This window comes from Homo sapiens, chromosome Y, assembly GCF_000001405.40.
Source record: "Homo sapiens chromosome Y, GRCh38.p14 Primary Assembly".
NCBI classification, from domain to species: domain Eukaryota; kingdom Metazoa; phylum Chordata; class Mammalia; order Primates; family Hominidae; genus Homo; species Homo sapiens.
Genome location: NC_000024.10, coordinates 16,996,165 through 17,068,253, shown reverse-complemented (window position 1 = coordinate 17,068,253; position 72,089 = coordinate 16,996,165). Strand labels below are relative to the sequence as shown.

At 39.3% G+C, this 72,089-nt stretch overlaps 3 annotated features.

Annotated features, from left to right (window-relative positions):
• Positions 976-1,583: an enhancer, noted in NCBI's record as "NANOG-H3K27ac-H3K4me1 hESC enhancer chrY:19178551-19179158 (GRCh37/hg19 assembly coordinates)". NCBI's record gives its function as "activates a minimal SCP1, AML or CMV promoter by ChIP-STARR-seq in primed H9 embryonic stem cells {active_cell/tissue: H9 hESC(primed)}" and the evidence as "EXISTENCE:reporter gene assay evidence [ECO:0000049][PMID:30033119]".
• Positions 1,584-2,191: an enhancer, noted in NCBI's record as "NANOG-H3K27ac-H3K4me1 hESC enhancer chrY:19177943-19178550 (GRCh37/hg19 assembly coordinates)". NCBI's record gives its function as "activates a minimal SCP1, AML or CMV promoter by ChIP-STARR-seq in primed H9 embryonic stem cells {active_cell/tissue: H9 hESC(primed)}" and the evidence as "EXISTENCE:reporter gene assay evidence [ECO:0000049][PMID:30033119]".
• Positions 23,140-24,339: an enhancer, noted in NCBI's record as "MED14-independent group 3 enhancer chrY:19155795-19156994 (GRCh37/hg19 assembly coordinates)". NCBI's record gives its function as "activates an origin of replication core promoter dependent on BRD2, BRD4, P300/CBP and CDK7 cofactors, and independent of MED14, by STARR-seq in HCT116 cells {active_cell/tissue: HCT116}" and the evidence as "EXISTENCE:reporter gene assay evidence [ECO:0000049][PMID:35650434]".

Sequence of the window (72,089 nt, the reverse complement as noted above, 5' to 3'; positions counted from 1 at the left end):
TTTATATTAAATCATGCACCATAATTTTTTTGAGTACAGAATCTATCTTAATTTAGCCTTTAATTGCCTGCTAACCAAAATGTTCCTTTTTCCCAGCTCTTTTCCCTGCATACAGTACCATAAAAGACATGTCTCTGTTTGTAATTCAGCTCCAGTTATGTAATTCATAATCACTCTATGATGACAGATAAATTGAATAGTCTTAAAAAGATACATTGTTTTTATTTAAAGAATGGGTACAGAAATATGCCCCACCTCACAGGGTTGTTTCAAGAATTAAGAGCCCAAACGGTTATGAACTTGGAGTCCAGAACATAGAGAAAAGTTGAAAGGACTGTCTGTCTCACTTTCTCAGCAAACTTTCCCAAGAGCTGAGAAGGGAGGAACCTTAACCTTATTCAATAAACAACAGGTAAGTGGTTTCTCTAAGAACACTTATGTGTGGTCATTCACTAGTAAATTAAGGACTATTCTTTTGTCTTCCTTTTACCAAATTTGTTTTCAAGGAGTTAAATGGCTATTTCTATGTCAATATCTGAAATCCATTTGTAAGGTATATTACTGAATCCACTAGAGAAAGCTACATAGGATGATTGAGTTAAATAAACAAGGGTTTGAAAACTAATCATGTTTCTGCTGAAGGACAGCAGAAGGGTAATAACCTTTCAAGCAGAAGGTCTGTAACAGATTGTTGTGCAACCAATTAGTCATCATTTCGCTGGCCTCAGAGGTGAAAGCAATGTTTTCCCCACTTATTTAAGCATTGGTTGGTCACGGATAGAAACCAGAATCCAATTAAAATGACTCAGAGATGAAGTACATCAAAGCTATTCTGCCTTCTTGACTAATTCTTCATTCTTATCTTGTCCTTGGGTGAGTTCCATAAGGTATAAATTTTCCTTGGCTTCATAAGCAAACTCCAGAATCAAACAGATTAGAGCAATAGCACTACATGATGTATGAAACAAACTAAATCACTTTGGTTAAAGTATAATGTCTCCATAACAACATTAACTAGTTCACTCAGAAACTCACCACAAAATACTGAACAATAAAGTGCAAAAGTAATCATTGCTTCTGTATTTTACTATAGACAAGCCAGTGATTCCATAAGATAAATTGATTGCAGGATAGGTAAAAATAAATTTAAAGATAGAAATATTCTTATCTTTCTTAGTGCATGGAAAATATTATGTAAAATGCATCTAAACAGGATGACGCTTAAAATCTGGTAAGTACAATGTTTATTTTGTTCTTCTTAGGGAAAAAAAAACACATCAAAAAAATCTGGGAGGAGGAGCCAAGATGGCCGAATAGGAACAGCTCCGGTCTACAGCTCCCAGCGTGAGCGACGCAGAAGACGGGTGATTTCTGCATTTCCATCTGAGGTACCGGGTTCATCTCACTAGGGAGTGCCAGACAGTGGGCGCAGGCCAGTGTGTGCGCGCACCGTGCGTGAGCCGAAGCAGGGCGAGGCATTGCCTCACCTGGGAAGCGCAAGGGTCAGGGAGTTCCCTTTCCGAGTCAAAGAAAGGGGTGACGGATGCACCTGGAAAATCGGGTCACTCCCACCCGAATATTGCGCTTTTCAGACCGGCTTAAAAAACGGCGCACCAGAAGACTATATCCCACACCTGGCTCAGAGGGTCCTACGCCCAAGGAATCTCGCTGATTGCTAGCACAGCAGTCTGAGATCAAACTGCAAGGCGGCAACGAGGCTGGGGGAGGGGCGCCCGCCATTGCCCAGGCTTGCTTAGGTAAACAAAGCAGCCGGGAAGCTCGAACTGGGTGGAGCCCACCACAGCTCAAGGAGGCCTGCCTGCCTCTGTAGGCTCCACCTCTGGGGGCAGGGCACAGACAAACAAAAAGACAGCAGTAACCTCTGCAGACTTAAGTGTCCCTGTCTGACAGCTTTGAAGAGAGCAGTGGTTCTCCCAGCACGCAGCTGGAGATCTGAGAACGGGCAGACTGCCTCCTCAATTGGGTCCCTGACGCCTGACCCCCGAGCAGCCTAACTGGGAGGCACCCCCCAGCAGGGGCACACTGACACCTCACACGGCAGGGTATTCCAACAGACCTGCAGCTGAGGGTCCTGTCTGTTAGAAGGAAAACTAACAACCAGAAAGGACATCTACACCAAAAACCCATCTGTACATCACCATTATCAAAGACCAAAAGTAGATAAAACCACAAAGATGGGGAAAAAACAGAACAGAAAAACTGGAAACTCTAAAACGCAGAGCGCCTCTCCTCCTCCAAAGGAACGCAGTTCCTCACCAGCAACGGAACAAAGCTGGATGGAGAATGATTTTGACGAGCTGAGAGAAGAAGGCTTCAGACGATCAAATTACTCTGAGCTACGGGAGGACATTCAAACCGAAGGCAAGGAAGTTGAAAACTTTGAAAAAAATTTAGAAGAATGTATAACTAGAATAACCAATACAGAGAAGTGCTTAAAGGAGCTGATGGAGCTGAAAACCAAGGCTCGAGAACTATGTGAAGAATGCAGAAGCCTCAGGAGCCGATGCGATCAACTGGAAGAAAGGGTATCAGCAATGGAAGATGAAATGAATGAAATGAAGCGAGAAGGGAAGTTTAGAGAAAAAAGAATAAAAAGAAATGAGCAAAGCCTCCAAGAAATATGGGACTATGTGAAAAGACCAAATCTACGTCTGATTGGTGTACCTGAAAGTGATGTGGAGAGTGGAACCAAGTTGGAAAACACTCTGCAGGATATTATCCAGGAGAACTTCCCCAATCTAGCAAGGCAGGCCAACGTTCAGATTCAGGAAATACAGAGAACGCCACAGCGATACTCCTCGAGAAGAGCAACTCCAAGACACATAATTGTCAGATTCACCAAAGTTGAAATGAAGGAAAAAATGTTAAGGGCAGCCAGAGAGAAAGGTCGGGTTACCCTCAAAGGAAAGCCCATCAGACTAACAGCGGATCTCTCGGCAGAAACCCTACAAGCCAGAAGAGAGTGGGGGCCAATATTCAACATTCTTAAAGAAAAGAATTTTCAACCCAGAATTTCATATCCAGCCAAACTAAGCTTCATAAGTGAAGGAGAAATAAAATACTTTATAGACAAGCAAATGCTGAGAGATTTTGTCACCACCAGGCCTGCCCTAAAAGAGCTCCTGAAGGAAGCGCTAAACATGGAAAGGAACTACCGGTACCAGCCGCTGCAAAATCATGCCAAAATGTAAAGACCATCGAGACTAGGAAGAAACTGCATCAACTAACGAGCAAAATCACCAGCTAACATCATAATGACAGGTTCAAATTCACACATAACAATATTAACTTTAAATATAAATGGACTAAATTCTGCAATTAAAAGACACAGACTGGCAAGTTGGATAAAGAGTCAAGACCCATCAGTGTGCTGTATTCAGGAAACCCATCTCATGTGCAGAGACACACATAGGCTCAAAATAAAAGGATGGAGAAAGATCTACCAAGCCAATGGAAAACAAAAAAAGGCAGGGGTTGCAATCCTAGTCTCTGATAAAACAGACTTTAAACCAACAAAGTTCAAAAGAGACAAAGAAGGCCATTACATAATGGTAAAGGAATCAATTCAACAAGAGGAGCTAACTATCCTAAATATTTATGCACCCAATACAGGAGCACCCAGATTCATAAAGCAAGTCCTGAGTGACCTACAAAGAGACTTAGACTCCCACACATTAATAATGGGAGACTTTAACACCCCACTGTCAACATTAGACAGAGCAACGAGACAGAAAGTCAACAAGGATACCCAGGAATTGAACTCAGCTCTGCACCAAGCGGACCTAATAGACCTAATAGACCTAATCTACAGAACTCTCCACCCCAAATCAACAGCAATATACATTTTTTCAGCACCACACCACACCTATTCCAAAATTGACCACATAGTTGGAAGTAAAGCTCTCCTCAGCAAATGTAAAAGAACAGAAATTATAACAAACTATCTCTCAGACCACAGTGCAATCAAACTAGAAATCAGGATTAAGAATCTCACTCAAAGCCGCTCAACTACATGGAAACTGAACAACCTGCTCCTGAACGACTACTGTGTACATAACGAAATGAAGGAAGAAATAAAGATGTTCTTTGAAACCAACGAGAACAAAGACACCACATACCAGAATCTCTGGGACGCATTCAAAGCAGTGTGTAGAGGGAAATTTATAGCACTAAATGCCTACAAGAGAAAGCAGGAAAGATCGAAAATTGACACCCTAACATCACAATTAAAAGAACTAGAAAAGCAAGAGCAAACACATTCAAAAGCTAGCAGAAGGCAAGAAATAACTAAAATCAGAGCAGAACTGAAGGAAATAGAGACACAAAAAACCCTTCAAAAAATCAATGAATCCAGGAGCTGGTTTTTTGAAAGGATCAACAAAATTGATAGACCGCTAGCAAGACTAATAAAGAAAAAAAGAGAGAAGAATCAAATAGACCCAATAAAAAATGATAAAGGGGATATCACCACCGATCCCACAGAAATACAAACTACCATCAGAGAATACTACAAACACCTCTACACAAATAAACTAGAAAATCTACAAGAAATGGATACATTCCTCGACACATACACTCTCCCAAGACTAAACCAGGAAGAAGTTGAATCTCTGAATAGACCAATAACAGGCTCTGAAATTGTGGCAATAATCAATAGTTTACCAACCAAAAAGAGTCCAGAACCAGATCGATTCACAGCCGAATTCTACCAGAGGTAGAAGGAGGAACTGGTACCATTCCTTCTGAAACTATTCCAATCAATAGAAAAAGAGGGAATCCTCCCTAACTCATTTTATGAGGCCAGCATCATTCTGATACCAAAGCCGGGCAGAGACACAACCAAAAAAGAGAATTTTAGACCAATATCCTTGATGAACATTGATGCAAAAATCCTCAATAAAATACTGGCAAACCGAATCCAGCAGCACATCAAAAAGCTTATCCACCATGATCAAGTGGGCTTCATCCCTGGGATGCAAGGCTGGTTCAATATACACAAATCAATAAATGTAATCCAGCATATAAACAGAGCCAAAGACAAAAACCACATGATTATCTCAATAGATGCAGAAAAAGCCTTTGACAAAATTCAACAACCCTTCATGCTAAAAACTCTCAATAAATTAGGTATTGATGGGACGTATTTCAAAATAATAAGAGCTATCTATGACAAACCCACAGCCAATATCATACTGAATGGGCAAAAACTGGAAGCATTCCCTTTGAAAACTGGCACAAGACAGGGATGCCCTCTCTCACCGCTCCTATTCAACATAGTGTTGGAAGTTCTGGCCAGGGCAATCAGGCAGGAGAAGGAAATAAAGGGTATTCAATTAGGAAAAGAGGAAGTCAAATTGTCCCTGTTTGCAGACGACATGATTGTTTATCTAGAAAACCCCATCGTCTCAGCCCAAAATCTCCTTAAGCTGATAAGCAACTTCAGCAAAGTCTCAGGATACAAAATCAATGTACAAAAATCACAAGCATTCTTATACACCAACAACAGACAAACAGAGAGCCAAATCATGAGTGAACTCCCATTCACAATTGCTTCAAAGAGAATAAAATACCTAGGAATCCAACTTACAAGGGATGTGAAGGACCTCTTCAAGGAGAACTACAAACCACTGCTCAAGGAAATAAAAGAGGACACAAACAAATGGAAGAACATTCCATGCTCATGGGTAGGAAGAATCAATATCGTGAAAATGGCCATACTGCCCAAGGTAATTTACAGATTCAATGCCATCCCCATCAAGCTACCAATGACTTTCTTCACAGAATTGGAAAAAACTACTTTAAAGTTCATATGGAACCAAAAAAGAGCCCATATCTCCAAGTCAATCCTAAGCCAAAAGAACAAAGCTGGAGGCATCACACTACCTGACTTCAAACTATACTACAAGACTACAGTAACCAAAACAGCATGGTACTGGTACCAAAACAGAGATATAGATCAATGGAACAGAACAGAACCCTCAGAAATAATGCCGCATATCTACAACTATCTGATCTTTGACAAACCTGAGAAAAACAAGCAATAGGGAAAGGATTCCCTATTTAAAAAATGGTGCTGGGAAAACTGGCTAGCCATATGTAGAAAGCTGAAACTGGATCCCTTCCTTACACCTTATACAAAAATCAATTCAAGATGGATTAAAGATTTAAACGTTAGACCTAAAACCATAAAAACCCTAGAAGAAAACCTAGGCATTACCATTCAGGACATAGGCGTGGGCAAGGACTTCATGTCCAAAACACCAAAAGCAATGGCAACAAAAGCCAAAATTGACAAACGGGATCTAATTAAACTAAAGAGCTTCTGCACAGCAAAAGAAACTACCATCAGAGTGAACAGGCAACCTACAACATGGGAGAAAATTTTCGCAACCTACTCATCTGACAAAGGGCTAATATCCAGAATCTACAATGAACTCAAACAAATTTACAAGAAAAAAACAAACAACCCCATCAAAAAGTGGGCGAAGGACATGAACAGACACTTCTCAAAAGAAGACATTTATGCAGCCAAAAAACACATGAAAAAATGCTCATCATCACTGGCCATCAGAGAAATGCAAATCAAAACCACTATGAGATATCATCTCACACCAGTTAGAATGGCAATCATTAAAAAGTCAGGAAACAACAGGTGCTGGAGAGGTTGTGGAGAAATAGGAACACTTTTACACTGTTGGTGGGACTGTAAACTAGTTCAACCATTGTGGAAGTCAGTGTGGCGATTCCTCAGGGATCTAGAACTAGAAATACCATTTGACCCAGCCATCCCATTACTGGGTATATACCCAAATGACTATAAATCATGCTGCTATAAAGACACATGCACACGTATGTTTATTGCGGCATTATTCACAATAGCAAAGACTTGGAACCAACCCAAATGTCCAACAATGATAGTCTGGATTAAGAAAATGTGGCACATATACACCATGGAATACTATGAAGCCATAAAAAATGATGAGTTCATGTCCTTTGTAGGGACATGGATGAAATTGGATACCATCATTCTCAGTAAACTATCTCAAGAACAAAAAACCAAACACCGCATATTCTCACTCATAGGTGGGAATTGAACAGTGAGATCACATGGACACAGGAAGGGGAATATCACACTCTGGGGACTGTTGTGGGGTCGGGGTAGGGGGGAGGGATAGCATTGGGAGATATACCTAATGATAGATGACACGTTAGTGGGTGCAGCGCACCAGCATGGCACATGTATACATAAGTAACTAACCTGCACAATGTGCACATGTACACTAAAACTTAAAGTATAAAAAAAAAAAAAAAAACTGTATTATTGACCATTTAGAATAAACTGAAAGCAGATATTTAATTGATTTTTAAAAATAAATTTTGCAGTTTCAATTCTTTAAATATTTTAAAATGACTGTAATGCATAATGTAATTGAAGAACAAAATGTGTAAAATCTTAGGCCCTGTGATATAAGCTTACTGAGTCAGGGATTTATCTCGTTCATTTTTGTGTTTCCTACAACATATGCAACCAGCCCACTACCCTATGAAGCATTTACCTAACTAATGAAGTTAAAAAAATTCAAACAGAGAGAGCAAATTAATTTTTAAATGCAAAGAGTAAATTATTTTTACAAATGCACAGCTTAACCATGTAATATTTTAATTGATGCAAAAAACATTTTGATTTATACTAATTTAAAGACAGGGTTTTTCAACATTCAGTCTGCTATACTGGTCTGGAAGTGGACATATATATTTATATGCATATTTGTATTTATATCCAAATTTAAACTTTATATATAATATTTCATGAGCATCCATACACAATCATGTACAAGTATCTTCCTATAACAGTAGTAAATGATGATCCATGAAGATTTATCCAAAAATTATGACAATATATAACAAAGAAAGGAGACTGCTTAGCTCTATTTATACCCAAATTTAAACTTAATATATAATATATACATAAGCATCCATACCCAATCATGTACAAGTTACTTCCTATAACAGTAGTAAATGATGATCCATGAAGTTTTATCCAAAAATTAACAACAACAATATTTAACAAAGAAGGGAGACTTTGCTTAGCTGTTCAGATTGCAGGAAAAGGGTGGAACAAGACATTTAGGAAAGAGAAAATCTTATTTGTTTGTAGAGAGCCGTAGTAAATTTCATGTCACTCCACAGTATGCATCTTACCAATGAAACCAAGCTCTCCTAGACCATTCCTCTCTACTGGAGGGTTCCTTCCTCTCAGTGCCAGGTGATGGTAATAATGTCTATATTCATTTACTTCATATTATACCACATCATTTTTGAAGTGCTTTCATTTGCACTAAAAAATACAATTTCTAAAACAATAAGGGATGTCAAGTGACCTCTTTCCAAACATTAATTGTTGGACAAGAGAATCATATGCAATACATGAATACTTCATATTCCCACTGGATTAGACTTATAATGTTGCTCCACTTTCATTACTAGAAGTCGTGATCTTCTTTTACTGTCACTAAGTCTGAAAACATCTATTTTATTTTTTTAAATACAATTTCAATTTTTATTTTGGGTTCAGCTGATACATATACAGTTTTGTTACATGTGTATATTGCATGATGTTGAAGTTGGGGTATGAACTATCCTTTTACCCAGGTACTGAGCATAGTACCCAACACGTAGATTTTTAACCCTTGCTTCCCTTCACCCTTCTGCCAAGTAGTCCCCAGTGTCTGTTGTTCCCATCTTTGTGTTCACGTGTACTCAATATTTAGTTCCCAATTATAAGTGAGAATGTGTGATATTTGGTTTTCCATTTTGGTATAGTTTGCTTTGAATAATGGATTCCAACTCCATCCTTCTTCCTGTAAAGGGCATGATCTTTTTTATGGCTGCATAGTATTTCATGGTATCTATGTATCACATTTTTAAAAATCCAATTGATTGTTGATGGGCATCTAGGTTGATTTCATGTCTTTGTCATTGTGAATAATGCTGCGATAAACAGACAAGCGCTGCTCTCTTTTGGTGGAATTACTTATTTTCATTTGGGTATATGCCCAGCAATAGAATTGCTCAGTCAAATGGTAAGTGTTTTAAGCTCTTTGAGAAATCTTCAAACTGCTTTCCACAGTGGCTGAGCTAATTTCCTATCAACAAAGTAGGAATATTCCTCTTCCTCCACAAACTCACCAACACCTGTTATTATTTTACTTTTCTAAACAAATATTTTCTTAAATTGATTTCTTTTTTAGAGATACAGCACAGTGAACCATCTAGCAAACTGGGAAGAAAATTTTCATGAAAAACAGAAGAAGCAGCGTGGAGGCGAGGCATGGTCTCCATCCATGTAATCTCAACACTTTAGGAGACTGAGGCAGGAGGATGGCTTAAGCCCAGTTGTTTTAGACCAGCCTGGACAATGTAATGACATCTCATCTCTACAAAGAATACAAAAGAAATAGTTGGGCATAGTTGTTCATACCTACGATTCCAGCTATGTGGGAGGCTTTGGCGGTAGGATAACTTGAGCCCAGGAGTTCAGACCTGAGTGAGCTATGATAACACCACCGCACTCTAGCCTGGGTGACAGAGCTAGGAAAATGGGGGCAGGGGGGAAGAAGCCTGAAAAAAAAAAAGCATGTTTGACTTTCTGTAAAATGGCACCACTGTTTGATTGAACCAGGACAGAAACAAGTACTGGGTAGACTTTGTTCTGTATTAGTCACTGATGTCCGAAGGGGTTAAGAGGAAGGCACTCTAGTTTGTTATCTTCCTTGTAACCAATTGATTTAATCTCTGCTCCTCTTTCTTTGAAGGAAACATCCTTGGTGAGAAAAACTCCTTCAGGAATAATTGATTGCATTGTATCACTGCCTTTGGCAAGTGAGTTGAAAGAAAATTTGGATTTAAATATTTAGAATGAGATATCATGATGTACAAATAAGTAAAATTACAAACCAATGCACAGAAACAACTAGAAGAAGACAGAATAAGAATTTATTAAATATTTGGAAGAAGACAGCACCCCAAATTGTTAAGTTGTAGAAGTCACAAAAACTAAAATCCAAACAAAGAAAGTTTAAAAAACATAACCAACATCAAAAGTCAGTGTACATTACAAAGCAGAACTTTTAGTCAGATTCAAAATTTGTCTATTAAACTGGTAAGCATTACAAAGTGGTGGAATTTTTTTGAAGATAACTGAAAGTAAAAGATTACATACATGCACATTCGAATTTTAAGTGATTACCAGTTTTGTGGAAGGGAATTTACACATATGCATCTAAAATTTTTACACATATTCATATCTTTGCTCCAAATATTTGACTGCATAGAAACACTACAGCAGTATGAAAAAACAAAACAACAAAAACCACTTGCAAAACCTCTGTTACATTTTATTTTTAATGGAATTTTTAAAAAATCTTAAATCTCAGGCTTCCAGCTATTGTCCAATTTATTGTATACCCACAGAGTATTCCACAATTTACATAATTGATATGACATAGGACTTTCCCACTGATTTATAGAATCCCAAATATTTCTTTCTGGATTTAGCAACTGTATGATCCGTGTTTGTGACTGTAACAGCTTCCTAAATTATTAAAGCACACATTCAGAAGTAGATCAGTTTTCTGGTGTGAGTTGAATCAAGAGGATATCTGCAAGTGATCTCTTAAATTGCAGGAACAGACACAGAAAGGGTGGGAATAGAAGTCTTACATCACAAATCAGCTCTGAACACCTCAAAGAGTGGCTGCCTGGAGCCTGGGGTTGCAAAGATATCCCAGGCTACATCAGGACTTTGCTAAGGAAAAAGACACCAACAATAATTGATGTCAAGAACAGGAATAGTAAGAAGCAGGGATAGTTAAGCCATCTCTTGCCCAGGGAGGATCAATCAACTTCTGTAAGACTGTCTTTAAAATCCAGATCAATTGTGCTTCCTTTATCTGCTCTGCTCTCCTCCTTTGCTACTTCTTTTTCCTTTTGGTTTTTAACTTTTATTTTAGGTTCAGGGGTACATATTTAAGTTTGTCATAAAAGTAAATTGTGTGTCATGTGGGTTTGATGTAAAGATTATTTTGTCACCCAGGTAATAGTACCTCCTCCCACCCTCCACTCTCATATATGTCCGCGTATCTGTTGTTCCTTTCTTTGTGTTCACATCTTCTCAATATTTAGCTCCCACTTGGAAATTAGAAGATGTGGTATTTGGTTTTCTGTTTCTGTGTTAATTCTCTTAGGATAATGGCCTTAAGCTCCATCCATGTTGCCGCAAGGGACGTTATCTTGTTGTTTTTTATGACTGTATAGTATTCCATGATATACAAGTACCACATTTCCTTTGTCCAGTCTACCACTTATGGCCATGTAGGTTTATTCCCTGTTTTTACTATTGTGAATAGTGCTGCAATGAGCATACATGTGCATGTGTCGTTATGTTAGAATCAACTATATTCCTTTGGGAATATACCCAATAATGGGATTTCTGGGTCAAATGATACTTCTGTTTTAATTTCTTTGAGGAATCACCACACTGCTTTCCACAGTGGCTGAACTAATTTGCATTCTCACAAGCTGTGTATAAATGTTCCCTTTTCTCCACAGTCTTGCCAGCATCTGTTGCTTTTTGACTTTTTAATAACAGTCATTTTGATTGGTGGAGATGGTATTTCACTGTAATTTTGATTTGCACTTCTCTAATGATTAGTGATATTGACCATTTTTTATAATGCTTGTTGGTCATGTGTATGTCATCTTTAGAAAGGTGTCATAGCAGTTTATTTCTTCCACCTTTAAATGATGAATCTTTTTTGGAACACCATAGTACAGTTTTCTCTTTGCTCAGCAATCCACAGGGAAGTATGATGACAGAGGAGAGACAGGCATTATTCTGCCATATTATCTTAAAGTAAACTAATACATGCAAGTCCTAATATGATGGATTGTGTGCTATATACCAGATGCTGTCGTGTTTGGATCACATTGTGCCATGCAAACTTCATTGTGGAGACTAACAAGCTGAGTGGTTTAGAAAAATTAGACAACACACCCAAGTTCACTCAACAACTACAGGTAAGAAAAATATAAATTTGCTTAACCACATGGTAGGATCTCTTTTTTGGAGATCATTATACCACTGCCAAAGCATAAAGTGTTCAAACAGTGAAAAACCTGACTATCATGGAGATACATGAAGAATTTATGTCAGATATTTACCCAACACATTAACAAGGCATATTAGTCATGGTTTTCCAGAGAAACAGAACCAATAGGATCTACATCTACATGAAAGAGAGTTTATTAGTAAGAATTGGCTCACATGATCACAAGGTGTGGTTCCGCAATAGGCTGTCTGCAAGCTGGGGAAGAGAGAAGCCGGTAATGGCTCAGTCCATGTCCAAAAGCCTCAAAAGTCAGGAAGCTGAACATGGAGTGAGATGTTTGAGGAAAGGAAGCATCTAGGATGGGAGAAAGATGAAAGACAAAAGACCCAGCAAATCAGCTTCCCTACCTTCTTTTGCCTGCTTTCTCAAGCCACACTGGCAGCCAGTTGGAGAGTGTACACCCACATTGACGGTAGGTCTTCCTCTCCCAGTCCACTGACTCAAATGTTAATCTCCTCTGGCAACATCCTCACAGACACACTCAGGAATAATACTTTCCATCCTTCAATCCAATCAAATCAACATTTAATATTGACCATCACACAAGGCACATACCAAAATGACCCAGTTGACTTAAATGAGCCTTTGAGATACAGATATTTACATAAAATGAGGGAAAACATGCAGAAATCATTTGGGTAAATTACATCCAAAGCTAGTTAAAGTTTTAAGGAGCAATACAACTATAATCTTTAAGGTCATTTTATTTTCCTACCTGTCCCTAACCATTTGCAACTTATTAGACTTCTACAAGTTAATGCGAGACTTCTCATAGTGTAATAATTAATTAGTGTAATAATCAAATGGTCAAAGACAATTACCTTCATTTTTAATAATTAAAAACAAAATTGGTTGCCCCATTAAGTTAATGTTCCTACACAGCACTGAAGAGATGCAGTCATTCTTTGGACCTGTTTCCATCTTAGGATTTTTTTTTTTCTGTGTACCTATATCTTTATGATATTGATTCACGAGAGGGTGAAAGTAAATTTTGGTGTACTTTAAAAGTCAGGATCCTTACAGATTTATCTTTACTGTCAGCATATTGAGAATCTCATAGTTTTTTGATACACTTTGTTGGAAGACAACAGACCAGCCACATAGGAATACCTAATTTAGGGGTTTTGGGGTGGATATTTGGAATATTCTTGACTGAGTGGTTGGAATGAAATTATACTCAAATGAACAATGTGAATTTAACACTCCAAAAATCTAAATATACTGTAAAGTACAACTTAAGTATCCACTTACCCTATTTTGGGAAGATGTCTTTTTTTGAAATCTATGATCTACTGGAAGCTAAACCTGTTAGACTGATATCACTTCATTACACACCCTTTTAACATTAAGTTCAAGGTAAGTTTCATACATTCATAAGTTGAATCATGACAGTCATCATTTTGTTTGTGATTCCTGGTAGCATCTGGAGATGACATATGTACTCTAACTACATGTCCCAACATGCAGAAAATGACCATTAGATATAATTATTTTGTTTCATATGGCCTCAAAAAAACCTGTTAAAACAAAACACATCAAGCATTAAAGCTTACCGAAAATAATATTTCTTGAAATAACTATCTTTGGAAGATGGAGCAATAGTGCTGATAATAGAAACAGCTGATTAAAAATGAGGTCAATCACGAAATAGTTTTATCATTATTCATTGAATTCTTATTCACTATTGAAAAGAGAGACATCAGCCTGAGCAACATAGTGAGACCCCTTCTTTATACACAGAAAAATTATCCAGGTGTGAGACCCCTTCTTTACGTAAATAAAAATTAGCCAGGTGTGGTGCCAAGCACCTGTAGCCCTAGCTACTCATGAGGCTGAGCCTGGAGGATCACTTGAGCCCAGGAATTTGAGACTACAGTGAGCTGTGATTGCACTGCTGCACTCCAGCCTGGGCAACAGAGCAAAATGCTGTCTCTTTCAAGAAAAAAAAAAGGGACACCAATTTGTTGTAGTTTGTAATACAAATTATTAATTTAATTATTCATTAAAATTTTAATATAATGTATAAAATTTGTATTAAGTATTAAAATTATCCATGTATCACATAAAACAGAAGGACTTACATTACTTTGGAACTGTGGGGGCCTCATAATTCTATCAAAGTTCTATTGATGTGTAACAGCCCTATGGAACTAAGAGACCATCTTTATGCTTTTGTAGTTTGTCAATTACAGCCATGAAAATTACATACTAATTTCTTCCCTCTACCCCTCAATATCTGGTTGTAGGACTGGGATTACATTGGTTAATATCCATAGTAGGCCAAGGTGTTGAGCAACTTTCCAGAATCATTCTGCTGAATCCTCATCTTATAAATCAATTGGTGTACTCTCCCCATTTTACAGATGGAAGAGTGAGGCATAAAATATTAAGTAATGTCTCAGAACTACATGGACTGTTCATAGTGGGAGAGACACATGCAGGCAGTCTGACTCGAAAAAATGACAAATAACTAAACAAAACGAGACTCAAGGAGCTTGGAAGCTGATAGGGCAGACAGGGATTTGAAATGGAGCAAGAGGTTGAAATTAAAAGGAAATTAGTGGGAGGTATCTGAAATGCAAGTTGCTGTGGATGAGGAAAAGAGAGTGAGCAAACAGAGTGAATTGCTCTAGTTTGGCTAAGCAGGCATCAAAAGGATGAATGGGAGCCACCAGGCATAGCAAAGGCCTAGGAGATGTGCAAGGAATGTCAGAGAACCCAAAAGAAAGCAGGTGAAAAAGGAAAGTAGCTGCAGAGAAACAAAGATCCCTGTAGTCATCACTGGGCTTCTCATGTTCTATTCAAGCTAGGGCTGTCTTTCTTAGAATAAGTTTAAGATGGAAGCAGTTTGTGGCAATTTGCATTTGAATAAGTGCCATCAGGTCCCAGAGTGGAGTTTGCATTACAGATAGCAACAGACATGCAAAGATTGTTTCAGAAAACAATGCCTGGATGCAAGAGACACACCATGAAGTGAACCCTAGGAATGAGTCAATGTACATTGTTTTCAAGGATTAAATACTGTCCATTTTTAACCTCAGGCATTGAGACTGTATTTCTCCTGGACTTAAACTCTAAAAGTAGGTGCAGGGAAACGAAAATGTGGAAAGATATTTTTTAAATGATAGACCTTCCTTGCAGAAACATGTGTTTACCAAGTGGTAGTAAATATCCTGCTTCATCATGTCAAAGGGTGAGTCCTCTGTGGAGTGTCAATTGCTCATAAAGCTGTTTGTGCCTCAGCACTGGCCAGAGGCAGACTCAAGTTTCTGTGATAGGTGTCTATGGGGTGGACATTGATGTTGGCACGATAGCATTAGAGGAGATGAAACTTTGAATGGAACTGAATACCCACGTGTGAGCACATACTTTCATCACCTGCAAAGACATGAAACTCCAGTAAACAAAGAAAGGTTGTAAGCCTATACAAAAAATTCCCAAACACCTTTATATTGACTTTCGAGGTAAGCAAAACAAAACAAAACAAAGCACCATCTTTCATATTCGATACTCTTCTAGATATAAGAACTGAAGCTGCAACTGAAAGGTTTCAGACACAAAACAGACTGAGACTTTCCCTGAGGCTGTTCTTTTTTTTCCTTTTTAAGCATATAATATCTATGCCAAATATTTTTATTCTCATAGTTTTTGTGTCTTATTCTGTGTACGCATCTGATCTTCCGTCTTGGTAGTAACTGGTTGGGGAAACCATTTATTTTTAGTTTATTCTCAACCACTTTCTGAAGTCGATCTACTCTAGATATAACACCTTCTGTAAGTCCTTCCCAATAGAGACATTAGTTTGAGCTTTAGTTCCTTTTACCTTTGGAAATTGTCCCAGATTTCAACTTTCTTTTGGCCTCCCATCTAGACCTGCTTATGATCAAGAAACAGACTCCTCTGCACCTCTAGGGATGTGGAGGCTGACACTGGAGGTAAAGAGACTTTTTCTTCCTCTTCTTCCATCTCAAATTGTCCTGCCCGCTTGTTACCTCAGCCCTCACCTTCTAACAAGAAGAATGCCATTCAATCAGCTCTCTCTGAGGACCCCCTGAAAACTTAGGCTCAGAGAGACATCTCTGCTCTGCAGTATGTTTTGGCAGGTCCTGATTTTGTGCTCTCTAGACAGTACGTATAGAGAAAGAACAAAGCTGACAGATAAGCCTCAATCCAGCATCAACCCAGAAGCCGTTTTATTCAGTAAACCCAATTGTCACTTGCCTTCCCAGGAAATGCCATGCCTTTCCAACATCACCTACTTTATGTCAGTAAATGATACTCCAATTCAACTGTCTTCAATTAAAACACTTCTGTGTTTTATTTTCTTTTCTTCTATTTTTTTTAGGTGTGTGGTCATGGAACATTCATGAATTCATGAACATTTTAAACCTTTACTAATTCAAATTTTCCATAAAGGCTTAACCTATTTCATGTAGATGAAGTGTTGTACAGGCGGAAAAATCTAGTCAGTATTGTATATCTAGGGGAAAATCTTAGGTGAACTCCCTCAAGGAACCTAGAAATATCCATTTCATATGGTAACACATAAGGCTGCTTTTGAAAGGAAGTCAGTATGCCCAAATGGCATAAACCCTTGAGTGTAACTAAAAATCTCTACCACACTTCGGAAGAAAAAGTATCAATTTATTATAAAGTAAAAGTAACTACATGACAGTCTTCCCCATAAATTATCAACAAAAATTATATCAGTGATTTTGTTCTGACTTGTTCTTATTTAATTATTTATGTATTGATATTTTTTTTATTTTAGGTTCAGAGGTACCTGTGCAGGTGTGTTACAATTATGATGATGAGGTTTAGTCTTCTGTTGATCCTGTCACCCAAATAGTGAACATGGTACCCCATAGAAAATGTTTCAGTCCTTGCCCTGCTTCCAGCAGGAAATTTTTCAGTCCCTAGTGTTTGTTGTTCTTATATTTGTGTTCCCACGTACCCACTGTTCATCTCCCTCATAAATGAGAACATGCAGTATTTGGTTTTCTTTTTCTGGGTTAGTTACCTCCATGTTTTCTTGATTTCTTTTCTCTTGAAAATATTTTATCACCTAAAATTCAATGGTACCCATTTACAGACTTTGCATGAAGTTGCTGAAGCAAGAGATTTGAAAATGCAAACAAATGAATTAGTATTTTTCTTTTCTGAGAAAAGGAAGCAGCCAGAGGTTATTAATATAGCAGTTGTCATAAAAAGTAAACTTTACTCTTCTGTCATTTGTTGTTATGGTAAAGTTGAGTTTCTAAGTCTGTTGCTAAAACAAATCAAAGAGCTTCCCATAATATTTAGGGGTTTGTTTAAATCATTATCATTTAAGGCATATTTACCTATAAATTGTTTTAATACATGTTTATATTAGAAAGCTACATTTGCTAAAATGTTCACTCTGAAAAATTTTCACTATTCATCTAAATATTGACACAATATGTTTCTTTAAGTTGGAGATTGCTCACTTGCCTTGTGGTAATTTACTATTGACTATGACGTCACAGATCTGAAAATAATTGGTCAAAGAAGGATAAAATTCTTTGTAAATTTTCTAGGAATTAGGAAAATAAATACAATTTCAAGTAAAACAAATCATTGATTCTGAGAGATTACAGCACGCCACACAGTCTTTTTTTATATGACTGAAAACTAATCTACCACCATTATTTTAAAATTGGAGAAACTCATTCACAATAGTAGAGACATGTAATTTATCTAGCTGCCCGTCAACAGTGGACTGGGTAAAGAAAATGTGGTACATATACACCATGAGATACTATGCAGCCATAAAAAAAGAAAAAAATCATGACTTTGCAGCAACACAAATGGAGCTGGAGGCCATTATCTAAGCAAATTAATGCAGAAACAGAAAGTTAAATACTGCATGTTCTCACTTAAAAGTGGGAGCTAAACATTAAGTAATCGTTAACATAAAGATGGAGACAATAGAAACTGCAGGGTGGGGGCCAAGGGCTGAAAAACTACTGGCCACTATGCTTAGTGCCTGAGTATGGGAATCAATTGTACCCAAAACCTCAGCATCATGTGATACATCCATGTAACAAACCCGGGGGCAATACATATACTCCCTGAATCTAAAACAAAAGTTGAACAAAATTGGAAAAACTAATGCCAAGAGTTTTAATATTAACCTGTTCTATAAATGAGTTACTTATGCAACCACCTATCAAAATCCTATTATGTCTTCTCTTCAATCATATGTCATCACCTCCTGTATATTTGTGTATTAATTACATAACTAAAAACTGATCAAATATGTTGTTTTAAATTATGTACCTTTTGTTCTCTGTATACATCTTCAACATAAAAATATAACAGGGTTTGTTCTCTGAGCACATTTATAACATAATGTTTTGCCAAGATAAAAGCCAATCAGAAGATTTAAATCTCTTTGATCTTTTCCCTGAAAATCAATTTTAGTGGCCCATATGATTCCATTGCCAGTAATATTAGGAAGTAAGCTACACCTCTCCACCTTCCTGAGGTTTCTCCAAAAGTCCCAGATGGTTGGATTCACAGGTTTCAAGTTCTATCAGGAATCCTGGACTCCAGTTACTGCTGGGGATGCTTCAGACACATTTTAGATGAAGTTTTCACTCAATGTGGAAGGATATATGTTGAAGGTCAAAACAACTTAGCATTTTTCTGAATCAGAGGGAAGAAGATTTCTAAACTCTGATGAAAGCTTTCTCCATTCCTGCCTTGAGTCTCTCTTCTCAGATACTTATAGTAAGTTTCCTATCTCCACTCAGCTTTCCACCCCTTCCCTCCCTCCCTTCCTTCTTTTTGAGACAGAGTTTTGCTTTTGTTGCCCAGACTGGAGTGCAGTGGTGTGATCTCGGCTCCTGGCAAACTCTGTTTCCTGGGTTCAAGCCATTCTGCTGCCTCAGCCTCCAAAGTAGCTGTAATTACAGGCATGCAGCACCATGCTCAGCTAATTTTGTATTTTTAGTAGAGACAGGGTTTCTCCCTGTTGGTCAGGCTGGTCTTGAACTCCCGGACTCAGGTGATCCACCGGCTTTGGCCTCCAAAAGTGCTGGGATTATAGATGTGAGTCACTGTGCCTGGCCTCCATTCAGGTTTCTTAGTTAATTAAAACCCAAATTCCATCCTGGCATTCTTCTGAATGTTGGCATGCTCATTTAAGTTCAGGCTCAGAAATAATGACTGGAATAATCTCATCTGGGAGAAGGGAAATGGGAATTCTAGAATATCAGCTAGTGTTGAATTGAATTGATAAACCAGTGGTGTCTCTTTATAGTATCTAATTATACATTTTTATGATGAAATATTTTTACTTGTGATAACACAAATTCCCTAATGAGGAAGTGATAACGCTTCTCCTTTGAAACAGTAACTATGCTTGTTGGGTTGGTTATAAATGCCCTTTTTCCAAGCACCATCAAAGTAGAAATTACACTGAACCCACTATATTTTCAGTTATATAACTGAGGCATAAACAACTGCATGGGTGTTTAAAATCTGTACTTTTGATAACATTTCGACACATCTGTACATTGAACCTTCAGCACTATTAAGAAAATAAGCATATCCGTTAATTCCCCATATTCTTTCATGTTCCCTTAAAATTTTTCCCTCCACTACAGATTTTACTTTCTAGAATTTTACATAAATGCTATGGTGTCTTACACATTCTTTTTTATTTTATAGTGTTACTCAATAAAATTATTTTGAAGTTAATCAGTGTTGTTTTATGTATTGGTAGTTTTTATTCTTTTTAATTTCTGGATTGTATTTCACTGTATGTATACAGTAGAGTTTGTTTATCCATTCAACTCTTGATGGGGTTTCAGGTTGTCCCCAGGTTTTTGCTAATAAAAATAAAACTGTTATTTATACTTGTATACATGACTTTGATTGGGTAAGTGCTTGTATATATTTTGGATAAATAACCATGATCAGAATGTCTGAGTTATAAAACACGTACATTATGAACTTTTAAAGCAGCAATCCCCAACCTTTTTGGCACCAGGAACCGGTTTTGTGGAAGACAATTTTTCCATGGACCAGGATGGGGAGAGGAGGGTGATGGCTTCAGAATGATTCAGTCACATTACATTGATTGTGCACTGTATTTCTATTATTATTACATAGTAATAGACAATGAAATAACTATACAACTCACTATAATGTAAAATCAGTGGGGTTGGGGAACAGCTTGATTTTATACATTTTAGGGAGACATGAGACATCAATCAATGTATGTAAGAAGTACATTGGTCCTGTCTAGAAAGACAGAGAGAACTCAAAGCAGAGAGGGGGCTTCTGGGTCACCGCTAAGTGAGACAAAACTGGTTGCATTGTTTTGACACTTCCTGGGCCTCTCCTGTGCATGACACACTTCCTGCTTGTCTGTGAAGGACACACTTCCTGACTCTCCCCTGTGCAGGACACACTTTCTTTCCCTGGGTGTGCAGTATACACTTCCTGTTTCTCTTCTGTGCATGACACACTTTCTGTTTCTCCCCTATGCAAGACACACTTCCTGTGCTTCCCCTGGGAATGACACCCTTCCTGTCTCTCCTCTGTGTAGCACACACTTTCTGTTCCTTTACTGTACCTGACAAACTTCTTGTTTCCCCAGTGTGCAGGACAAACTTCCTGTGTCTCCCCTGTGGGGAACATACTTCCTCTCTCTTTCCTGTGTAGCATACATTTTTTGTCCCTCCTCTGTGAGTGACACATTTTCTGTTACTTCCATGTGCATGACACACTTCCTGTTTCTCTATTGAGTGCACTTTGACACACTTCCTGTGTCTCCCCTGTGCATGAAACACTTCCTGTTTCTTCCCTGTGGAGGACAGACCCCCTGCTTCACCCCTGTGCAGGACATACATTCCATTCCTTTTCTGTGTAAGACACGCTACCTGTTTCTCCTCTGTGTATGATACACTTCCTGTTTCTTTCCTGTGCAATGCACACTTCCTGTGCCACGGCTGTGAATTACACCCTTCCTGTTTCTCCTCTGTTTAGCACACACTATTTCTCCTCTGTGCATGACATATTTCCTGTTTCTCTTCTGTGCATAACAAACTTCCTGTTACTTTTTTGTTTAAGACACACTTCCTGTGCCTACCCTGTGAATGACACCCTTCCTGTTTCTCCTCCATGTAGCATACACTTTCTATTCCTTCTCTGTGCATGACACACTTCCTGTTTCTTCACTCTGCAGGATACACTTGTGTCTTCCCTGTGAGGAATCCTCTTCCACTTTATTTCCTGTGTAGAACATACTTTTCATTCCTCCTCTGTGCATGACACATTTTCAGTTATTCCCATGTGCATGACACACTTCCTGTTTCTTTCCTAAGGAAGACTCACTTCTTGTTTCTTCCCTGTGCAGGACACATTTTCTTTTGCTCCCCTATGTAGAACACACTTCATGTTTTTCGCCTGTGCAGGACACACTTTCTGTTTCTCCTTTGTGCCTGATGCACTTTTTGTTTCTCTGCTGTGCAATACACACTTTTCGTGTTTCTCCTGTGAATGACACACTTCTAGTTTCTTCCCTGTGTAGCAGACACTTTCCATTCCTCCTGTTTATGATCCATTTTCTGTTACTCCCAGGTGCATGACATACTTCCTATTTTTCCTCTGTGCATGACACACTTCCTGTGCAAGACACATTTTCTGTTCCCCCTGTGCAAGACAGACTTCCTGTGCCTTCCCTGTGAATGACATTGTTCTTGTTTCTCCTCTGTGTAGCACATACTTTCTGTCCTTCTATATGCATGACATACTTTCTGTTTCTCCACTGTGCAGGACACATTTCCTGTGTCTCCCTTGAGGGGGACCCATTTTTCCTTTCTTCCCTGTGTAGCACTCACTTTCCATTCCCTGTCTGTACATGACCCATTTTGTGTTACTCCCATGTGCATGACACATTTCCAGCTTTTTTTTCCCTGTGGAAGACACGCTTCCTGTTTTTCCCCTGTGCAGGGCATGCTTTCTGTTTTAAATCTACGTATAACACACTTCCTATATCTCCCGTGTGGGGGACACATTTTTCTTTCCTGTGTAGCACACACCTTCTGTTCCTTCTCTGTACATGACACATTTTCTGTTACTTACTGACATGCCCATGACACGCTTCCTGTGTCTTACTTATGCAAAATACACCTCATGTTTTTCTTCTGTGCAGGACTTACTTTCTGTTTCTTCCCTGTGAAAGACACACTTCCTTCCTATGCCTCTCCTTTGAATGACAACCTTCCTGTCTCTCCTCTGTGTTGCAAACACTTTCCATCCCTCTCCTGTGCATGACATACTTCCTGTTTCTCCACAGTGCAGGACACAGTTCCTGTTTCTCTCCTGTGCATGACACACTTCCAGTGTCTCCCCTGTTGGGGATTCACTTTTTCTTTCCAGTGCAGCACACATTTTCCATTTCTCCTCTGTACCTGATATATTTTCTGTTACTCACATATGTAAGACACACTTGCTGTTTCTTCCATGTGCAGGACACACTTCCTGTGTCTTCTTAGTGCAGGACACACTTCCTGTGCCTCCCCTGTGAATAACAGCTTTCCTGTGTCTCCTCAATGTAGCACATACTTTCATTCCTCCTCTGTGCAGGATACACTTCCTCTGTTTCTCCTCTGCAGGACACATTTTCTGTTTCTCCCGTATGCAAGACACACTTCCTGTCCCTCCCCTGTGAATAACACCTTTCCTATTTATCCTCAGTGTAGTAAACACTTTGCATTCCTCTGTGATGACACATTTTCTGTTACTCCCATGTGCATGACACACTTCCGGTTTCTTCTCTATGCAGCACCCACTTTCTGTTCATTTTCTGTGCATTACCCCCTTCTTATTTCTCCAATGTACAGGACACAGTTCCTTTTCCTTTGATGTGTAGGACACACTTCTTGTTTCATCCTTGCACAGGACACACTTCCTGTTTTTCCTTTTGCAGGACCCACTTCCTTCGTCTCTCCTGTGCAGCACACTTTTCCTTCCTCCTCTGTGCATGACACACTACCTGTTTCTCCAATGTGCAGAACACACTTCCTGTGTCGTCTTTGTGCAGGACATACTTTTTGTTTCTCTGAGAAACTTCATATTTCTCTGCTGTGAAGGACACACTTCCTGTGTCTCTCTTGTGCAGGACACACTTCCTCTTTCCTGCGTAGCAAAGACTTTCTGTTCCTCTATTCATGACACATTTTCTGTTATTCCTGTGTGCATGACACATTTTCTGTTTTATCCTTGTGGAAGAAACGCTGTTTCTTCCCTGTGTAATATATGCTTTCTATGCTTCTGCTGTGTAGGACACACTTCCTGTTTCTCCCCTGTGCACCACACCCTTCCTGGTTTTTCCCTGTGCAGGACACACTTTCTACTCCTCCTCTGTGCGTGGCACACTTTCTGTTTCTCCACTGTGCAGGACACACTTCCTTTGTCTCTCCCATGCATAGCACCCATCCTGTTTCTCTGTGTGTAGCACATACTTTCCGTTCTTCCTCTGTGCATGACACATTTTCTGTTAGTCCCATCTGCATGACTCACTTCCTCTTTCTCCCTTGTGAATGACACTATTTCTGTTTTTCTCTCAGTGTAGCACATACTTTTTGTTTCTCCTCTGTACATGACACACTTCCTGTTTCTCCCTGTAGAGGGCACACTCCATGCTTCTCCCCTGTGTAGCACACACTTTCCATTCCTCCTCTGTGCATGACACGTTTTCTATTACTCTCATTGTGTCCAGAATTGGTGGGTTCTTGGTCTCACTGACTTCAAGAACGAAGCCGCGGATCCTCGCGGTGAGTGTTACAGCTCTTAAGGTGGCGTGTCTGGAGTCTGTCCCTTCTGATGTTCAGATGTGTTCGGAGTTTCTTCCTTCTGGTGGGTTCGTGGTCTCGCTGACTCAGGAGTGAAGCTGCAGACCTTCGCGGTGAGTGTTACAGCCCTTAAGGCAGAGCGTCTGGAGTTGTTCGTTCCTCCGGGTGGGCTTGTTGTCTCGGTGGGCTCAGAAGTGAAGCTGCAAATCTTCGCAGTGAGTGTTACAGCTCATAATAGCAGCGGGGACCCAAAGAGTGAGCAGTAGCAAGACTTATTGCAAAGAGGGAAACAACAAAGCTTCCACACTGTGGAAGGGGACCCCAGGGGTTGCCACTGCTGGCTCCGGCAGCCTGCTTTTATTCTCTTATCTGGCCCCACCCACATCCTGCTGATTGGTAGAGCCGAGTGGCCTGTTTTGACAGGGCGCTGATTGGCCCGTTTACAATCCCTGAGCTAGATACAAAGGTTCTCCACGTCCCCATCAGATTAGTTAGATACAGTTTTGACACACAGGTTCTCCAAGGCCCCACCAGAGCAGCTAGATACAGAGTGTCAATTGGTGCACTCACAAACCTTGAGCTATGCACAGGGTGCTGATTGGTGTGTTTACAATCCCTGAGCTAGACATAAAGGTCCTCCAAGGCCCCACCAGACTCAGGAGCCCAGCTGGCTTCACCCAGTGGATCCCTCACCGGGGCTGCAGGTGGAGCTGCCTGCCAGTCCCGGTGCCGTGCGCCCGCACTCCTCAGCCCTTGGGTGGTCGATGGGACTGGGTGCCATGGAGCAGGGGGTGGCGCTCGTTGGGGAGGCTCCGGCTCCACAGGAACCCACGGAGTGGGTGGGAGGCTCAGGTATGGCGGGCTGCAGGTCCCGAGCCCTGCCGGGCGGGAAGGCAGCTAAGGCTCTGTGAGAAATCTAGCGCAGCGCCGGTGGGCTGGCACCCACCTGCCACTGGGACCCAGTACACCCTCCGCAGCTGCTGGCCCGGGTGCTAAGTCCCTTATTGCCTGGGGCCAGCAGGGCTGGCCGACTGCTCCGAGTGCGGGCCCGCCAAGCCCACGCCCACCCGGAACTCCAGCTGGCCCGCAAGCGCTGCACGCAGCCCCGGTTCCCTCTCGCGCCTCTCCCTCCACACCTTCCTGCAAGCTGAGGGAGTGGGCTCCAGCCTTGGCCAGCTCAGAAAGGGGCTCCCACAGTGCAGTGGTGGGTTGAAGGGCTCCTCAAGTGCCGCCAAAGTGGGAGCCCAGGCAGAGGAGGTGCCCAGAGCAAGCGAGGGTTCTGAGGACTGCCAGCACGCTGTCACCTCTTATCATGTGCATGACACACTTTCTGTGTCTTTTCTCTGAAAGGCACACTTCTTGTTTCTTCTGTCTGCATGATATACTTTCTATTTCTCCCCTGTGCAGGACACACTTCCTGTGTCTCCCCTGTGCAGGACACACTTTGTTTCTTCTTTGTGCAGGAAACACTTCTTGTTACCCTCCTGAGACAGATACACTTCCTGTTTGTCTTCTGTGCAGCATACACTTCCTGTGTCTCCTTTGTGCAGGACACACTTTCTGTTCTTCTATTGTTCAGGTCATACTGCAGGCCACGCTTTCTGTTCCTCCTCTTTGCAGGACACACTTCCTGTGTGGCCCCTGTGCTTGACACATTTCCTGTGTCTCCCATGTGCAGGACACACATATTTCTATACCTCCCCTTTGCATGACGTACTTCCTGTTTCTCCCCTGTGCAGCGCATAGCTTCTGTTCCTCTCTTGTGTGTGACACACCTCCTGCATGCCCTGTACAGGACACAGTTCCTGTTTCTCCCTTGTGCTGAACCTAATTTGTAGGTTTTTTTAATCCCTCACCCGCTCCCACTATTTCCCCCAAGTCCCCAAAGTCCATTCTATCATTCTAATGTCTTTGCCTCCTCAAAGCTTAGCTCCTGCTTATATGTGAGAATATATGATGTTTGGTCTTCCTTTCCTGAGCTACTTAGAATAGTCTCCCGTTCTATCCAGGTAGCTGCAAATGCCATTAATTTAGTGCTTTTTATGGCTGAGTAGTATTTCACTGTATTTATTTCACTGTATGTATGTGTGTGAATATATATGTGTGTGTGTATATATATATACACACCCACTTATACACCACAGAGTGTGTGTGTATACACACAGACACACACACAGACACACACCAGAGTCCACTCATTGATTGATGGGCATTTGGGTTGGTTCCATATTTTTGCAATAAAAACTGCAATTACTTTTGTACAAAACACAATACTATTCTATAGGCTGAGTACTCTTCTAAGCATTTGAGATACAATATCATACAAAACAAATAAAACTCATCTTTTATGAAACTGATATTCTAGTAGGATAAGAATAGTAATGAACAAATGGATATATTTTTCGTCAGGTAACGGTAATAACCGGAAAGAAGAACAGCAATATTAAGAATAGCAACTCACGGAGATTGTTTTTGTAGAAACTGGTTTAGGAATACCTCTCTGAAAATATTATATTTTGAAGGAAGTGAGAAAGCATATGAAGTTGATAGCTGCTGGGAAAAGCAAACAAGAAAGAAGGAAAACAATGGCAAGAAAAATCTCCTAATATAGCAGTGGGATTGAGATGTTTGAGGATATGGGTGCAGAAGAGTGGTTGGAACACAGAAAATGGAGGTGACAAAAAGAAATTGGAGAGAATGGGAGGAGAGGTGGGTGAGGATTTCATAGGCCTTCTAAGGACTTGCTTTTACTCCGTTGAGATGGGAATCCTTGGAGAGTTTTGAGAAAATTAGAGATGTTCTTTTACTCAGTTTTTAAAAAATCAACTACAGACTGAAGGAGGACACGGGATAACAGAAAGAAGACTGATATGAGGTTATCATAACTGGCAGTGAAAAAGAGGATGAGGTATGAAAAAGGACAACATTGTGGCACGGGAAAGTATTTGTTCTGGATATATTTTGTAAGGCTAGTACATAGAGGAAGTTAGTAGATTTAAGTGTGGGCTGTTCACAAAAGGGCAACAGAAATATTTTAAGATTCTTAGCCCCATCCTGGCCAGCATGGTGAAATGCTGTCTGTACTAAAAATACAAAAATTAGCTAGATGTGGTGATGCATGTTGTAGTCTCTGCTACTCGGGAGGCTGAGGCAGGAGAATCACTGGAAACTGGGGGGTGGAGGCTACAGTGAGCTGAGATTGCGCCATTGCACTGCAGCCTGGGTGACAGATCGTGACTTCATCTAAAAAGAAAATTAGGCTATGCAACTGTTAGAGAACTGTTAGAGTAATGGTATAACTTTTTTGTGTAAGTGGGAAATATTTCAGGGACAAACTCAGGTGGGAGGTAGTGCTCAAGACAGTATTTTTAACAAGTTAATCCAGAGATGTTCAATCAGGGATCAATGCCATGAAGCTATGCCTCCTATTCCAGCAAAACAGCTCAGCTGATTCCCACTATGCACCTGCTGATATTAACACAGTCAGGAACAAATAGCAAAATTAATTTTATAAGGGGATGCTTCCAATGTCTTAAAAACATCAAGGACCTAGGAACTAATAGAATGACAGATGTGAAGTATCTTATCCAGAAAACTATATTGTTTAGAGAAATTTTAAAAGACCTTGATAAAATGAGCACAAAAATACAGTTAAGAGCCAGGTGAGGTGATTTATGTGTCAACCCAGCACTTTAGGAGGCTGAAATGGGACAATTGTTGAGTCCAAGGGTTTGAGATCAGACTAGGCAACACAGGAAGACTCTGTCTCTACAAAAATTTTTTAAAATGTTTGGCCAGGATGGTTGTGGATGTCTATCATCCCAGCTACTTGGAAGGATGAATGAGGGGTAGGATCGCTTGAGCCCAGGAGGCTGAGGCTGCAATGAACTATAATTGTGGCACTGCAATCTAGCCTGGGTGACAGGGTAAATCACCTTCTCAAATAAAATAAAATAAAAATGCAATATGCTAGAAAAAAATAAGTTCTATTGTTCTGTAGCACAGTAGGGGGATGAAAGTTATCAAGAATTTACAATATATTTCAAAATAGCTAGATTTAAAATATACTAAGCAAAACAAAATAATACGTGTTTGAGGTGATGGTTACCTCGATTACCCTGTTTGGATCATTGAACATTGTATATCTGTATCAAAATATTATATGCACTCCCAAAATATACACAACTATTATGTATCAATAATAAATAAATAAATAATTGCCTCAATAAATGGAAAGAAAGATATTTAAAACATCTGGAGATGTCAATAATGCATCTTGTTGTGAGTGCAAATTCGTGGTGGGATATAAAATTTTGGAGTTTTCTTCCAAGATTCTGGGAGAAGAAAAAAAGTCATTGGTCCAGATATAAATGTAGGCATTATCAAGAAATGAAAGCTATTTAACCCTGTAGAACAGGATGATATCAAATACAGAGTTAATGTACAAAATATAAGCTCACTCTAAAACTGAGCTCTGGAACTCTCAAAATTTTAGAGTATAAGGGAAATACAGAAAAATATCAAAAATACAGAGAAAGAAGTTGCCATTGTTCTAAAAGGAAGTCCAAGAAATGGCATCATGTCAGAGAAAAAGTAAGGAAATCATCACCTACTTCAAATGAAGCTGGTAGAACTAGTATGTTGAAATTATACAAATGACTGCTGGAAATGTCACCAAAGAGGCACTAGTGGCCTAGGCTATAGTAGTGTCTGCACAACAATAAGGAAAATCTTATTGGAGTAGCTTCTCAAAGAATATCAGGAAATGAATTAAAGATGGTGAGTATAACTGGAGACACTTGGCATTACTGAAGTAAGTATCTGAGTTTTGCCAAGTCTAGATGGTTTGTGTGTGTGTTTGTTTTAAGGTAGCTTATATTTCAGCGTGTTTTGAATTGATGGAATGATCAACTTAAAGATTTATGAAGGAATGGCCAGGCACAATGGCTCATGCCTATATTCCTAACACTTTGGGAAGCAGAGGTAGGAAGATTGGCTAAGGCCACGATTTCAAAACCAGACCGGACAACTTGGTGAGATTCCATCTCTACAAAAATAAAAATAAACAAATTAGCTGGTCATGGTGGTGCTCACCTATAGTATCAGCTACTTGGAAGGCTTAGGAATGAGGATGGTTGGAGCCTAAGAGTTTGAGGCTGCAGTGAACTGTGATTGCCTCACTGCACTCCAGCCCAGGTGACACAGTGAGGCCCTGTCTCTGAAACAAAACAAGTATTGATGATGGAAAAGGTTATCCATGGAGAAAAGAGAGAGGATATAATAGATGAATCATCCTTGTGTAGATGAGAGGATATAAGCACGAGTGTCCAAGTGGAGTGGATATTTCAGAAAGGAACAACAGGAAAAATACATTCCTAGACAAAGGCTGGGAAAATCACATAATTTTCTGAAACTTCCTTCTCCTTTTCTGTGATGGTCACACTCTCCAGCATAAACCTTAAAGACGCATGCAAGATTTCTACACAGGGAATCTAACTCAAGTCCCAGGGTTCAGAGTTATAAAAGAAGGCTACTCAAATACGTATATATTCTTAGATGACTAGCCATGGTGCTGAGCCCAAAAACCACAAAAGGCTCACATCATGAATCATCATATTTACAGCAAATAAGGTTGACAGACCAGTTCATCTTGACCCACTGCTTGGGTATACAGAACAACATATTTTCCTAGTGGCATAGACAATTTTTTTTTGTCAGTTTGTCTGAGCTAAGGGATGCCCAAATAGTGAGAAACACATTATTTCTGTATATGTTAGTGATGGTGTTTCCAGAGGAGATTAACATTTGAGTCAGTAGACTGAATAAAGAAGATTGCTCTCACCAATGTACGTTGGCATTATCCAATCCCTTGAATTCCTGAACTGAATAAAAGAATTAAAATTAAAGGTTAAGAGCAAATTTACTCTCTCTTCTGTATGTGGGACATCTGTCTTCTGTGCTCAGTCATTTCATTTAGACTGTAACTACACCACAAGCATTCTTGGGCTTGCAAATTGCAGAAGGCAGATTGTGGGATGTCTCAGCCTCTATAGTAATGTAAGTCAATTCCCCATAATAAATATCTTTCTATATATCACTGTATATATCTTATATGTTTTTGTTTCTCTAGAGACCCCTGACTAATACATAAAATACATATCTGAATGTTTCACTAGTGTTGTTCTCACAGTTTGATCAAGGGTCATTGTCAAGGCTGCAGAGATAAGCTAGAATTAAGTAAAATAGACCTACCACATTAACTATTTCCTCAAGAAGAATACCTATAGATGTGATACCACAGATGATATGGTTTGTTTCTGTGTCCCCACCCCAATCTCATGTTCAACTGTAGTTCCCAACTTTGGAGGTGGGGCCTGATGGGAGGAGATTGGATATAAGGGTAATTTTTAATGGTTTAGGACAATCCTCCTAGTGGTGTCTCATAAGTAAGTTCTCACAAGACCTGGTTGTTTGAAAGTGTCACACTTTTCTCTGTCTCTCCTGCCAGCCATGTAAAGACATTCTTACTTCCCCTTTGCCTTCCACCATGACTGTAAGTTTCCTGAGGCCTCCCCCAGAAGAAAAAGCCTGTACAGTCCACAGAACCACAAGCTGATTAAACCTATTTTCTTTATAAATTACCCAGTCTCAGGTATAGTGTGAGAATGGACAAATACAATGAGCAAATTCCCTCTAATATGCTTTTTTTTTCTTAGAGAAACCCAAAACGAGGTCATTAGCCAAGTTTGAAGAGCACAAACAGGCTTTAGAAGTTTAAGCAGAAAGGACAAAATGCAAAGTTGGCTTGCATGGGATTGGGAGACTAAATTAAGAAAGATAATATAGTAGGACTTCTGGGCAGTACCACAGTCTACCTTAGGGGTCATTGTCATAACTTAAGGTTACCACCATTTGCCATGCTGCTTTTCTCCAGCACCTCCAGGGACAAGTTAGGAAAAGCTAGTTCTACCAACTTTAGGACTTTCTTTTGGTAGCCTAAAAAGTTGAGGAGCAAACAGTCCAGGGATAATGGACAAGGAAATCCAAATAAATTAGGAGAAAAGAGAAGACATGCTCCACTCATACATTTTGGAGTCAATTCAAGAGTCTTACATATCATAGCACTTTATAATTTATAAAGCCATCACATACGCAATCAGTCATTTTATATTCATAATAACTGAAAGAGCTATGTAGGACATATTTTTTATTTTCACCTTTCAGATGAGAGATCTTGGACATCTTGGTTTGCCCATGGTGACAAACAGGGTAAGAGCTAACCCTGGGATTCTAATGTGGTCTTGATTACAACATCATGCTCGTGAATTAAATCATATTTTCTGACTGAAAAATGAAGAAAGAGATTAGTAAGAATCAATTTTGGAATCCATGTGGACAATCCATTGGCATAACCTTTAAATCCTGACATTTAACTCCTGTAAGAACATGTAAATATATTCACAGTAAATCCTACAAGCATTAAGCATTATATTTAGAGTTTCTATTCAGGAATCAATATCCAACATGTTGTTTGAGGTTCAACCACACTTAATGGATGGAAGTTTGTATGTGAAAAGAATTTTAACTCTATACAGGGATTCACTATTTCTGTTCAACTGGAAGGTCAATAAATCAGCAGATGGAACACTATTTTCCTGTATTCAGCACATTCCATCAACTGGTAACTTTTGTTTCCATGTTTTTGAAATGGTTAGATGTGCATGATCAGATGGAATTACTTGTGAATCTGGGTAGCTGATTTTGTTCTGTGACTTCTTAGAACAGTACTGCAGGCAGAATGGATTAATCGTAACAGCCAATGTCTTTGGGGGGTATTTCTCTTTACAGGATTTCTGCCACCCTCTCTGCTTGTATTACCTAATTGTAGCCTCATGATGGATGCACTGTGATCCTGTTAACAGGTAAGGAAAGGGAGGCATTGGGGTTGTGAACTTACTGTGATCATGTAGCCAGTAAAAAGAATCCACACATCAGTAAAGTCATGGAAATTTTTATTCTGGTGTAAGCAGGGTAGGAACAGTTCAAAATCTTGTTCAAAATGCTGGGAAAAGAAGTTTGATGACCTGCTGTTTCCTAATCAATATACATTAACCCCCATACTCCTCCCTGCCTCAGTTATTTGCCAAAGTTTCATGAAACAGAATATTTTGGGTACTAGGTATGGATGTCTGAAATATTCATTCAATCCAGAGTTACAGAATATCCCTGACTGTGACCTTAAAGTCTGAATTTGCATTTCCAAACAATTTCCTGAGACAAGAGTACAAGGAGAAGAATTGTATAAATAGTGATATTTAATGCGACTGATGATGTTTTAACTTACTGCAGTTGATTTTTGGAGCACCTCTCCCTCAGATGCAGTGGTAGATGAATATTTATTATTGCTGATCTTTGACTGTAGTCATTAAAAGGTAAACACAATTAAAACCAAAATGCTTCTGAAGCTGGAAGCTAAATCAGACAGAGTCAAGTTCCAGTATTAAGTAGATGATCCCTGATGTCCACTCTACTCCTTGGAGGGAAGAGATCAACACAATAAAGCACTCATAATCCTGAAATATTATTTATTGGAAAGGATAACATCAGTTCACTAAGATCAGGAGACAAAGTGAGGAGGATGCTGGTCATTTAAATGAAATTTTTTTCAACTGGTTTATTCAAGGCTTGTGTGCCATGGCTGGTCTAATATTTGCAGCATCAAGGTCTCAAGAAATAAAACAAGTAATCAGTTTTTATTGTACTTTTTCAGCTGGTTGGCAACAGATTAAACAAATTAATTGTAGAGGTATTTGTTTTAAAGCTAGTTAGCAGATAGGATTGATATTCCACCAAAATAAACTTGCCTTGGGTTATTGCATCTCAGGTTATTGTGCCTTATAGAGGTTAAAAGGTAGAACCACAAGCTCAGATGGCTTTCTTGGTCAGGAAGACAACTCAAATATGTGAACTTGTTTAGGATGAAACAACCAGGAGCTTTGGGAACCAAAATGGAGCTCATTCTGAAGATACTAAAAATTAAGGTGTCTATCACAAATGAATGCACAAAGAAGAAACATGACACTGGTCTTCAAATCACACCTCTAATCCAGGTGTGACATTCTGTTCTGGGCTTAATTGTTCTGCTATAGGAGTAGAACTCATGGTGTAACTTATAGGCAAATCGTTATTGACATCTTATCATTCTTAATGGTAGTGAAGTTTGAATAAATTAGATTACAACTCTGACCTTCAATTGCTGATCAAGAAAATGGGCTTTGGGAGGCCGAGGCAGGTGGATCACGAGGTCAGGAGATTGAGACCATCCTGGCTAACATGGTGAAACCCCGTCTCTACTAAAAATACAAAAAAATTAGCCAGGCAAGGTAGCCGGCGCCTGTAGTCCCAGCTACTTGGGAGGCTGAGGCAGGAGAATGGCGTGAACCTGGGAGGCAGAGCTTGCAGTGAGCTGAGATCGCGCCACTGCACTCCAGCCTGGGCGAGAGCCAGACTCCGCCTCAAAAAAAAAAAAAAAAAAAAAAAAAAAAGAAAAGAAAATGTGCTCAGTCTTACTGAACAAATAACAGATGTTGGCCTGGATGTGGTGAAAAGTGGACACTTTTATACTACTGGCAGGAATGTAAACTAGTACAACCACTGTGGAAAACAGTACAGAGATTCCTTAAAGAACTAGAAGAACTACTGTATTAGTCAGGGTTCCCTAGAGGGATAGGAGTAATAGGATAGATATAAATATTAAAGGGAGTTTATTAAGGAGTATTGAATCACATAATCACAAGGTGAAATCCCACAATAAGCCATCTGCAAGCGGAGGAGCAAAGAAGCCATTCTGAATCCCAAAAATCTCAAAAGTAGGGAAGCCAACAGTGCAGCCTTCGGTCTGTGGCCAAGGGCCTGAGAGCCCCTGGCAAACCACTGGTGTAAGTTCAAAAGTCCAAAAGCTTGTAGCCTGATGTTTGAGGCCATGAAGCATCCAGCATGGGAGAAAGATGGAGGCCAGAAAACTCAGCCAGTCTAGTTCTTCCACCTTCCTCTGCCTGCTTTTATCCTAGCTGCACTGGCAGCTGACTAGATGGTGGCTACCAAGAATAATGGTGATCTGCCTCTGCCAGTCCACCAATTCAAATGTTAATCTCCTTTGTCAATATCCTCACAGACACACTCAGGAACAATACCTTGCATTCTTCAATCCAATCAAGTTGAACTCAATATTAACCATCACAACTACCATTTGATTCACCAATCCCACTAGTGGATATCTACCCAAAGAAAAGTTAAGTCAGTGTCTATATAAAAAAGACACTTGCACAAGCATGTTTACAACAGTAAAATTTTCAATTGCTAAAATAAGTATTTAGACTAAATGCCCATCAACCAACAAGTGAATAAAGAAAATGTAATATATATATACACTAACTTACTATTGAGCCATAAAAAGGAAAAAAATAATGGCATTCACAGCAACCTGGTTGGGGTTGGAGACCATTATTCTAAGCAAAGTAACTCAGAAATAAAAAACCTAATATTACATGTTCTCTCTTATAAGTGGGAGCTAAGCTATGAGGACACAAAGGCATAAGGATGGTATAAGGGACTGTGGGGACTTGGGGGGAAGGGTGGAAGTGGGGGTGAGAGTAAAAGACCACACATTGGGTAAAGTGTACACTACTCGGTGGATGGGTGCAGCAAAAATCTTGGAAATCACCACTGAAGAACTTTTCTGTGCAGCAAATACCACCTTTCCCTTCAAAACTTTTGAAAATTTTTTTTTAAATCAAGGGATTAGCAGAGGAGTCAATTCACTGTGTTACCTAATAATATATTGTTATTGCCTGTTACCCGTAATCTGGAATAAAGTAAGATAGTTGAAAAAATAAATAATATGATCTGTAAACCCCCCAAAATCCCCCACAATTACTAGTATTCATCAGTAAATGATTGTCATCCCTTCCAGCCTTGAAGAGACTGCATCTCAGGCTCCTGGCTATTCAGTGAGATGATACACCTATTTCTCACTAATGAAATACACACAAACAATTCTATGTGGAGTTATCCAGTTTTCCTTCCTTTCCTGTATACACTAAGGAGGCCACCTTTTCCAGATTGTTGAGCTACAAATTAGGAACAGAGCCATCTGCATGGGAAATAACTTTTCTGAACAGTTGTCAAGAGTTAGAAACAAACCCTTGCTATCTTAAGGGACTCTGAATTAGTATATGATTTTCTTACTGCAGTTATCACCTTGTCTATTCTATATAACAAAATACCAATCTGTCATCATATTTTTTTTTCATGTTTTCAAATGAGGTTCCTTTCCAGAGAGTAAATGGAGTTATAGGTGAAGGCAAACAAGGAATATCATGGTGGCACACATCATTGAAGGTAAATAAGAGTAGCCATAAGAACAGGAACGGGGCAACAAATAGCAATGCAATGGTAAAAATCAAACCAAAAACAGTAAGTTTCAGTCCTAGCAGAACTGAAGACTGTCAGCATGAGGAACAGAAAAGAAAAAGTGATAAATGGTAATTAGAGGATGTAAATCTTTAAAACTGATGTCAGAGTTATGAGTAATGAGAATGTGGAGATTATGGGCATGCATTCCAGAGTCAGGAAAAATAAAAAATATGCAAGAGAAGACATAAAGAAATGGAAATATGAATGCACTGGAAAGATTGTCTATGCTTTTTGGTTGTGAGTAATGAGAAGGTTGAGAATATAAGAATGCATGTCAGAATTAGCAACAAGGAAAACCATGCAAGAGATCAAGAAACTGAAATAACCAAGGTATTGAAAAGACCATTTATGTGTGTGGTTTTCAATCCTGGCTATGCATTATGCTCAGTTGGGGAACTTCTGAAAGCAGAGTCCAAGTCACAGAATCTGAAACTCTCTGAGGACAGAGGCTTTATTATTTTGTAGGCTTTATAATTTTCAAATCTCCTCCAAGATGTCAATATGTACCTGAGGTTGAAACTCCATTAATTTTAAAATATTCACTTACTAAAACAAAAGTAGTGTCTGTGAATCCCATGCTAAAATTTTCAGCAAACAATGGATTCCTCCATGGTTGTCCCTTAGGAGGGAGGGGGAAAGTGACATAGCCAACATGACCAATAATATAAGCTCCAAAGCTGGCCTTTTTAAAAAAGGAGATTCTGCAGGAAGCTGTCATCAGGCAAAAGGAGATCATGCCGCCTCTAGCCCTGGGGATGAGAAAACTGAAAAAGAGAACTGTCTCTATTGAAAGGTGCTGCCAATGAATTGCTACTTCCCAAGGAAGGGCCAAGCTTTCAATAAGAAAAATAAAGTAAAGGAAATGTTCCAAAAGTGTTTAGCGTAAAAATAATTTTGCTAAAATGGGTGCAGCACACCAACATGGCACATGTATACATATGTAACAAACCTGCACATTGTGAACATGTACCCTAAAACTTAAAGTATAATAAAAAATTATGAGTACCAGAGGCAAGTGGAGGCTTCCAGAAATTAGAACTTAGGGAGGTAAGGGAATGTGTGTTAGGTAAGGGAATCCCATGAGGTCTGAGATAATTTTAATTTTTTTAATTAATAAAATGTATGACAACATAATTTATCATGGGCTCTAGAGAAGGCACCCTAGATGGAAGTTGAGGAGAAAGCCATCTGCAATTGCAAATAAAACAGCAACCCAGGCTATGTGTGGTGGCTCAAGCCTGTAATCCCAGCACATTGGGAGGCCAAGGCAGGTGGATTACGAGGTCAAGAGATCAAGACTATCCTTGCTAATGTGGTGAAAACCCCTCTCTAGTAAAAATACAAAAAATTAGCCAGGCATAGTGGCGGATGCCCATAGTTCCAACTACTCAGGAGGCTGAGAAGGGAGAATGGTGTGAATCCTGGAGGCAGAGCTTTCAGTGAGCCAAGATCATGCCACTGCCCTCCAGCCTGGGTGACAGAGTGAGTCTCTGTCTCAAAAAAAAAAAAAAAAATTCCCGCAACCCAGATAGTCCTTCCTTCATGCACTGGACAGACCTTCCCTGACAGAAGGGTCTACTCAAACTAAAACAATAAACATAATGTGCAGCAGCTACTAACAAATTACATTGGGAAACACTCCAGAATGTATCTTCAAATTCTTGGGACTCAGGAAGCTGAAGTTTGTGACTCTTACAGAAAAAAATCAATGAAAGAAAATGATTGAATCAATATAGTGCAAGACTTGGATTCTACAGACATTCGCTGACCCATTAATAAGAAGAAAAAAAATCAAGGATCTCTAAGGATTTGTGCTTGTTTTTGGTAATGCTATGTAAGACATTGGAACATGTAAGTGGGACCAAGAGCAAGAGAGGGAATCCCAGGGGCAGGTCATAATTTTGGATCTGAACATAGAGGTACCAGTAGATTGCCAAGGTGGATGTAGAAAAGAGATATAATGAAAAGAGGAGTAGGACTCTATAGCAAAGTCATGTAATTATCCTTTTTTTCTTTTTGCTCTGATATTTTCTTTCATGCTTTTCCTCATTGTAATATGTTTTGAGCAGAATGGAATTAATGTGATTAATTCACTCCTGGTCATCTTTAGAGATGTCTTTATCAACTCTTCAAATTCTACACTTTAACTAACTTAAAGTGTACTTTTATAGACTTGGAAGGCTTAAAGCTAACTAAGTTAAGGGAGAGAGAGAGAATGTTGGGATAGTGCCTGTGTATATTAATATCAATAAAAATCTTTAGGTTTCTTCACTGGGAAGCCAACAATTAAAGTAACAGGCTTTCTACCCATTTATTTCCTTTGGTGTGGGAGTTAGCACAAGAGATTCAGGCTCATTTTATTCTAATTATCCTCCTTGCAGACCTTATAGTGAACCAACCAAATGGTTTTTGCTAGCAAAATAATCCTTATCTATGGTCTGTTTCAGCATGATGTACCTAGTTGTTTAGGAACCTTTTACGGCAAAGAAACATGGCATCTATGGATTTATGTGAAATAGCTCCCTGGACACATTTAACTAAGCTGTGCAACTGAGTAAAGAAAAAAATATATTTTCTGACCCCAAATTTTTATTTTTTGATGGTAAAGGGGTCATTGGTCTTTGTTAGAAACCTCATCCATCAACCTGGCTAGAAACATACAATGTGCAAAGAGGAAACTTGAGTAGTGGTGATGGAAGAAAAGAAACTCCCTTCTTTACTGTGTTGCAAAATGACTCATTCCTGTGACATTCTCATTAAAGCCTGGCCCGGTTGACTCCAGAGGGTATGATTTGACAACTCAATGCTTTGCATCATGTAGTTTACTAAATTGGTGGTATATTTAAATCAGGTACTGAATCTCTTTTTTCAAATCAATGTGTGAAGCATGGTGTAAGTGAGTATGCATTTTACAAAGGACATCGAGGAAACTGTTGAGGTGTTTATTATCAGAGCCCTGTAATGTTGACTGTTGCCCATTGAGGGCAGCCAAGACTAGGCACAAATGGCTGAACAATGGGTGATGCAAGGACCAAGATATTGGGGGATTCAGGCCAATGACAGTGGCTAAGTTTCCCTCCAACCGTCAATTCCCAAGTCAGGTATACACTTGACCAGAAATGTGGGTGACAGTATGCAAGTGTTGCCACAGAGGAGTTAATGAAAAAGAAAGGATAACTACATCTTAACCTGACAATATAATAACAGGGTCTGGGATTTGATTTCCAAAACTGACTTTTTTCTTGGGATCTAGGTTTCCCATAGGTATGTAGATAGGTAGTGGGTTTATATAGGTAGGTGGATAGGTAGGTAAGTAGGTTGAAAGGTATATAGATAGGTTTTTAGGTCATATTTAATAGTTAGCAAACACAGTACTTAGACAGGTAGGCATGTAGGTAGGTGGATTGTTCGGTAAGTAGGTAGATAAATAGGTAGTTTAGTAGGTAGCTTGGTAGGTAGGTAGGTTAGTAGGTAGAAAGATAAATAAATAGGTGCTTAGGTCATATTTAATAGGTAGTAAACAGGTATACTGGTAGGTGGGGTAGATAAGTGGATAGTTAGGTAAGTATATTCATAACTAGTAGATACTTAAGTAGATAAGTAGATAAGTATACATTGATAGGTAGCTAATTAGCTAGGTAGATAGGTAGTTTAGTAGGTATAAAGGTATACAGATAAGTACTTAGGTCATATTTCATAGGCAGATAGGTAGGTAGGGTAGATAGGTAGGTATATTCATAAGTTGATAGGTACATAGATAAGTAGATAAGTATGTAGGTATAAGTTGGTATGTAGCTAGCTAACCAGCTATATAGATAGGTAGCTTAGTAGATAGAAAGGCTATATAGATAGGTACTTAGGTCATATTTAGTATGTAGTAGACAGGCAGGTAGGTAGGTACGTAGTGAGAATATAGGTAGCTTGGTTAGTAAGTAGGTGAGAAGGTAGGTAGCTAAGTAAATATGTAGATATGTAGATAGGTAGACAGCTAGGTATGCTATTAGGTAAGAAGATATATAATATCTGTAATCAAGAGGTATTTAGGTCATATTTAGTAAGTGGTAGACAGGTAAATAGAGAGGTACAGAGGTAGGTAGATGGGTAGGTAGCTAAATAGATGGGCAGATATGTAGGTAGGTAGGTAAATAGAAAGAAATATAGATAGGTACATAGGTACTTAGGCCATATTTAGTAGGTAGTAGACAAATAGATAGGTGGATAGGTAGGTAGTTAAGTAAATAGATAAGTTTGTAAGTATATAGGTAGGTAGCCAGCTAGGAAACTGGCTACATAGGTAGGTAGAGATTGTGCTACATGCATAATTTACAATCTGCCAAATAAGAGATGAGTCTCATCTTACATGAGGCAATATAAAAAGTGATAGAAGAAAAAAGATTTTTGTTGTAACTTTATTCTCCTGTACAAGACAAGGTACAGCATTTGGACCTCACCTCAATTCTGTTTACCTCTGACAAAGGATAGAGTCAGTCAAACCCTGTGGTGGCTATGACAATCATGCCAGTTTGCTTATGACAGAGTGAGTTCCTGGGTGCAGGACTTTCAGAGGTAGAACAAGAAAGTTCCTGACCAAACTTGGATGAGTTGGTCATCATAGAAATATCTGAACAAACATAGGCCCTGCAGAAAGCATCATTCACACAGAGAGAAGAGGAAAACAAAAGAATGAGCTGGGACCCCACAGCCAAACTCCATGGGACCAGCAAGGAAAATGCCTCAAACAAGAAGTGTTCTCATTTCTTTTAATCTGTTCCCTGTGCAAAAAAAGATGGCGGATGTTGAATGTCCAGAAAGGCCCCTTTGCTTTATATAACTGGAGCTGGTTCAATAATGGCATGTAATTGAACATGGGCTCAATGTGTGCATATTAGTGGAAGTACTGAATTTTACGCCACTTTCTAGCTTCGCTGTAATTTAACAAGTAAGCTAATTCTTCAAGAAACAAATTTTCCCAGGAATTCTGTCATTATCCTGTTTTGTCCTTTAGAACAACACTTTTAGTTTTTGGGAAAAAATATTTGAAACTTTTGATTCAGGGTGAGTTAGAAAATAGGCATGCTCTGTTTATTCTGTGGTGCTTATCTGGTGATGTTTGAATCTTATATAGGATCTGACCAAGGCATTCCAACAACCTCATGTTACACAGTTTCATTTAACTTTTACATGGATATATTGAAATGAGAATTGCTGACACCAATGCTTTGATAAATAAGAAAAATGAAGTTTGGATGAGAAAATTCCCCAGTATCAGACAGTGATCAAGACGAGGTTTAGAATCCAGTCTTGGAATCTAAGTTACTCCACCTATTCATAGGACTCTGACCCACACAAGTTATTCCAATGTCAGTCAAGTTACAATACGGTTATCCCTCATTAGGGTTGGTTATAAAGCCAATGATGCTGTCCTTCTAAGAAGAAAGGAAACATGGAGATAGAGGCAAACGATAAAGAAAAAGTCCATGTGAAGATGCAGCCAGCAATAGGAGTTATTCAGCTGCAAATCCAGGAACACCAGGAACTAGTGGCAATCAGTGAAAGCTAGAAAAGAAAAAATAAAAGGAAGGAAGGGGAAAGGAAGGAGGAAAAAAGGAAGGAAGGTAAAAGAAAAAAGAAAAAATGTCATGAACAACATCTAAGACATAATTATTTAATCACGCTCTTACATACAAGTTTTTAAAATTTTTTTCCATAAGTTACTGGGGTACAGGTGGCTTTTGGTTACATGAGTAAGTTCTTTAGTAGTGATCTGTGAGATTTTGATGCTCACATCTCACAAGCGATATACACTACACGATATTTGCAGTCTATTATCCCTTGCCCCCTCCCACTCTTCCCCACAAATCCCCAAAGCCCACTGGATCATTCTTATACCTTTGTGTCCTCATAGTTTAGCTCCCATATACCAGTGAGAACATAAGATGTTTGGTTTTCCATTTCTGAGTCACATCACTTAAAAATAATAGTCTCCAATCTCATCCAGGTCACTGCAAATGGTGTTAATTCATTCCTTTTTATGCTACATAGTATTCCACTATATATATAGTGTATATATATATAGTGTATATATATATAGTGTATATATATAGTGTATATATATATAGTGTATATATATATAGTGTGTGTATATATATATTCCACTATATTTATAGTATATATATGTTCCACTATATACAGTATATATATATATTCCACTATATACAGTATATATATATATATTCCACTATATATAGTATGTATATATATATTCCACTATATATATATATATATATATAGAGAGAGAGAGAGAGAGGAATGAATTAACACCATTTGCAGTGACCTGGATGAGATTGGAGACTATTTTATATATATATGGATAAAGAAACTGGAATATATATATTCCACTATATATATATATATTCCACTATATATATATATTCCACTATATATATATATTCCACTATATATATATAAATATATTCCACTAGTGGAATATATATATTTATATATAGTGGAATATATATATATATATATAGTGGAATATATATATATATATATATAGTGGAATATATATATATATATATATAGTGGAATATATATATTCCAGTTTCTTTATCCACTTGTTGATTGATGGGCATTTGGGTTGGATACACAATTTTGCTATTGTTAATTATGCAACTATAATAGTGTGTGTGCAAGTATCTTTTTTGAATAATGACTTGTTTTCCTCTAGGAAGATACCCAGTAGCGGGACTGCTGTATCAAAGGGTGGCCCACTCTCACCACTTCTCTTCAACATAGTACTGGAAGTCCCCGCCCGAACAATTAGACAAGAGAAAGAAATAAAGGGCATCCAAATCTGTAAAGAGTAAGTCAAACTGTCACTGTTTGCTAAGGATATGATCATTTACCTTGAAAACCCTGAGGACCCCTTTAGAAAGCTTCTGTAACTGATAAAATAATTCAACAAAGTTTCTGGATACAAGTTTAATGTACACAAATCAGTAGCTCTTCTATATACCAACAGTGACCAAGCAAATAATCAAATCAAGAACTCAACCCTGTTTACAGTAGCTGCAAAAAAATAAAATAAAATACTTAGGAATATACCTAACCAAGGAGTCGAAAGACCTCTATAAGGAAAACTACAAAATACTGCTGAAAGAAATCATAGATGACACAAACAAATGGAAACACATCCCAGGCTCATGGATGGGTAAAATCAATGTTGTGAAAATGACCTTACTGCCAAAAGCAATCTACAAATTTAATGCAGTCCCCACATACAATTTAAAGAATATAAATTTCAAACAAGAAGTCATGAAAGTTCCTTATAGGGTTCAGCTTGTGTCCATTTTCAGTCTCCAAAAGAAAAAACAAATTGCCTTAAATCAGGAAAAGAATAAAGGATGAAAATGGTGAAAAATTTAAATCAGAGATAAAACAAGAATTTATTCCTTTTATACAAATTGCCTTCCAACTTTACCAAAGTAGTTGTTTTGGTTTGGAACATTCATGTGGTTTACAACAGAAAGAGACTAAGTCTTAAAGGATTTTATCTCTCTTTGGTGTTTAGTTCCTTATGGGAATTTCCTACTATTTTTATTCTGCATATTGTCCTGTTTAATGATTGTGTTCATTCGCTTCTGGCTTTGAATAAAGCTCTATTCATTTCTATTTCCTTCATTTCCCTGATTCCAGAAATACTAGTCTTCATATAAAGAAGAAGACAATTAAATGACTCCTAGCGTAGGGGACATGACAAAGGATTTGCATAATTGTGTGCACGTGGTTCTCAATTGTTGATCTTGCTCTGACCCACTATGTTATAACTCAAACCGACATACTGTGTGGAAAGCTATAAAATTTCCTATTATGAGAAAATGAAGGCTTAAATCAACATACACTTTTTCCATGATGAATCTATTATTTAAATCAAAATGTATTGAACATTATTCTTAAAGTAGCTCATTCAACTCATTTTAAACAAATTTTATTATCAGTTTATTCCATGCAAAGAAATGAACTTCAAGGATATTACAGTTGAGTGATTTCTACAAAAAGAGATTTTCTCCATGTATTTTTGTTTGTTTTTGGGTTTTCTTGAAATTCTATTAAAACTGGTAAGTTCTAAAGTGATTTTTTTTTTTGCTCACAATTTATTTTCCAAATTAGGTTTGCATAGATGTCATTAAGACATTTTGAGGGAAATTTGAGGTAGAAGTTTATGATTTTTTTAAAGATTTTTCCAGTCCTACTCAAATTTCAAGAGAATGTTAACAACATTATATTTATAGATATTTTTCTCTCACATGATAGAAATAAAACAGCCAGAGAAGTCTGAGTTATATGAGGTATGCAAAACTTATCAGGCCCAGGGAGACAAGAGTGTGTGAGATTTCAGCCACACTCACTGCCTGGCAAACCCATGCCTGGGGGCAATTGTTTGAATGCATTTTATTTCTAATTAGCAGCCTCACCTATTAGCTTCATGTCTCTGGAATTTGTAATATAAAGAACAATTTATAGCCAATCAATATTTTATGTTATTTTCATGTAAATTATTGGTAAACAATTTAGGAACTGCCTCCTTTGTTCCTTTAAAAACTCACTTGTTCCTGCTGTTAATCCGAGCATATGTTCTGGGCACATTGAATCTATGGTTCTGGTTATAATCTTCAAACTTGGACCAAAAAAACTCTCCACTTATAATGCATGTGTCTTATGTTTCCCCTCCCCCTCCTTAGGCCAGCATATCTGCACAGCTAACATCTGTCTAGGGGATGAGGAACACTAATAAAGTCCATTATTGGGACGCACACACACACACAGACACATACACACACACAACAAAAGTCACACATTTAAAAAGGATTAAATAGTATATTCAAAATAATCATAACTGCTCATACTTGTAACAGCCACACAATTCACTGGGTTTCTCTAGGATGCAGGATTAGCCATTAACAGGATTTCCGGTGCTGTTTTCATAGCATTTGAAAGCTTTCCTCATTCCCTTGCCGACCTCATCAAAAGAATCCAGGCTGGACGTTGTGGCTCACACCTATAATCCCAACACTATGGGAGGCAAAGGTGGCTGGACTACTTGAGGCCAGAAGTTCAGGACCAGCCTGGCCAACATGGCAAAACCCTGTCTTTACCAAAAATAAAAAATTATCTGGGCTTTGTGGCACATGCCTGAAGCCACAGCTGCTTGGGAGGCTAAGCCATGAGAATTGCTTGAACCTGGGAAGCAGAGGTTGTGGTGAGCTGAGATCACACTGCTATACTCCAGCCTGGGTTGAGAAAGACCCTGTTTCAAAACAAAAACAAAAATTCCAAAGGTGGGGTACACGTCAGTGCAAAATAACTTTGATGCTGAAGGAAGCCACAGCTCTTGAAAGATTCACACACATTACTTTTACAATTCTGACTCCAATGGTGGACTGTAAATCTTGTTAAATGAGGTGGGCCAGGCACATTGGCTCACATGTGTAATCCCAGGATTTTGGGAGGCCAAGGAGGGCAGATCAAGAGGTCAAGAGTTCGAGACCAGCCTGGCAAAAATGGTAAAACCCCATCTCTACTAAAGATTTAAAAAATTAGCTGGGTGTGGTAGCACACACCTGTAGTAATCCCAGCAACTTGGGAGGCTGAGGCAGGAGAATCCCTTGAACCTGGGAAGTGGAAGTTGGAGTGAGCCGAGAGAGAGATCGCACCATTGCACTCCAGCCTGGGTGACAAGACGAGACTTTGTGTCAACAACAACAACAACAACAACAACAACAACAACAACACAACTAAATGAAGTGGTCATGCTTTCATACTTTGAGTCTCTGCATAACAGAGAGCTAATGTAATATGCAGAAAAAAACCCATTAAGGTTTCACCAGATTACAAACAGTTGAGCTTCAGTTAATCATAGCTATCCAATGAATCAGATTCTTCTTAAATAAGGTGAATGCCATATCACATTACGCCCAAATAAAGGAGATGGCCAGCTTTGGCCAATCAGATGATTTTTCTACTTTGCTTCTGTGTTTGGTCTAAAAAACCTCTCTTGTTACACAGCTTGGCACTGCTTTCTGAACCTCCTCTGCTTCCAAGTGCTGCCCACTCTTGAATCACTCTGCTCAGATAAACTCTGCTAAATTTTTCTAAAGTTTTTATTATTATTATTATTTTAATAGTGTAACCAAAGTTCACATAATCAAAATGTTGATTTTTTTCATCATGGCTAATAAAGGCTTGTTTATGTAGAGGAGACACAATACAGTGTCTGTTTAGATGTGATGCATTTCAGAAGCTACCTTGAGAAAGATTGTACTGCCCATATATGTTCCTGTGAGTTACAACAAAACATTCCATCTAGGAAGAAAAACAACACACTTTGCTTCTTAACTGGAGTGCCTCATGATTTTGTTTTAAAAAAAAGTAATTTCTAAAGGAAAACAAAATTTCCAGGTGGAAAAGTAATGTTTTGGGTCATTAAAAAAAGTATCTTTGCTGTTTTGCATTGTTTCAGGCAATATAAGAGAGAACACATTGTGCTAGCAAAGAGGCAGAGGTGGGTATGTCTTAAAGTTTCTTTTATTTATAAGATGCAGGACCACACTGCAGAATTCCACTTTTATTTTCCTGGTTGACTCAAATCTGGGTTATTAATGTTAAATTATCCACATGTTCATATATTATTAATTTAATTGATAAACTTAATTTTATGTAGAAGAAATATATTGTAGAAGTTACCAATTATTAATTAATGATCTATCATTTTTAATACTTATATTTTTGTGTCCTGTGGCTTTCTAAGGCCACTCCAAGTCCATTGAGAGCAATGCCTTCACCTGCACTAAATAAATGAGCAGAACAATGGTTAATGGAGTTCTTTTGACAGGGTTTTTCTTTAATCACTAATGTCTTCTCATTTTGGAAGGATAAAATAGCCTCTCTTTGTTATTAAGTTTAGGGTCCCTATTTTTGCCCTAAACTGTATTCGTCTTTGAGATTTCAATATGGATCATGATTATATGTATTTGTTGATATTCAATATACTTCACATATTCAATTTTCTTCACATTTCCAATGCAATTTCATAATAAGACCTTCTACGGGGATTCATTTTTCAACCCCTCTATGTAAATATTCAAAAACACACTCTTGGTCCTAATCCCTAGAATCATAAAATCGTGCCCTGTAGATTCATACTTCATTGTAGTGAAGATAGTGAGTGATCTGAAATAAATTACACCTGGGACTACAGGCATGCACCACCACATCTGCATTTAGGCCAAGGTAGGAAGATCAATTGAGGCCAAGAGTTCAAATCCAGACTGGGAAAGATAGTCAGACTCCATTTCTTAAAAATAAAAATAGATTAAAGTAAATAGATTTTAAAAATTGTATTTACTATTTGACAAAAAATATATATTGTGTTCATCAAGGTATTTTGATATTTGTATACATTGTGGGGTGGCTAAATCAAGCTAATTAACTTATTTATGACCTCTTAGCTGTGTGTTTTTGTGTAGCTTGAATAACAGATTTTGAGCAATTAACAGGACAACTGGGCATTTTTTTTTAATCTGTGCTGGCTGCTGGTCACTCATGTTATATTTCCAAAGCACTAATAATGCTGTATCAGGGCCCTCAAGCTCCACAATGCAAGGCTGGGATTTTTAAGATGGTGAGTAAAGTGATCTTCAGTCACTTCTTTCAACCTTGTGTCCAGCTCATACACAGATGACAGCAATCATAAACCAAGGACTCAATCCCTGAATTTACAAAAGAAAAACAGCAATGTCTATGGAAAAAGTGATTCAATTGCTTTTATGCCCCAAATAAGTGTGGGGGATGGGGTTGTTTATGTTGGATGCATGTACAGCAAAGGGAATTGTATTGGTTCATTCTCACAGTACTATAAAGGACTACCTGAGACTGGGTAATTTTTTCTTTCATTTCTTTTTTTTGGGGGGGACAGAGTCTTGCTCTGTTGCCTAGGCTGGAGGGCAGTGGCATGATCTCGGCTCACCGCAACTTCTGCCTCCTGAGTTCAAGCCATTATCCTGTCTCAGCCTCCAGAGACTGGGTAATTTATAAAGAAAAGAGCTTTAGTTGACTCACAGTTCCTTGGGCTTAACAGGAAGCGTGACTAGGAGGCCTCAGGAAACTTATAATCATGGTGGAAGGCTAATGGGAAGCAAGCATGCTCTTCACATGGAGGCAGGAGAGAGAGAGCCAAGGGGGAAGTGCCACACACTTTTAAACCATCAGGTCTCATAAGAAATCACTCATTATCATGAGAACAGCAAGAGGAAAGTCCGCCCCCATGACTATCACCTCCCACCGGGTACCTCCCTTAACACTGAGAATTACAATTTGACATGAGATTGGATGGGGACACAGAGCCAAATCATATCAGCAATGAATTGAGGATCAAGTGAACATACTTTTGGCAAAGACACCTGCAGAGCAGTAAGACAATTCTCCAAGCAAGCCACCAGTCTTTGATTATACCGTCTTTGAACTCAAATGTTTTTGTCACTGACTATCATAGTAGCTGAAAGATTGTGTCAGAAAACAGATTGGTGATTGTCAGAGCTGGAGGGAGAGTGTGTGGGAAGTGACTACTTAATGGGTACTGAGTTTTTCTGTGATTATAAAAATATTCTGAAGTTAGATAGTGGTGATGGCTGCACAACTGAACATAGAAAAAGACATTAAACTCTATGCTTTGAAAAGGTGAATGTTATGGTCTATGAGTTGTATTTTTAAGAAAGCCTCTAAACTTTAAATATTTAAATCTGTTATTTCTAACATATTAAATTGTTAAAATGCTTGATGCTGAAAATTATGTAGTTAAATTCTAGAAACCAAGAATCTCACCATTTTTAAATTAAAATTTAATTAATTAGTGAACTTTTTATTCTTTAAAAATTTTGATATCAAAGGAAGTTTTTTTCAGAGTGGAAGTATCTGATCAAGGAATCACATATGGAAGTTTGGAACAGTCTCCAGAAATGGTAATTTTGACACTAAATCTTCCCCTAAAAGGAAATCCAAATAGAAATTTGAAGTTGGCAAATCATGAGCCTGCATCTAAGATTAAGAATATTTTCCCTTAATAAAACAATTTATTCATGCATTTTAAAAAACAACTTCAGCTCACCTCACATTGCCAGAAGATATTGCAGAAGCAAGTACTATAAATTTTCCTGTAGGATAAGTTCCTTAAGACGAAAAGAAATAAAATCATATGTGTTCTGTTGTTTAGAATGATTGTATTTAGAATCAGGCATAATACTCATGAAAATTCTAAACTTCAGTTAACTTTTTAAATTCCTATTTCATAGTATAGGGTGAATGAAAACTAAGGTGATTCATCCATTAATGTTCCAAAACACCACTATGAGTAAGGTGTTGTGAATTGGCCTTTTCCCCAAATTGATGTTCAGTGCCCGTTATATTTAATTTCACTTAGTTCTTTATGCCACCTTGTCAACTAATATCTTAACATTTTAAAGACAATAGTAGTAGAGAAATAGTTCTCATTCCCTCCCTCCTCTCTTTCTCTCTTTCTCTCTCTCTCTCTGTCTTTCCTTCTGACTCTTCTTCTCTCTCTTCTCATATGGTATCCTACTTAGCAAACAAACTAGGAATTTGCAACCATGCATACTTATTCCCATACTAGGCGGTGAAGAGGGAAAACAGAAGAAGGTTACAGACCTTCAAAATCTCCCATTATTTTAAAAGTGCAGGCCCAGTGAGCTGTCTCATGCCTTTAATTCCAGTACTTTGGGAAGCCAAGGAAGGAGGACCACTTGAGCCCAGGAGCTCAAGACCAGCCTGGGCAACATAGTAGAGTCCTTCTTTGCAAAAAAAAAAAAAAAAAAAAAAAAAAAAAAAAAGAAAAAAGAAATAGCTGGATGTGGTGGTGCCCACCTGTACTTCCAGCAGCTTGGGAGACTCCAAGGGGAGGATCGCTTGAGCTAGGGTTAGAGGCTGCAGTGAGCTTTGAATGCACCACTGCATTCCAGCCTGGGTGACAGAGTGAGATCATATGTCCAATAAATAAATAAATAAATAATAAGCAAAGAGGTTTTTAAACTGATACTATCATCTAGTCCCCATTTTTACAAATAAGAACATTGAAATCTAGGGCAATTAAATGCTGCACTGTTGGTGGTTCTCTTCAAAATTTTATTCCAGCCACAGGCTTTTCTTTTAACAGTGGAAAATAAGTGTAATCAAATTAAATTATTAAAGAGCATATACCACATTTTCCTCTTTCATTGACCTTTTCCCTGTCTATGCGACACATTTTTTTCCCGCACCATGAGGGCTTGGCAAATGTTGACTGATGGAATGTCAGGAGCTGGGAGCTCAAGTACTCAGTGGCAGACAGTGATCAACTATGTTCACAACAGGAACATAGCTCAGATTCTCTGGGCTGTCTATTACAGGGCATTGTTCAGGGGAACTGCATAAGCACAGTGGAAATAAGATGACTTGCCAGTTTTCCAGGACCCATGCCACTGGGAAGAGGCTCTCCACCTCTATATCTGTAATGTGGGCAGTGCCATGGTCAGCCGATACATACTGATGAAGGCCATGTGGATGCTAGGGATCTACTCCTTGCAATGGAACCTGGACTTTGACAATGTTGACATACATAGTGCTTTTGCTAACATAAGGCTCCACATTGCAGACCCCTAATGAATAAGAAATTATCTCTGTGAAACCATCATTAACAAAATGTAAACAGATGCATCCAAAGTCTAGGAGGCTCACTTGCAGAGATCTAAGAGGTCACCTGCCTACAGCTGTTGTTGTTTTCTTGTTTTTTTTTTTTTAATGAAAACTTTTATTTTAGGTTGGTGTACAGATTATTTCATCACCCAGGAGCACAGTACCTGATAGGTAGTTTTTTAATCTTCACCCTCATCCCACCCTCCAACCTCAAGTAGGCCCTGGTGTCTATTGTTCCCCTCTTTCTGTTCATGTGTTCTCAATGTTTAGCTCCTACTTCTCAGTGAGAACATGTGCATTCGGCTTTCTGGTCCTGTGTTAGTTCACAGAGGATAATGGCCTCCACCTCCATCCACATTGCTGCAAAGATACGATCTTATTCATTTTATGGCTGCACAGTATTCCATAGTGTCTACGTACTACATTTTCTTTATTCAGCCTACCACTAATGTGCATGTAGGTTGATTCCATGTCTTGGCTATTGTGAATAATGCTGAGATAAAGATATGCATGTATGTGCCTTTAAGGCAGAATGATTTCTATTCCTGGCCTGGTGCAGGGGCTCATGCCTGTAATCCCAGCAGTTTGGTAGGCAGAGGTGGGTGGATCACTTGAGGTCAGGTGCTCAAGACCAGCCTGACCAACACAGTGAAACCCCGTCTCTATTAAAAATACAAATATTAGCTAGGCATGGTGGCAGGAGCCTGTAATCCCAGGTACTTGGGAAGCTGAGGCAGGAGAATCACTTGAACATGGGAGGTGGAGGTTGCAGTGAGCCAAGATCACACCATTGCACTCCAGCCTGGAGAAGAGAGACTCTGCCTCCGGAAAAAAAAAAAAAAAAGCAAGGATTTCCATTCCTTTGGATATGTACCCAATAATGGGATTGCTGGGTCAAATGGTAGTTCTACTTTAAGTTCTTTGAGAAATCACTTTGCACTACACAAAGTACTGCCCTGTGTGATCAACACTAAGGAACAGAACATATATTTTTAAACAGATTCCATGTCCTCTTTTCATTTGTCCACAGGATGCTCCCAAGTACTGATAATATACCACACCTAAAAGAAAATCTTTTTTTTTTTTTTTTTTCTTGAGACAGAGTCTCACTCTGTCACCCAGGCTGGAGTGCAGTGGAACGATCTCAGCTCACTGCAACCTCAACCTCCTGGGTTCAAGTGAATCTCCTGCCTCAGCCTCCTGAGCAGCTGATACTACAGGCACAAGCTACCACACCCAGCTAATTTTTGTATTTTTGGTAGAGATGAGATTTCACCATATTGGCTAGGCTTGTCTCAAAATCTTGACCTTATGATCCACCCGCCTCAGCCCACTAAAGTGCTGGGATTATAGGCATAAGCCGCCATGCCTTAATAAAATCTTAATAAATTTATAAAGAAAACCTTAATAAATTTATAAAAGCTAATATGATCCAGGCAGCATTTTATCACTAATTTATAGTTGATTCATCAATTCACAATGACATCAAAATAAAAAGAAATGTTTGAGACAATCAACTACCACTAATAAGAAACTCTGGTGGAAATATTGGATGTAAGAGGAAATCAAAATTGCAATAAACATTAATTAGAAAATAGTTCATTACTAAACTACTAGAAAACATGGCATTACTAAAGTTATGGGATGTTTCCAATGCCTTACTCAGAGGGCAAATGTGTAATCTTAAATATTAATGTTTCCACTATTAACAATAGAGAATAAACATAATTGGATCAAGCAAATAACTGTCTTTGCCTTGCTTACTGGTAACATTTCACCCAGTGTTACACCCCTGCACTCACTACTTGAAAACCCTATCAGTCTTTCCAAAAAAAAAAAAAAGTGAAGTACTTACACACACTAATATGTAGATAAACTTTGAAGAAGTTACGCTGAGTGAAAGAAGAATACACGGTGTATGATTCTATTTACAAGAAATGTCCAGAAGAGGCAAATTCATGGAGTCAAAAAGTAGACTCATGGTTTTCAGGGACTTGAGTGGGTGAGAGAAAGAGGAGGGAATTTTTTTTTTTTTTTTTGAGACAGAGACTTGCTCTATCACGCAGGCTGGAGTGCAGTGGTGTGATTAGTCCTCACTGCAGCCTCCACCTCCCTGGGCTCAGATGATCCTCCCACCTCAGTCTCCTGAGTAGCTGGGACTACAGGTGCATACTGCCATGCCCAGCTAATTTTTGTGTGTGTGTGTGTGTGTGTGTGTGTGTGTGTGTGTATATATATATATATATATATATATTTTTTTTTTTTTTTTTGTAGAGACAGGGTCACACTATGTTACCCAGGCTAGTCTCAAACTTCTGGACTCAAGCCATTCACCCACCTTGGCCTCTCAAAGTGCCAGGATTATAGGCATGAGTCATTGCACCCAGCCCAGCAACTTTTAATGGATATGAGCCTTCTTTGTGCAATTATAAAAATATTCTGCAGTTGGATAGTGCTGAGATTGCACAATTATGAATGTACTAAAAGCCACTAAATTGTGCACTTTAAAAGGGTGACTATTATGGTATATAATTTTATTTCACACACAGAGAAATAGTTTCACATCAGGTGTGGTTGCCATTAGAATTTTCTGCCATATGTAGGAACATGGATAGAGCTAGAAGACATTATCTTAAGTGAGACAGCTCAGAAACAAAAAGTCAAATACTGCATATTCTCACTCATAAGTGGGAGGTAAATAATGTGTACACATGGATGTAGAGAATGGAAAAATAGACACCAGAGGCTCAGAAAACTGAAAGGGTGTGTTAGGGTTAAGGGATGAGAAATTATTTCTTGTGTACAATGTACATTATTAACATGATGGGTAAGCTAAAAGACAAGATTTTACCACCAGGCAATATATCAACGTAACACAAGTGCACTTGGACCCCTTAAATTTATACAAATACATAAAAAAAGAGTTTACATATCCAGCTTAAAAATAAGAAATATATGCTGCCATAATTAATATACCCAATAGAAGGGGAAATAAGTTCTATTTAGCAATATATGAGGGATTTTCTCTGAAAATCATCTTTGGTATAGAGACAGCATTGCAGACATCTGTTAAAAACTTCCTATGAACCTGGATATTCCTTCATACTGGGCTATAAATATTTTTTTAAAAAAATCTACTAAAAAAAAGTTGAGCTAAATGGCTGAGATTCTATCCTGAGAAAGTCATACTTACAAGGTTGGCCCAAGACTGCTATTTAAGAATTTGGACTTAGGGAACTTCCCGCTACCCTAATTGGTAAGCATGGTTTATGATGTCTAAACTACACCCCAAAAATGTAATCTGGGGAAAGAAAATGCTTTCCTTGCAGATGGCTGAAACTTTGGTAGATGTCTTTGTGAAGATCCCCCCATTAAAAACCCTGGGTACCGAGTCTCCCAGAAGCTTCTTTGGTAGAGAGCATTTCTTTTCTTTACATTTTTTTTTTTTTTTTTTTTTTTTTGGTGAGACAGAGTCTCACTCTGTTGCCCAGTCTGGAGTGCAGTGTTGCAATTTCGGCTCACTGCAACCTCCACTTCCGTGGTTCAAGCAATTCCCCTGACTCAGCCTCCTGAGTAGGTGGGATTACAGGTGCACACCAACATGCCCAGCTAAATTTTTTTGTATTTGTAGTAGAGACAGAATTTCACCATGTTGGCCAGACTTGCCTTGACTCCTGAGCTCAGGCAATTGGCCCATCTCGGCCTCCCAAAGTGCTGGGATTACAGGCATGAGCCACAGCACCCGGCCGGTAGAGAGCATTGCAAATGTGTTGTCAAAACTCATCACTGGAGGAATGAATCACATCCTCTGTGACTCCAATGAGAGACGATTTCCTTGGAAGCTTGCAACTGGTTTCCTGTGGAGTTCACCTCATGTGCTTCTGCCTTTTGCCAATTTCTCTTGCTATAGTTTCGCTTATATAAATCATAGCTTAAAGTATGATTATCTGCTAAGTCCTTCGAGTTATCCTGGTAGATCGTCAAATCTGGAGGTGGTCTTGGAGATACGTGAGCACACCAACCTTCTCATAAGTTGGGCTCATAAAACCATCTTAAAAGGCATAATGAAGTTTGTGAACACAGGAGGGAGGCACTATCACAAAATGATACTAGTTCTTATCTTATCTGTAGACTTTGCCTTCTCTCTTCTTGGAGGATATGCACTGTCATTGCTAAAAATTTTTTTTTTTTTTTTTTTTTTTTGAGACGGAGTCTCTCTCTGTCGCCCAGGCTGGAGTGCAGTGGCGCGATCTCGGCTCACTGCAAGCTCCGCCTCCCGGGTTCACGCCATTCTCCTGCCTCAGCCCCCCGAGTAGCTGGGACTACAGGCGCCCGCTACCATGCCCGGCTAATTTTTTGTATTTTTAGTAGAGACGGGGTTTCACCGTGTTAGCCAGGATGATCTCGATCTCCTGACCTCGTGATCCGCCCGCCTCGGCCTCCCAAAGTGCTGGGATTACAGGCGTGAGCCACCGCGCCCGACCCATTGCTAAAAATATTTTGCACAAAGAGCATTTTAGTAGAAAAAATAGAAATGTTGGCTGGGTGCTGTGGCTCATTCCTCTAATCTCAGGACTTTGGGAGGCTGAGGTGGGAGGATTGTTTGAGCCCAGGAGTTTGATACCAGCCTAGGCAATATAGTAAGACCCTGTCTCTACAAATAATTTTTTAAAATAGCTGGGCACAGTGGTATGTGCCTGTGATTCCAACAACTCGGGAGGCTGAGGTGGAAGAATCACTTGAGCCCAGGAGTTTTAGACCATCCTGGACAACATAGCAAGACCCTATCTCTACAAATAATAATAATAAAATAGCTGGGTGTGGTGATATGTGCCTGTGGTTCTGACTACTCAGGACGCTGAGATGGGAAGATCACCTGAGCCCAGGAAGTTGAGGTGGGAGAGAGTTATGATCACATTTTACTCTAGCCTGGGTGACAGAGCAAGATCTTGTCTCAAAAAGAAAAAAAAAAAAAAAGGAAACGAACAGAAATATTAAAAGACAGTGTGACATTCATCTCATATAAACAAAACGATGAGGGAAAAGTATTTTTGTTTTTAATTTTATGGACTTTCCTTGTTACTTCTTTAGTAGTAAAAGCCACACTCCATGACCTGTCAACCAGTATATGTGCCTTATTTTATCATAAAATATCTGATATATCTGCTATTTTCAAAATAAATTTTCATATTCTGTGTGTGAAAACATTCCATGAAATCTCATCAGGGCTGCATATATTGGAGGATACAAGAAAGTTGGGGTTAGGCTCAGCTTTTTCTGGCTTCTTTCCAAGAAAGGTAAATGACAAGTCAGCCACAAAATATATGAAGAGTCAGGCTGATTTGTAAGAGGACATGGACTCCCCACACAGTGTCATAGTGGCAGTGATCCCAGCTGTGATAAGCCTGCCTGGTATTTTGTAATACATTTCTGAAAGGATGATTTTTTTCCTCAAATACAAATTAGCCTTTACTAATGAAAGGTGACAACGTGCTAGCAGCCCTCACTCGCTCTTGTGCCTCTTCGGCCTTGGTGTCCACTCTGGCCACTCTAGAGGATCCCTTCAGCCTGCCGATGCACTATGAGGGCCCCTCTCTGGGGCTGGCTGAGGCCGAAGCCGGCTCCCTGTGCTAGCGAGAAAGTGTGAAGAGAGAGGCACCGGCTTGGCCAGGGCTGCAAGCAGTGATCGCAGGCCAGCAGGTTCCAGGTGAGCGCTGGCTCAGCAAGACGGCGCTAGGGGCAGCCAGCCGGCGCTTGCTGGGCTTGATTGGAGGCTGAATCTGGAGCGTTGACTGCCTTTTCCTCTTGGCGAGATCCTTGGCCATGATAGCAGATCTCCCATCTCTTTCTCACTTCCCCTCTTTTGCTTTTAAGGAGCTCCCTCTGCGCTGCCAGAATGCCAGGAGGAGGTGCCGCAAAGCAGCGAGTGCCAGCAGTGAGAGGTGAATCCCCTGGGCTTCTGGGTTGGGTGGGGACTTGGAGAAATTTTCTGTCTAGCTAAAGGATTGTAAATGCACCAATCAGCAATCTGTGTCTAGTTAAAGGTTTGTAAATGCACCAATCAGCACTCTGTGTCTAGCTAATCTGGTGGGGACTTGGAGAACTTTTCTGTCTAGCCTGAGGATTGTAAACACACCAATCAGCACTCTGTGTCTAGCTAAAGGTTTCTAAACACACCAATCAGCACTCTGTCAAAACGGACCAATCAGCTCTCTGTAAAATGGACCAATCAGCTCTCTGTAAAATAGATCAATCAGCTCTCTGTAAAATGGACCAATCAGCATGATGTGGGTGGGGCCAGATAAGGGAATAAAAGCGGGTCATCTGAGCCAGCAGTGCAACTTCTTGGGTCCTGTTCCACGTTGTGGCAGCTTTGTTCTTTTGCCCTGTTCTTTAGGTCTTCACAATAAATCTTGTGGCTGCTCACTCTTTGGGTCTCCATGGTCTTTATGAGCTGTAAGGCTAGCCATGAAGGTCTGCAGCTTCACTCCTGAAGCCAGCGAGACCACAAACTGGCTGGGAGGGAGGAACAACTCTGGAATGGGGAGGAATGAACAACTCTGGACACGACACTGTTAAGAGCTGTAACACTCATCATGAAGGTCTGCAGCTTCACTCCTGAAGTCCGAGAGACCACGAACCCACCAGAAGGAAGAAACTCTGGGCACATCTGAACATCTGAAGGAACAGACTCTGAACACACCATCTTTAAGAACTGTAACACTCACCGCAAAGGGTCCGGGGCTTCATTCTTGAAGTCAGGGAGACCAAGAACTCACCAATTCTGGACACACTAACTTCAAAGTTGCAATTACATAGTACCCAGTCTCTTCTGATTGATTTCAATAGATTAATGATATGCCCTTAGAAATTCTGCATTCAGTAATCAAAGTGGTGAACTTCCGGTATGTATTCAAAGGAAAATAAATCGTCATATCAAAAAGAAAACTACACTTGCATGTTTGTTGCAGAACTAGTCACAATAGCAAAGAAATGAAATCAACCTAAGTGCCCATCAATAGAGGGCTGGATAAAGATAATGTGGTACATGTGCACTGTGGAAAAATAATCAGCCATACAAAAGAAGGAAATCATCTCTTTTGCAACATAGATGAAACTAGAAGCCATTATTCTAGGTAAAATAACTCAGAAACAGAAAGTCAAATACTACATATTTTCACTTATATGTGGAGATAAACAATGAGTACACATGGACGTAAAGAGTGGAATAATAGACAATTGAGGAATACCAAAATGGGAAAAGTGGAAGGGGAGTGATGATTGTTACATTATCTATTGGTTAAAACTGCCGAGACTTCACCGCTCTGCAATATATGCATGTTAAGACATCTGTAATTGTACCTGCTAAATATATAAAATAGTAAGAATAATAATGAAAAATGGATGAGAGAAAACTGCTGAATCATTACCAACCTCTTCATTCTGATTTGTTTGGTATATATTCATGGAGGACCTATCATAAGCCAAGAATTGCATCCTGCACTAGGAAGAAAGAAAACAAAGCTGAGTGAGACCATGGAATATTGTACAGCCATAAAAAAGAATGAGATTATGTTGTTTTCAGTAATATAGATGGAGCTGGAGGCCATTGTCTTTCTCAAACTAATGTAGAAACAGAAAACAAAACAAACCAAATACCACATGTCCTCACTTAAAAGTAGAAACTAGGCTAGGTGTGGTGGCTCATGCCTGTAGTCATAGCACTTTGGAGGCCAAGGGGGACAGATCATGAGGTCAGGAGACCAGCCTGACCTACGTGGTGAAGCCTCATCTCTACTAAAAATACAAAAATTAGCCAGTGTGGTGACACATGCCTGTAATCCATGCTACTCAGAAGGCTGAGGCAGGACAATTGCATTAACCCGGGAGGTGGAGGTTGAGGTGAGCCGATGTCATGCCACTGCACTCCAGCCTGGGTGACAAAGTGAGACTCCATCTCAAAAAAAAAAAAAAAAAGAAAGAAAAAATTAAAAAAAATGTGAAAACTAAATGACGAGAACACATGGACCCAAAGAAGGGAACAACAGACACTGGGACCCACAAGAGGGTGGAGAATGGGAGGAGGGAGAAGAGCAGAAAATACATCAATTGAGTACTACAATTAATGCTTAGGTGATAAAATAATCTGTGCAACAAATCCTCATCACACAATTTTACCTATGTAATAAATGTTCTATATTAGTCTGCCTTCACACTGCTATAAAGATACAACCTGAGACTGCGTAATTTATGAAGAAAAGAAGTTTAATTGACTCACAGTTCTGCATGGCTGGGGAGGCCTCAGAAAAGTTATGATCATGGCACGAGGGGAAGAGGCATGCCTTACCTGGTGGCAGGTGAAAGAGTGTGAAGAGTGAGGGGTGAAAAGCCTCTTATGAAACCATCATATCTCGCGGGAACTCACTCACTATCATGAGAACAGCATGGGGGAAAACACCAGCATGATCAAATCACCTCTACCTCGTCTCTCCCTTGACACGTGGGAATTGTGGGAATTATGGGAATTATAATTCAAGATGAGATATTGGTGGGGACACAGAGCCTAACCATACCACCCCCATTTGTACCCCTGAACTTAATATAAAAGTTAAAAGTTGATTTCACAGAAGTAAAAACTAGACCAGAGGATACTACAGCCTGGGAAGGGTGGTTGGAAGAGGGAGATAGGGAGAGATTAAAGTTTACAAAATTACTGCCAGATAGGAGGAATACATTCTGGTTGTCTATACTACTGTAGGATGTCCACAGTTAACAATAATGTTTCCAAGCACAGGCTTCTTAGGAGTAACAGTAACAAAAACAATCTTGCACAAAGAGTGTTTCTACCCATCAGGGACTCCACAACCAAAGATTTTATTAGGGGCTGGTCACATAGGCACCCTCTGCTTACCACTTTCCGAAATGCTGGACTCCCAGAAGAAAAGCAGATTTGCACCATAAATTGCATTGTTTGCACCATCTAGTCACAGCACAAATAAAAACAAATAAACAAAATATATATCAGTTAGGGAATGTACTGGATTGAATAGTGTTCCTCTGAAACTCATGTTCATCTAAAATCTCAGAATATGACCTTTCTCCAAAATAATGTCTTCAGAGATGTAATTAGCGGACAATTCCATATGACAATGGAGGTAGAGATTGGAGTGATGCTCCCATAGGCTAAAGAATGCCCAGGACAGTCAGCAACCACGAAGAACTGAAAGAAATAAGCATGGACCATCCCCTAAAGACTTCAGTGGCAGCGGAGTCCTACTGCCAATTTGATTTCAGACTTTGGTGTCAAAAATGGTGAGATAATAAATATGTTGTTTCAAGCCAACCCGTTTGAAGCGATGTGCATGACAACCCTAAGAAGCTCATCTAGGAAACTACCCACTAGTGTAGGAACGTTTTACAAGCTGTGTTCCCAGTCACCAGCCAAGGGCTGACCTTGCAAGCACGATCTTCTAAAGATAACTGTTTCAGGCTTGCTGTGTGCACACTTTTCTGCACACCCCTCAGCTAATGGAAGCTGAAGATAGCTCAATGAAAGAGGTGATGTGAGCTAAATCATCAGATAAGGAAATAGGTTTGGAAAGATAATTAAGTCATTCCCAAAAAACAAACCAGTGTCTTAGCTTATTTGTGCTGCTGTAACAGAATACCACAAACTGAGTAATTTACAAGCAGAAATTTACTGGCTCACAGTTCTGGAGGCTGGGAAGTTCAAGACTGAGGATCCAGTAGGTTTGTGATTCTGATTCCAAGATGGCACCTTGAATGCTGCATTATCTGTTGGGGAGAAATGCTTTCTCCTCATGTAGCAGAAAGTTAAAGGGTAAAGAGAGACTTTCACCTTCAAATTGAGCCCTTATATAAAAGGTTTCCTCCCTCGCATTTGTGAGAACTTTATGCTTATTATTTTATTAACTGTTATAGGCGCAAACTTTTAATACTAACCTATTAAGGATTAGGTTTTCACAAATGAATTTTGGAGGGGATGCAAAATCTCAAACCATGGCAACCAGTATGCACAAAAGAGATAGAAGACACTGGATAAGTTAAAGCTGAAAGACGCTCTCTCATAGGTTCGTCACACCCTCTACTTTTATTTATTCGTTCAAATACTTCGGAGTTTACCATAGGCTAATCATGGTCTCAGAAGCTGTAAATACTATAGAGAAGCAGCCCCAAATGTTTTTGGAAGCAGGGATGGGTATGTTGGAAGACACTTTTTCCAGGAACCGTGGTGGGATGGAGGTGGGGGGGGATGGGGGTGGTTTGGAGTGATTCAATGGCTTTACATTTAATGTGCACTTTATTTCTATTATTATTTCACTGTAATAGGCAATGAAATAATTATATAACTCACTGTGATGCAGAATCTGTGGGAGCCATAAGCTTGTTTTCCTGCAACTAGACAGTCCTACCTCGGGTGATGGGAGACATCATTAGATTCTCATAAGGAACGTGCGGCCTAGATTCCTCACTCGTGCAGTTCGCAATTATGGTTCACCCTCCCATGAGAATCCAATACTGATGCTGATGTGCAGGATGTGGAGCTCAGGCAGTAATGCACTGTGAGTGATGGGGAGCAGCTCCAAATACAGATAAAATTTCACTTGCTCCCCTGCTGCTCACGTGCTGTGCAGCTTTGTTCCTAACAGGCCATGGGCTGATACTGGTCTATGGCCTGTGGACTGGGGAACTCTGCTGTAGAGAAACAAAAGAAATAGGGTGCGTGCCTTCATGGGGCTCGATGTGGGGGAAACATCAAACAAACATCAATAAATATGTCATTACAATCATCATGGTTAGAGTAAAAAGGCAGAAAAAGAAGGTGCTGAGAGAGCAGGGGGTAAGATGTTCAATTTAGGTAGCCTGGCGTTGGAGTTTAGAGAGGGTCTCTGCCAGGGGACAGACATAGCCAGCCTGAGATGTGTAGACTGAAGAGAGTTTTTGACACAGCAGATCATGACAAGTAATCTGTGTGCTGGACAGAAAACAAGTTACAAAAGAGCCAGTAGGAAAGTGTGGTGTCCATTGTGCTCTAACCAACTTAACTGGTCACCATCTGTTGAGGACTGAATCCTGCTTCCTACAGCAAGGTTTTCGCCTCCTCTTAACAAGCTATATTCTGCTTGGACGTCACCTGTGAACTTCTTTCCGCAGGTGAACTGCAAGAACTCATAGGTCCTCTTAACCTTCCCATCTCCCCAGAAGAACATCTGTGACCCCAGTCTGAGTTAGGAGTGTCACTGTGAATTCAATTGCATTGGTGCTCACTGTATCATAGACAGGTGCATTGTGCAAGAAGAACTGCAGAGCATCTCGCCTTTATTACACTGGATTGCCTCTTTACAAACCAAAACAGCTGGAGAGGAAAGACTTTATTCTCACTCATTCCTTAGTGGGCAGTTAGATGCCTGACCCAGAGAGCAGTCTCTAAACTGTAGTTTGTACAATGACACTGAATGAGAAGGAGAGGACCTTTGAGTCAAGCAGAAACAGGGCTGTTTGCATCTATGGGGAAACCTGTCACGCACAAAGGCACCCACGTGTATGGTTAACAGATGTTAAAGGTCCCTGGTTTCCATCTCATGCACAATTTGGTTTTCTGTGGGAAGGCAAGTGTACATTTGATCTTCTGAGTGTTGCAATTTAAGTCTCCTTTGACTTAACCTGGAGGTGATTCCCTTCTCCAGTTTTCTGGCTAAAGAAAAATACTTAACAGGCTCCTAAAATAGCATAAAACCAGTGAGAAGGAAATGATACACCAATTTAAGTAAGGGAAAAATATAACAGGGATGAAGATGTGGGACAAACTGAGAAAGAGGAGAGATATTTCATCATTGAGGTGGGGTCAACTTTATGATAGAAAATGCTGAGATTGTGGAGGATGATCAAAGTCATGACCACATGAAAGGGCTGGCCATCCTTCTAGGGAAACTCTAGAAGGTATTTGAGACATGACTGAAGCCCTCTGTGAATGTTGTTGAAATGGAAGCAGCTCAGAGATATGGGAATACCAGAGGCCCTGCTGGATGGATGTTCTCACCTGCAAAAGATTAGTTATTGCTAGAATTGTTTTCATTTCTGTAAATCAGTATACTCAAAGTATTGTGTATTGAGTTATGAGGCCAGCTTGCATCTAAGGTGATCATTGTTGAGAAGTATATCAAGCAGCATTTAAAAATGTATAGAAATAATTTAATTTAAAAAAAAACCCTCTTGTTCATTCTCTGTCAATGAAGCAATCTTTTTTGTACAAATTTATGAGCTACATGTGGCATTTGTTACATGCATAGATTGCATAGTGGTCAAATAGGACTTTTAGGATATGTATCATCTAATCAACCTACATTGTACATATTAACTAATGTCTCATCATTCACTCCTCCCTCCCACCCACTCACCCATTTGCATCTGTATTGTTTATTATTCTACTCTCTGTGTCCATGTGTACACATTTTAGCACCCACTTCTGAGTGAGAATATGTGGTATTTGACTTTCTGTGCCTGGTTTGTTTCACTAAAGACAGTTACCTTCAGTTTCATCCATGTGCTGCAAAAGACATAATTTCATGTTTTTCATGGCTAATAGTATTCTGTGGTGTATATGTACTGCATTTTCTTTTTCCAGCCTACTATTGATGGACATTTACATTGATTCCCTATCTTTGCTATTGTGAATAAAACTGCCATAAATATGTGATTGTATCTTTTTGCTATAATGGTTTATTTTCCCTGAGTACTTATCGAGTAGTGAAATTGCTGGATTGAATGGAAGTTCTAATTTTAGCTATTAGAGAAATCTTCACATTTGTTTCCCTAAAGGTTGTACTAACTAACAGTAACTCAACAAACAGTATCTAAGCATTCCTTTTTCTCTGTATCCTCATCAACATCTTTTTTTGGGGGGTGTGGGTCTTTTTAATAATAGCCATTCTGAGTGGGATAAGATAAAACTTCATTGTGGTTTTAATTTGTATTTCCCTGATGATTACTAAGATTGGGCAGAAATAATCTTTTGTTATTAAAAGCAGAACCTCCATTTTGGTTTATGAAATTAGCATTTTTATAGGGTCAGTGTAGCACATCCAATGTGTGTGATGTAGCCAAAATTAGAAATGAAAAAGAGAGATAACAACGAGTGTTGGAAAGGATACAGAAACAAAAATGGAACCTCCTACACTGCTGATGGGAACCTTCCTACACTACTGATGGGAACCTTCCTACACTACTGATGGAAGCCTTCCCACACTACCGATGGGAACCTTCCCACACTGCTGATAGAATCTTCCTACACTATTATGGAAACCTTCCTACACTACTGATAGAATCTTTCCACCCTACTGATGGAACTTCCTATACTACTGATGGAACCTTCCCAAACTGGGATGAAACCTTCACACTACTGCAGGAAGCTTCCTATACTACTGTTGGGAACCTTCCTACACTACTGATGGAACTTTCCCATACTACTACAGAAGACTTCCTACACTACTGATGCAACCTTCCCACACTTCTGATGGAATCTTCTTACACTACTACAGAAAACTTCCTACACTAATGATGGAACCTCCCTACACTATTGATGGAATTTTCCCACACTACTACAAAAAGACACAGCCATTTTGGGAAAAAGTCTGGCAGTTTTTCAAAATGTTAAATATAGAGTGATCCTTTGAAGTCCCCATGTATTCTACTCATATGTATATACCCAAAATAAATAAACATATAGAACCACACAATAACTGGCATACAAATGTGCATAGTAGCACAACATGGAAACCACACACATACCCATCAATGAATGCATACATAAACATTGATATGTTCATCTATCCAAAGGAGTGGTCAATCCATACAAAGGAGTAATATTTGGCCGTAAAAAGAAAGAAAATGCGAACACAGACTACAACACTGTTATATGTTGAAAATACAATGCTCAGTGAAAGAAACCAGACAGGGAGAGCCACGTGTAATATGATGACATTTATATAACATGGCAAGACTAAGCAAATCTATAGACAGAATATAGATTAGTGGTTGCCACGGACTGGGGAGAGAGGTAATGGGGAGTGGGTGTTTAACAAATATGAGGTTTCCCTTCTGGGGTGATAAAAATGTTCTGGCATTAGAGGTGATGGTTGGACAACTCTGAATATTCAAAGAACCACTGAACTGGACACATTACAAGAGGAAGCTTTAGGGCATGTGAGCAATATCTCACTATAACTCAGTAAATCAATTATAAGGCAGAGTGCTGTTATAAAAAAAAGACCTAGGTCTAAAACAGCTACAAACATGGTAACTACTTAAGCCATTAATTTCCTCATGTAATAATGTAAAACTACAAATGTTTGTTTTTAGAAATCTGAAGCATAATCTGTAATGTAGCAATTCTGTTTCTTTTCCTTATTGTTCTGCTACACAGAGACCATGATAAAGCTGAGGGGAATGATCAATTAATCAAACTGATATGGATTGCGAAGAAAAATTTGTGTTTATATTAGCATTTCCCTTACTGACCAGCTAATGTGATTTCAACACCACCCTATTTACCCTTCAAGGATCCTCATAATTATAAAAGCCTATAAAAGCAAATTGACTGATAAATAAATTTCAGTAAATTAATGAAAGAAGAAATTACAGAGTCGATACACAGGTGGCATTGGTTTTAATTACATTTGTAGCCAGTAAGTATTCATATAATCAGAGGACAATACAGAGACCTTGAAAAATCAGATGATGACATTAAGAAACATCCTTAGAAGTGTTTGCAGATGACAAGTCTCATACTTGACCTCCTTCCTCATACATTATGCAGAATTCACAAATGTCCACCAGTTCTCTTTGAAATAAGACACTTTATTCACTTAACAGTTGCCATTTCTAAAGAGATAATAGAAATTTGAAAGTCAACAGCCAAATTAAACAATGGCACAAGAAAATTATCAGACACACAGAAGGGGATATAATATTGTAGGAAAAGGGACCTGGATGTTTCAGTGGGGTGCAGGTGTGGAGAGATAGATGGGCAGATGAATAAAACTGGATGGCTAGAAAAATAGACAGAATGACATAATGACAGAACAGTAGAATGATAGATGGCTAGAAAGAGATGTAGTTTAGCTATTGTCTCATGGATTTATGGAGGCTGAGAAGTCCCACGTTGTTTTGTCTACAAGCTGGAGACCCAGGAAAGCTAGTGGTATCATTGAAGAAGTTCTGAAATCTGGAGAGCCAATGGTATAGATTCCAGCCCAAGTCTGAAGACCTGAGAAACAGGAGCACCAAGGCAGAAGATTGATGTCCCATCTCAGCAGTGAGGAAGAAAGGGGGAGAGTCAACCTTCCTCCACTTTTTTTTTTTAATCTCTTCTGGCTTTCAGGGGATTGAATGATTCCTGCCTACATTGTGGAGGGTTCATCTGCTTTAATATGTGGATTCAAATGCTAATCTTTTCCAGAAACACCATTACAGACATACTAAAAAATAATGCATAATCAGGGATCTTGGCATTCCATGGCCCAGTTAAATTGACACATAAAGTTCTCCATTAAAGGAGCATTCCTGATATCTCAACATGTAGATGCAGGCATGTCTTTGAAACAAAATTATTTTTACTTTAGATTTAGGGGTTACATGTTCAGGTTTGTTACATAGATATATGGCATAATGCTGGGGTTTGGGCTTCTAGTGAACCCATCACCCAAACAATGAACATTGTACCCAATAGATAATTTTTTAGTGGTTAATCCTCCTCCATCCCCCTTTTTTGGAGTCCCCAGTGGTTTTGTTTTTGTTTTTTTTCTATGTTTCTTCTTTTTGTTTTAAGAGACAAAGGTTCACTTTATTGCTGTGCAGGTCCTCCTGGGTTGACCTTTGTTCTCAACCACAATACCCCTTAAACATTCCTTTCCCTTAGGTTAGTCTGTGGGAATATGGAATCATCTTGTTACTAGATTTTCCAAGCAGAAATGTCCTGAGACTGCTCAAATATAACAGCCAACAATTTTGACCACTTTGAATCTACTTATTGTTTTTTTGATGCCATAAATCCATTTGGAAGTTTGGTCATGCCAACACCATTAGGAAAATTTGGACCATAGGAGGGCATAGAAAGATCACCATGAATTTTTTTTTTTTTTTTTTTTTTTTTTTTAGGAAGCACAGCCTCAACTCATTAATATCAGCTCTGATCTTTTCCAAAAGATGGTGGTGATGAATGAGTTAAAATGCAGACCCTTTTTATTTTAAAGAATGGAAATAAAATATGTAGCTTACTGTCTGTAAAAGAACATGAGCGATTGAAGTAATGCAAAAAATCTAGAAGACAAAGCTTATGAATTCTTAAATAAAATCTGAACATATTTGTATATTGAGAGCTTAGTTAAGTAGCTATGAAATAATTCTTGAATCTATAAGTTAATGAAAGAAAATTCATTTTTTCTAAATGGTGGAAGTGCTTGGTTGGAGAATTAAGTAGTTGAGTGAACACGATACACAAACTTACTGGGATGTCTGCACTATTGCTATTTGCTGCTTGCTGCAGGTGCCCCAGGGGATGCCGAACATGGTTACAAGAGAAAAGGAGTTGGAGACTGTGAATTGCCTTCAGAGTAAGATAAAAAGGAAAGAAAAAAGTGCAGACAAGTAGGAGGGAGGAAGGTCTAGGGCTTTCCTCAGGCTGAGTGATTTGAACTCTCTGAATGTAAATGAAGATAACAGCATAAATGATCATCTATGTATTGAAAACCAATGGAAATAACAACAATTATGTAGATACTAGCAATACATAGATGATAATACAGATGCCTGGATACCACCATGCCCTATCTGTACTCCTTGGTCCAACACAAACAAAGCTTACCCAACCCCTTTTTCCTTAGAAAAGACAGCACCCATGGAAAATACAGTCCCCTGACTTGTGTCTGCATTTCACCAATACAAACACATTCTGTTCTTTATAAACCGAGTGTATTAGCCCTTTCTTGAATTACTATGAAGAAATGCCTGGCTGGGCATGGTGTCTCACACCTGTAACCCCAACACTTTGGGAGGCTGAGGTGGGAAGGTCATGAGGTCAGGAATTTGAGACCAGCCTGACCAACATTGTGAAACACTTTCTCTAATAAAAATACAAAAATTAGCCAGTATATTGGTGTGCTTCTGTAATCTCAGCTAATTAGGAGGCTGAGGCAGGAGAATCACTTGAACCTGGAAGGTGGAGTTCACTGTCAGCTTAGATTATGTCACTGCACTCCAGCCTGGGTGATAGAGTAAGACTCTGGAAGAAAGGAAGGAAGGAAGGAAGGAAAGAAGGAAGGAAGGAAGGAAGGAAGGAAGGGAAGGAGGGAGGGAAGGAGGAAGGAAGGAAAGAAAGAAAGAAGGAAAGAAAGAAAGAGAGAGGGAGGGAGGGAGGGAGAGAGGGAGGGAGACAGAGGGAAGGAGATAGAGGGAAGGAGGGAGGAAAATAAAGAGAAGACTTTAGACTGAATAACTTGTAAAGAAAAGGGGTTTAATTAGCTCACAGTTCTGCAGACCATACAGGAAGGATGGTGTCAACCTCTGCTCCTGGGGAGGACTCAAGAATCTTGTAATTATGGTGCAAGGAGAAAGGGGAGTAGGCCCTTCACATGGCAGAAGTTAGGGCAAGTGTGTGTGTGTGTTTGTGTGTGTGTGTGTTGGGGTCGTGCCACACACTTTTAAACAATCAAATCTTTTAAGAACTCACTATCATGAGGACAGCACCAAGAAGATGGTGCTAATCCTAATGAGAAATCCGTCCTTATGATCCAATCTTCTACCACCAGGCCCAACCACCAATGTTGGAGATTACAAATTATCATTTGGGCAGGGACACAGTCCAAATTATATCACTCATGTTCTTCTGCATGAGAGCAAGACTCACTGTAGATTGTATAAAGTGCGGCAATTTATTCCTGTTTAAGTTTACAAAAGCATCTGGGAGAGAAGGCTCATTTCACCAGAGCACACTCAGGAAGACTGCCTCAAGCAAATCTCTCAAGAGGCTCAATGTAAATGGTCAGCTTCATTCCAAGAGATTCTTTCCCAGTGAAGGATGAGTTTGTCGGGGTATTAAATTTAAAAGGTGGACCCAGGGATAAAAGCGGAAAGAGGTATCATGTAAGATTGTGTCTTGGCTAGGGGTATAAACACAACTTTTAGCCATGGAGAAACATGAAGTTTTGTGGGTAGAAATAATCAGATCTTTATACTAAATCTGAAAATTATTCGATTTCCCCTGCCTCGTCAGCCTCAACAACATGAGAACAAACATCTTTAGATACAATCCTGATGACCACATATGTCTATTGTCCACCCACCATCCACTTACCAAATGTACCCCCCATCTCTTCCCATGTTCCACTGTATCAGAATCTAATGAATATTAATGTTGTATTGTTACAATAGAATAAGCTAGAGAAAAAATGTTATTAAGAAAATCCTAAGGAAGAGAAAATATATTCACTATTCCTTAATTGGAATTGGTTCATTATAAAGTTCTTTATCCTCATCATCTTCAGGATGAGTAGGCTGAGGAACAGGAGAAAGAGGATAAGTTGAACTGTCTTGCTGTCTCAGGACCGGCAGAGGCAAAATAAAATTCACAAAATCAAACTTTTATTGTTTAGAGGTCAACCACATCTGCCTACCAATACACTTGGTAGAAAAAGTTAATCTTTCTCTTGGCTTTTCTCACTTATGTTCTAGAGATGGGAAGAACTTTATTTTTCTCTTATAGGTTCCCATTTAGTTTGTCCAGTGGTAGGGCAGAAACATCCTTCTTTTTTCTAGGTTATCAGGAAAACCCTTTTGAAGGGTTTTCTTCCAAAACTTTTTTTAAGCAGCTATTTTTCAATATTGTTTTATTTCTAATATATTTAGGGGCTACAAGTGCAGGCTTTTTACATGCATATAATGTGCAGTGGTGAAGTCTGGGCTTTCAGTGAACGCGTCATCCAAATAGTGAACATTGTACCCAATAGGTCATTTTTCAACCCTTTCTCCCTCTCACCCTCTCCTCTTTTGGAGGCCCCAATGTCCATTTTTTCCTTCTATATGTCCATATGTCCTTCTATATGTCCATTAGCTCCCACTGTAAGTGAGAGCATGTGGTATTTGATTTTTTGCTTCTGAGTTAATTCACTTAGAATAATGGTCTTCAGGTCTACCCATGTTGCTGCAGAAGGCATAATTTCATCCTTTTCTACAGCTGAGTAATATTCCATAGTGTATGTGCACCACATTTTCTTTATCCAATGTCCTGTTGATGGACACATAGGTTGATTCCACATCTTTGCAATTGTGGATAGTGCTGTGATAAACATATTAAGTGCAGCTGTCTTCTTGATAGAAGGATTTCTTTTCCTTTGGATACATGTATCTAGTAGTGGGATTGCTGGATCTAACACAGGTTCTACTTTTTGTTCTTTGAGAAATAGTCATACTGTTTCCTAGAAAGGTTCTAACCCTTTGATATGGTTTGGCGGTGTCCCCACCCTAATCTCAAATTGTAGGTCCAGGAATTCCCATGTGTCATTGGAGGGACCACAAGAGAGGTAATCGAATCACTAGCATGGGTCTTTCCAATGCTGTTCTTGCAATAGTGAGTATGTCTAATGGGTTCTGATGATTTTATAAAGGGTAGTTCCCCTGCATACACTCTCTTGCCTGCTGCAATGTAAAATGTGATTTTGTTTCTCCTTCACCTTCTGCCATGACTGTGAGGCTTCCCTAGCCATGTGGAACTGTGAGTCCATTGAGTCTCTGTCTTTTATTTATTTTCATTTTATTTTAATTGTTTATTCCATTGAGATGAAGTCTTATTCTGTTGCCCAGGCTGGAGTAGAGTGGTACAATCTTGGCTCCCTGCAACGTTTGCCTCCGTGGTTCAAGCAATTCTCCTGCCTCAGCCTCCTGAGTAGCTGAGATTACAGGCAAGTGCCACCACACCTAGCTAATTTTTCTATTTTTAGTAGAGATGGGGTTTCACCATATTGGTCAGGCAGATCTTGAACTCCTGACCTCGTGATCCACCCACCTCGGCCTCCCAAAGTGCTGGGATTATAGACGTGAGCCACTTCACTCGGCCTAAACTTCTTTCCTTTATATATTATGCAGTCTTGGATATGACTTTATTAGTGTAAGAACAGACTAATACACCCATGATTGAATATCTGAACAATTCTCTCTAGCCGGCTGGATTCAGTATTCTCCTCTCTCTTCCTTGTGTGCGGATCCCCAGTCCTACTTTTTTCCCCATTCATCAGTTACTTTACACACCCAAGAAGATGAATAGTTAAGAAAATCTGACATTGTGCAGACTGGAATTCAAGAAAAAAAGTCCACTTACCATTGCCCTTCAGCCTGACTAACAGTCAGGCTGTTACCTGTTACCTGTTACCTGTCTGCTTACCCTCATCTCTCATATTCCTCAACCATCCTTCCTCTCTACAAACATCCATTCAAACTCCACAGAAATGTCTTACTGGCCTCTCCCTGGAACAGCTCCCATTTTAGGATTAATCACACTGCAACCTGTTATTCCAATCACATCAGGCATCTTTTTACAATGTAGAATCCATTTCACAATCCCAGCTTAAGCTAGAGGTTCATCATGTCTAGAAAACTCTCCTATGGTGACATGATGTATGTCTGTTTTCCTTGAACTTCTCCCCTCTGCCTTCCTCAAGGGTTTCTTCTCCATTTATCTAACCCTACTTGCTGTTGTTTTGTTATTGGGTCTGTTGATTTTTCTCCCTTTATCTACCTTAACTTGCTGGTGTTTTCTATGTTATAAGGTCCATTGATTTCCTCACTTTACATTGTTCCCTGAGCTGTCACAGCATGCACACTTTTTTTCACTTACCAGCTCTGCACCTCTTTTGTATCTATATCACAGATGCACTTCCACTAGTTTCATTCTCACACTTCCAACCTCATACTGATGGTGCCTTCCTGGATGTGCACAGACACTTAAAGTCAGCAAGGCTACAAAACACTCAGCATGTCTCTGCCTAAGTGGCTGGTCCACCTGTATGCATTTCCTCTTTCCATGTGATGTACCAACCACTCATGCTAGAAAAAAAAAATCATCAAGCTTATCTTATTTTCCTGTTAAGACTGGGGTGCTCAAACTCTGAGCAATGGGCAGGTACTAGTCTGTGGCTTGTTAGAAACCAGGTTACACAGCAGGAAGTGAGTGACAGGCAAATGAGTGAAGCTTCATCTGTATTTACAACCTCTCCCAATCACTTGTGTCACCACCGGAGCTCTGCCTCCTGTCAGATCAGCAGTGGCATTAGATTATCATAGGAATTTTAACCCTATTGTGAACTGGACATGCAAAGGTTCTAAGTTGTGTGCTTCTTATTAGAATCTAATGCCTGATGATCTGTCGCTGTCTTCCATCACTCCATATAGGACCATCTAGTTCTAGGAAAACAAGCCCTGGGATCCCACTGATTCTACATGATGCTGAGTTTGAGTTGTAAAATTATTTCATTATATATTACAGTGTAATAATAATAGCAAAAAAAGTGTGCAATTAAATGTCATGCATTTGAATCATTTCAAAACCATCCTCCCCACTGCTGGCCTGTGGAAAAATTGTCTTTCACTAAACCAGTCCCTGGTGCTAAAAAGGTTGGAAACTGCTGCCTTAAGCTTTACCTCCCACATTCATCACCTCCCCAGATAAATGGTCACATTCTGATTATTGAAACTTCCAAACATTTCCTGAAAATCTCACAACTCTCCTATAGATTACTAGTTTGGTTCACACCTTTGTCTTCTCCTAGTTTGCCTGTTACAAAGT